Source organism: Odontesthes bonariensis, chromosome 24, assembly GCF_027942865.1.
Source record: "Odontesthes bonariensis isolate fOdoBon6 chromosome 24, fOdoBon6.hap1, whole genome shotgun sequence".
Taxonomy (NCBI): domain Eukaryota; kingdom Metazoa; phylum Chordata; class Actinopteri; order Atheriniformes; family Atherinopsidae; genus Odontesthes; species Odontesthes bonariensis.
This window is the reverse complement of record NC_134529.1, coordinates 697764-766338: the sequence shown is the minus strand read 5'-3', so window position 1 is coordinate 766338 and position 68575 is coordinate 697764. Positions and strand designations below refer to the sequence as shown.

Sequence of the window (68575 nt, the reverse complement as noted above, 5' to 3'; positions counted from 1 at the left end):
GAAATGTCCCTTTAAAGAGGAGAACCGTCCCTTTAAAGAGGCAAACTGTCCCTTTAAGAGGCGAACTGTCACTTTAAAGAGGAGAACTGTCCCTTTAAAGAGGCGAACTGTCCCTTTAAGAGGCGAACTGTCCCTTTAAGGAGGCGAACTGTCCCTTTAAAGAGGCGAACTGTCCCTTTAAAGAGGAGAACTGTCCCTTTAAGGCGGCGAACTGTCCCTTTAAGAGGCGAACTGTCCCTTTAAGGAGGCGAACTGTCCCTTTAAAGAGGCGAACTGTCCCTTTAAAGAGGAGAACTGTCCCTTTAAAGAGGCGAACTGTCCCTTTAAGAGGTGAACTGTCCCTTTAAGGCGGCGAACTGTCCCTTTAAGAGGCGAACTGTCCCTTTAAGGAGGCGAACTGTCCCTTTAAAGAGGCGAACTGTCCCTTTAAAGAGGAGAACTGTCCCTTTAAAGAGGCGAACTGTCCCTTTAAGAGGCGAACTGTCCCTTTAAGGAGGCGAACTGTCCCTTTAAAGAGGCGAACTGTCCCTTTAAAGAGGCGAACTGTCCCTTTAAAGAGGAGAACTGTCCCTTTAAAGAGGCGAACTGGCCCTTTAAAGAGGAGAACTGTCCCTTTAAAGAGGAGAACTGTCCCTTTAAAGAGGCGAACTGTCCCTTTAAAGAGGCGAACTGTCCCTTTAAAGAGGAGAACTGTCCCTTTAAAGAGGCGAACTGTCCCTTTAAGAGGCGAACTGTCCCTTTAAGGAGGCGAACTGTCCCTTTAAGAGGCGAACTATCCCTTTAAGAGGTGAACTGTCCCTTTAAAGAGGGGAACTGTCCCTTTAAAGAGGCGAACTGTCCCTTTAAAGAGGCAAACTGTCCCTTTAAGAGGCGAACTGTCCCTTTAAAGAGGGGAACTGTCCCTTTAAAGAGGAGAACTGTCCTTTAAAGAGGCGAACTGTCCCTTTAAGAGGCGAACTGTCCCTTTAAGGAGGCGAACTGTCCCTTTAAAGAGGCGAACTGTCCCTTTAAGGAGGCGAACTGTCCCTTTAAAGAGGCGAACTGTCCCTTTAAAGAGGAGAACTGTCCCTTTAAAGAGGCGAACTGTCCCTTTAAGAGGCGAACTGTCCCTTTAAGGCGGCGAACTGTCCCTTTAAGAGGCGAACTGTCCCTTTAAAGAGGCGAACTGTCCCTTTAAAGAGGCGAACTGTCCCTTTAAAGAGGAGAACTGTCCCTTTAAAGAGGCGAACTGTCCCTTTAAGAGGCGAACTGTCCCTTTAAGGAGGCGAACTGTCCCTTTAAAGAGGCGAACTGTCCCTTTAAGAGGCGAACTGTCCCTTTAAAGAGGCGAACTGTCCCTTTAAAGAGGAGAACTGTCCCTTTAAAGAGGCGAACTGTCCCTTTAAGAGGCGAACTGTCCCTTTAAGGCGGCGAACTGTCCCTTTAAGAGGCGAACTGTCCCTTTAAGGAGGCGAACTGTCCCTTTAAAGAGGCGAACTGTCCCTTTAAAGAGGAGAACTGTCCCTTTAAAGAGGCGAACTGTCCCTTTAAGAGGCGAACTGTCCCTTTAAGGAGGCGAACTGTCCCTTTAAGAGGCGAACTATCCCTTTAAGAGGTGAACTGTCCCTTTAAAGAGGGGAACTGTCCCTTTAAAGAGGCGAACTGTCCCTTTAAAGAGGCAAACTGTCCCTTTAAAAGGCGAACTGTCCCTTTAAAGAGGGGAACTGTCCCTTTAAAGAGGAGAACTGTCCTTTAAAGAGGCGAACTGTCCCTTTAAGAGGCGAAATATCCCTTTAAAGAGGAGAACCGTCCCTTTAAAGAGGCAAACTGTCCCTTTAAGAGGCGAACTGTCACTTTAAAGAGGAGAACTGTCCCTTTAAAGAGGCGAACTGTCCCTTTAAGAGGCGAACTGTCCCTTTAAGGAGGCGAACTGTCCCTTTAAAGAGGCGAACTGTCCCTTTAAAGAGGAGAACTGTCCCTTTAAGGCGGCGAACTGTCCCTTTAAGAGGCGAACTGTCCCTTTAAGGAGGCGAACTGTCCCTTTAAAGAGGCGAACTGTCCCTTTAAAGAGGAGAACTGTCCCTTTAAAGAGGCGAACTGTCCCTTTAAGAGGTGAACTGTCCCTTTAAGGCGGCGAACTGTCCCTTTAAGAGGCGAACTGTCCCTTTAAGGAGGCGAACTGTCCCTTTAAAGAGGCGAACTGTCCCTTTAAAGAGGAGAACTGTCCCTTTAAAGAGGCGAACTGTCCCTTTAAGAGGCGAACTGTCCCTTTAAGGAGGCGAACTGTCCCTTTAAAGAGGCGAACTGTCCCTTTAAAGAGGCGAACTGTCCCTTTAAAGAGGAGAACTGTCCCTTTAAAGAGGCGAACTGGCCCTTTAAAGAGGAGAACTGTCCCTTTAAAGAGGAGAACTGTCCCTTTAAAGAGGCGAACTGTCCCTTTAAGAGGCGAACTGTCCCTTTAAGGAGGCGAACTGTCCCTTTAAAGAGGAGAACTGTCCCTTTAAGAGGCGAACTGTCCCTTTAAGGAGGCGAACTGGCCCTTTAAAGAGGAGAACTGTCCCTTTAAAGAGGAGAACTGTCCCTTTAAAGAGGAGAACTGTCCCTTTAAAGAGGAGAACTGTCCCTTTAAAGAGGCGAACTGTCCCTTTAAAGAGGCGAACTGTCCCTTTAAAGAGGCGAACTGTCCCTTTAAAGAGGAGAACTGGCCCTTTAAAGAGGCGAACTGTCCCTTTAAAGAGGCGAACTGTCCCTTTAAGAGGCGAACTGTCCCTTTAAGGAGGCGAACTGTCCCTTTAAAGAGGCGAACTGTCCCTTTAAAGAGGAGAACTGGCCCTTTAAAGAGGCGAACTGTCCCTTTAAGAGGCGAACTGTCCCTTTAAGGAGGCGAACTGTCCCTTTAAAGAGGCGAACTGTCCCTTTAAAGAGGAGAACTGGCCCTTTAAAGAGGCGAACTGGCCCTTTAAAGAGGAGAACTGTCCCTTTAAAGAGGAGAACTGTCCCTTTAAAGAGGCGAACTGTCCCTTTAAGAGGCGAACTGTCCCTTTAAGGAGGCGAACTGTCCCTTTAAAGAGGAGAACTGTCCCTTTAAGAGGCGAACTGTCCCTTTAAGGAGGCGAACTGGCCCTTTAAAGAGGAGAACTGTCCCTTTAAAGAGGAGAACTGTCCCTTTAAGAGGAGAACTGTCCCTTTAAGAGGCGAACTATCCCTTTAAGAGGTGAACTGTCCCTTTAAAGAGGGGAACTGTCCCTTTAAAGAGGCGAACTGTCCCTTTAAAGAGGCAAACTGTCCCTTTAAAAGGCGAACTGTCCCTTTAAAGAGGGGAACTGTCCCTTTAAAGAGGAGAACTGTCCTTTAAAGAGGCGAACTGTCCCTTTAAGAGGCGAAATGTCCCTTTAAAGAGGAGAACCGTCCCTTTAAAGAGGCAAACTGTCCCTTTAAGAGGCGAACTGTCACTTTAAAGAGGAGAACTGTCCCTTTAAAGAGGCGAACTGTCCCTTTAAGAGGCGAACTGTCCCTTTAAGGAGGCGAACTGTCCCTTTAAAGAGGCGAACTGTCCCTTTAAAGAGGAGAACTGTCCCTTTAAGGCGGCGAACTGTCCCTTTAAGAGGCGAACTGTCCCTTTAAGGAGGCGAACTGTCCCTTTAAAGAGGCGAACTGTCCCTTTAAAGAGGAGAACTGTCCCTTTAAAGAGGCGAACTGTCCCTTTAAGAGGTGAACTGTCCCTTTAAGGCGGCGAACTGTCCCTTTAAGAGGCGAACTGTCCCTTTAAGGAGGCGAACTGTCCCTTTAAAGAGGCGAACTGTCCCTTTAAAGAGGAGAACTGTCCCTTTAAAGAGGCGAACTGTCCCTTTAAGAGGCGAACTGTCCCTTTAAGGAGGCGAACTGTCCCTTTAAAGAGGCGAACTGTCCCTTTAAAGAGGCGAACTGTCCCTTTAAAGAGGAGAACTGTCCCTTTAAAGAGGCGAACTGGCCCTTTAAAGAGGAGAACTGTCCCTTTAAAGAGGAGAACTGTCCCTTTAAAGAGGCGAACTGTCCCTTTAAGAGGCGAACTGTCCCTTTAAGGAGGCGAACTGTCCCTTTAAAGAGGAGAACTGTCCCTTTAAGAGGCGAACTGTCCCTTTAAGGAGGCGAACTGGCCCTTTAAAGAGGAGAACTGTCCCTTTAAAGAGGAGAACTGTCCCTTTAAAGAGGAGAACTGTCCCTTTAAAGAGGAGAACTGTCCCTTTAAAGAGGCGAACTGTCCCTTTAAAGAGGCGAACTGTCCCTTTAAAGAGGCGAACTGTCCCTTTAAAGAGGAGAACTGGCCCTTTAAAGAGGCGAACTGTCCCTTTAAAGAGGCGAACTGTCCCTTTAAGAGGCGAACTGTCCCTTTAAGGAGGCGAACTGTCCCTTTAAAGAGGCGAACTGTCCCTTTAAAGAGGAGAACTGGCCCTTTAAAGAGGCGAACTGTCCCTTTAAGAGGCGAACTGTCCCTTTAAGGAGGCGAACTGTCCCTTTAAAGAGGCGAACTGTCCCTTTAAAGAGGAGAACTGGCCCTTTAAAGAGGCGAACTGGCCCTTTAAAGAGGAGAACTGTCCCTTTAAAGAGGAGAACTGTCCCTTTAAAGAGGCGAACTGTCCCTTTAAGAGGCGAACTGTCCCTTTAAGGAGGCGAACTGTCCCTTTAAAGAGGAGAACTGTCCCTTTAAGAGGCGAACTGTCCCTTTAAGGAGGCGAACTGGCCCTTTAAAGAGGAGAACTGTCCCTTTAAAGAGGAGAACTGTCCCTTTAAGAGGCGAACTGTCCCTTTAAAGAGGCGAACTGTCCCTTTAAAGAGGAGAACTGTCCCTTTAAAGAGGCGAACTGTCCCTTTAAGAGGCGAACTGTCCCTTTAAGGCGGCGAACTGTCCCTTTAAGAGGCGAACTGTCCCTTTAAGGAGGCGAACTGTCCCTTTAAAGAGGCGAACTGTCCCTTTAAAGAGGAGAACTGTCCCTTTAAAGAGGCGAACTGTCCCTTTAAGAGGCGAACTGTCCCTTTAAGGAGGCGAACTGTCCCTTTAAAGAGGCGAACTGTCCCTTTAAGAGGCGAACTGTCCCTTTAAGAGGCGAACTATCCCTTTAAGAGGTGAACTGTCCCTTTAAAGAGGGGAACTGTCCCTTTAAAGAGGCGAACTGTCCCTTTAAAGAGGCAAACTGTCCCTTTAAGAGGCGAACTGTCCCTTTAAAGAGGGGAACTGTCCCTTTAAAGAGGAGAACTGTCCTTTAAAGAGGCGAACTGTCCCTTTAAGAGGCGAAATGTCCCTTTAAAGAGGAGAACCGTCCCTTTAAAGAGGCAAACTGTCCCTTTAAGAGGCGAACTGTCCCTTTAAAGAGGAGAACTGTCCCTTTAAAGAGGCGAACTGTCCCTTTAAGAGGCGAACTGTCCCTTTAAGGAGGCGAACTGTCCCTTTAAAGAGGCGAACTGTCCCTTTAAAGAGGAGAACTGTCCCTTTAAGGCGGCGAACTGTCCCTTTAAGAGGCGAACTGTCCCTTTAAAGAGGAGAACTGTCCCTTTAAAGAGGAGAACTGTCCCTTTAAAGAGGCGAACTGTCCCTTTAAGAGGCGAACTGTCCCTTTAAGGCGGCGAACTGTCCCTTTAAGAGGCGAACTGTCCCTTTAAAGAGGCGAACTGTCCCTTTAAAGAGGCGAACTGTCCCTTTAAAGAGGAGAACTGTCCCTTTAAAGAGGCGAACTGTCCCTTTAAGAGGCGAACTGTCCCTTTAAGGCGGCGAACTGTCCCTTTAAGAGGCGAACTGTCCCTTTAAAGAGGCGAACTGTCCCTTTAAAGAGGCGAACTGTCCCTTTAAAGAGGAGAACTGTCCCTTTAAGAGGCGAACTGTCCCTTTAAAGAGGCGAACTGTCCCTTTAAGAGGCGAACTGTCCCTTTAAGGCGGCGAACTGTCCCTTTAAGAGGCGAACTGTCCCTTTAAGGAGGCGAACTGTCCCTTTAAAGAGGCGAACTGTCCCTTTAAAGAGGAGAACTGTCCCTTTAAAGAGGCGAACTGTCCCTTTAAGAGGCGAACTGTCCCTTTAAGAAGGCGAACTGTCCCTTTAAGAGGCGAACTATCCCTTTAAGAGGTGAACTGTCCCTTTAAAGAGGGGAACTGTCCCTTTAAGGAGGCGAACTGTCCCTTTAAAGAGGCGAACTGTCCCTTTAAAGAGGAGAACTGTCCCTTTAAAGAGGCGAACTGTCCCTTTAAGAGGCGAACTGTCCCTTTAAGGAGGCGAACTGTCCCTTTAAGAGGCGAACTATCCCTTTAAGAGGTGAACTGTCCCTTTAAAGAGGGGAACTGTCCCTTTAAAGAGGCGAACTGTCCCTTTAAAGAGGCAAACTGTCCCTTTAAGAGGCGAACTGTCCCTTTAAAGAGGGGAACTGTCCCTTTAAAGAGGAGAACTGTCCTTTAAAGAGGCGAACTGTCCCTTTAAGAGGCGAACTGTCCCTTTAAGGAGGCGAACTGTCCCTTTAAAGAGGCGAACTGTCCCTTTAAGGAGGCGAACTGTCCCTTTAAAGAGGCGAACTGTCCCTTTAAAGAGGAGAACTGTCCCTTTAAAGAGGCGAACTGTCCCTTTAAGAGGCGAACTGTCCCTTTAAGGCGGCGAACTGTCCCTTTAAGAGGCGAACTGTCCCTTTAAAGAGGCGAACTGTCCCTTTAAAGAGGCGAACTGTCCCTTTAAAGAGGAGAACTGTCCCTTTAAAGAGGCGAACTGTCCCTTTAAGAGGCGAACTGTCCCTTTAAGGAGGCGAACTGTCCCTTTAAAGAGGCGAACTGTCCCTTTAAGAGGCGAACTGTCCCTTTAAAGAGGCGAACTGTCCCTTTAAAGAGGAGAACTGTCCCTTTAAAGAGGCGAACTGTCCCTTTAAGAGGCGAACTGTCCCTTTAAAGCGGCGAACTGTCCCTTTAAGAGGCGAACTGTCCCTTTAAGGAGGCGAACTGTCCCTTTAAAGAGGCGAACTGTCCCTTTAAAGAGGAGAACTGTCCCTTTAAAGAGGCGAACTGTCCCTTTAAGAGGCGAACTGTCCCTTTAAGGAGGCGAACTGTCCCTTTAAGAGGCGAACTATCCCTTTAAGAGGTGAACTGTCCCTTTAAAGAGGGGAACTGTCCCTTTAAAGAGGCGAACTGTCCCTTTAAAGAGGCAAACTGTCCCTTTAAAAGGCGAACTGTCCCTTTAAAGAGGGGAACTGTCCCTTTAAAGAGGAGAACTGTCCTTTAAAGAGGCGAACTGTCCCTTTAAGAGGCGAAATGTCCCTTTAAAGAGGAGAACCGTCCCTTTAAAGAGGCAAACTGTCCCTTTAAGAGGCGAACTGTCACTTTAAAGAGGAGAACTGTCCCTTTAAAGAGGCGAACTGTCCCTTTAAGAGGCGAACTGTCCCTTTAAGGAGGCGAACTGTCCCTTTAAAGAGGCGAACTGTCCCTTTAAAGAGGAGAACTGTCCCTTTAAGGCGGCGAACTGTCCCTTTAAGAGGCGAACTGTCCCTTTAAGGAGGCGAACTGTCCCTTTAAAGAGGCGAACTGTCCCTTTAAAGAGGAGAACTGTCCCTTTAAAGAGGCGAACTGTCCCTTTAAGAGGTGAACTGTCCCTTTAAGGCGGCGAACTGTCCCTTTAAGAGGCGAACTGTCCCTTTAAGGAGGCGAACTGTCCCTTTAAAGAGGCGAACTGTCCCTTTAAAGAGGAGAACTGTCCCTTTAAAGAGGCGAACTGTCCCTTTAAGAGGCGAACTGTCCCTTTAAGGAGGCGAACTGTCCCTTTAAAGAGGCGAACTGTCCCTTTAAAGAGGCGAACTGTCCCTTTAAAGAGGAGAACTGTCCCTTTAAAGAGGCGAACTGGCCCTTTAAAGAGGAGAACTGTCCCTTTAAAGAGGAGAACTGTCCCTTTAAAGAGGCGAACTGTCCCTTTAAGAGGCGAACTGTCCCTTTAAGGAGGAGAACTGTCCCTTTAAAGAGGAGAACTGTCCCTTTAAGAGGCGAACTGTCCCTTTAAGGAGGCGAACTGGCCCTTTAAAGAGGAGAACTGTCCCTTTAAAGAGGAGAACTGTCCCTTTAAAGAGGAGAACTGTCCCTTTAAAGAGGAGAACTGTCCCTTTAAAGAGGCGAACTGTCCCTTTAAAGAGGCGAACTGTCCCTTTAAAGAGGCGAACTGTCCCTTTAAAGAGGAGAACTGGCCCTTTAAAGAGGCGAACTGTCCCTTTAAAGAGGCGAACTGTCCCTTTAAGAGGCGAACTGTCCCTTTAAGGAGGCGAACTGTCCCTTTAAAGAGGCGAACTGTCCCTTTAAAGAGGAGAACTGGCCCTTTAAAGAGGCGAACTGTCCCTTTAAGAGGCGAACTGTCCCTTTAAGGAGGCGAACTGTCCCTTTAAAGAGGCGAACTGTCCCTTTAAAGAGGAGAACTGGCCCTTTAAAGAGGCGAACTGGCCCTTTAAAGAGGAGAACTGTCCCTTTAAAGAGGAGAACTGTCCCTTTAAAGAGGCGAACTGTCCCTTTAAGAGGCGAACTGTCCCTTTAAGGAGGCGAACTGTCCCTTTAAAGAGGAGAACTGTCCCTTTAAGAGGCGAACTGTCCCTTTAAAGAGGCGAACTGGCCCTTTAAGAGGCGAACTGTCCCTTTAAGGAGGCGAACTGTCCCTTTAAAGAGGAGAACTGTCCCTTTAAGAGGCGAACTGTCCCTTTAAGGAGGCGAACTGGCCCTTTAAAGAGGGGAACTGTCCCTTTAAAGAGGCGAACTGTCCCTTTAAAGAGGCAAACTGTCCCTTTAAAAGGCGAACTGTCCCTTTAAAGAGGGGAACTGTCCCTTTAAAGAGGAGAACTGTCCTTTAAAGAGGCGAACTGTCCCTTTAAGAGGCGAAATGTCCCTTTAAAGAGGAGAACCGTCCCTTTAAAGAGGCAAACTGTCCCTTTAAGAGGCGAACTGTCACTTTAAAGAGGAGAACTGTCCCTTTAAAGAGGCGAACTGTCCCTTTAAGAGGCGAACTGTCCCTTTAAGGAGGCGAACTGTCCCTTTAAAGAGGCGAACTGTCCCTTTAAAGAGGAGAACTGTCCCTTTAAGGCGGCGAACTGTCCCTTTAAGAGGCGAACTGTCCCTTTAAGGAGGCGAACTGTCCCTTTAAAGAGGCGAACTGTCCCTTTAAAGAGGAGAACTGTCCCTTTAAAGAGGCGAACTGTCCCTTTAAGAGGTGAACTGTCCCTTTAAGGCGGCGAACTGTCCCTTTAAGAGGCGAACTGTCCCTTTAAGGAGGCGAACTGTCCCTTTAAAGAGGCGAACTGTCCCTTTAAAGAGGAGAACTGTCCCTTTAAAGAGGCGAACTGTCCCTTTAAGAGGCGAACTGTCCCTTTAAGGAGGCGAACTGTCCCTTTAAAGAGGCGAACTGTCCCTTTAAAGAGGCGAACTGTCCCTTTAAAGAGGAGAACTGTCCCTTTAAAGAGGCGAACTGGCCCTTTAAAGAGGAGAACTGTCCCTTTAAAGAGGAGAACTGTCCCTTTAAAGAGGCGAACTGTCCCTTTAAGAGGCGAACTGTCCCTTTAAGGAGGCGAACTGTCCCTTTAAAGAGGCGAACTGTCCCTTTAAGAGGCGAACTGTCCCTTTAAGGAGGCGAACTGTCCCTTTAAAGAGGCGAACTGTCCCTTTAAAGAGGAGAACTGTCCCTTTAAGGCGGCGAACTGTCCCTTTAAGAGGCGAACTGTCCCTTTAAAGAGGAGAACTGTCCCTTTAAAGAGGAGAACTGTCCCTTTAAAGAGGCGAACTGTCCCTTTAAGAGGCGAACTGTCCCTTTAAGGCGGCGAACTGTCCCTTTAAAAGGCGAACTGTCCCTTTAAAGAGGCGAACTGTCCCTTTAAAGAGGCGAACTGTCCCTTTAAAGAGGAGAACTGTCCCTTTAAAGAGGCGAACTGTCCCTTTAAGAGGCGAACTGTCCCTTTAAGGCGGCGAACTGTCCCTTTAAGAGGCGAACTGTCCCTTTAAAGAGGCGAACTGTCCCTTTAAAGAGGCGAACTGTCCCTTTAAAGAGGAGAACTGTCCCTTTAAGAGGCGAACTGTCCCTTTAAAGAGGCGAACTGTCCCTTTAAAGAGGCGAACTGTCCCTTTAAGGAGGCGAACTGTCCCTTTAAAGAGGCGAACTGTCCCTTTAAAGAGGCGAACTGTCCCTTTAAAGAGGCGAACTGTCCCTTTAAAGAGGCGAACTGTCCCTTTAAGAGGTGAACTGTCCCTTTAAGGCGGCGAACTGTCCCTTTAAGAGGCGAACTATCCCTTTAAGAGGTGAACTGTCCCTTTAAAGAGGGGAACTGTCCCTTTAAAGAGGAGAACTGTCCCTTTAAAGAGGCGAACTGTCCCTTTAAGAGGCGAACTGTCCCTTTAAGGAGGCGAACTGTCCCTTTAAAGAGGCGAACTGTCCCTTTAAAGAGGCGAACTGTCCCTTTAAAGAGGAGAACTGTCCCTTTAAAGAGGCGAACTGGCCCTTTAAAGAGGAGAACTGTCCCTTTAAAGAGGAGAACTGTCCCTTTAAAGAGGCGAACTGTCCCTTTAAGAGGCGAACTGTCCCTTTAAGGAGGCGAACTGTCCCTTTAAGAGGCGAACTATCCCTTTAAGAGGTGAACTGTCCCTTTAAAGAGGGGAACTGTCCCTTTAAAGAGGCGAACTGTCCCTTTAAAGAGGCAAACTGTCCCTTTAAGAGGCGAACTGTCCCTTTAAAGAGGGGAACTGTCCCTTTAAAGAGGAGAACTGTCCTTTAAAGAGGCGAACTGTCCCTTTAAGAGGCGAAATGTCCCTTTAAAGAGGAGAACCGTCCCTTTAAAGAGGCAAACTGTCCCTTTAAGAGGCGAACTGTCCCTTTAAAGAGGAGAACTGTCCCTTTAAAGAGGCGAACTGTCCCTTTAAGAGGCGAACTGTCCCTTTAAGGAGGCGAACTGTCCCTTTAAAGAGGCGAACTGTCCCTTTAAAGAGGAGAACTGTCCCTTTAAGGCGGCGAACTGTCCCTTTAAGAGGCGAACTGTCCCTTTAAGGAGGCGAACTGTCCCTTTAAAGAGGCGAACTGTCCCTTTAAAGAGGAGAACTGTCCCTTTAAAGAGGCGAACTGTCCCTTTAAGAGGTGAACTGTCCCTTTAAGGCGGCGAACTGTCCCTTTAAGAGGCGAACTGTCCCTTTAAGGAGGCGAACTGTCCCTTTAAAGAGGCGAACTGTCCCTTTAAAGAGGAGAACTGTCCCTTTAAAGAGGCGAACTGTCCCTTTAAGAGGCGAACTGTCCCTTTAAGGAGGCGAACTGTCCCTTTAAAGAGGCGAACTGTCCCTTTAAAGAGGCGAACTGTCCCTTTAAAGAGGAGAACTGTCCCTTTAAAGAGGCGAACTGGCCCTTTAAAGAGGAGAACTGTCCCTTTAAAGAGGAGAACTGTCCCTTTAAAGAGGCGAACTGTCCCTTTAAGAGGCGAACTGTCCCTTTAAGGAGGCGAACTGTCCCTTTAAAGAGGAGAACTGTCCCTTTAAGGAGGCGAACTGTCCCTTTAAGGAGGCGAACTGGCCCTTTAAAGAGGAGAACTGTCCCTTTAAGAGGCGAACTGTCCCTTTAAGGAGGCGAACTGGCCCTTTAAAGAGGAGAACTGTCCCTTTAAAGAGGAGAACTGTCCCTTTAAAGAGGAGAACTGTCCCTTTAAAGAGGCGAACTGTCCCTTTAAAGAGGCGAACTGTCCCTTTAAAGAGGAGAACTGGCCCTTTAAAGAGGCGAACTGTCCCTTTAAAGAGGCGAACTGTCCCTTTAAGAGGCGAACTGTCCCTTTAAGGAGGCGAACTGTCCCTTTAAAGAGGCGAACTGTCCCTTTAAAGAGGAGAACTGGCCCTTTAAAGAGGCGAACTGGCCCTTTAAAGAGGAGAACTGTCCCTTTAAAGAGGAGAACTGTCCCTTTAAAGAGGCGAACTGTCCCTTTAAGAGGCGAACTGTCCCTTTAAGGAGGCGAACTGTCCCTTTAAAGAGGAGAACTGTCCCTTTAAGAGGCGAACTGTCCCTTTAAGGAGGCGAACTGGCCCTTTAAAGAGGAGAACTGTCCCTTTAAAGAGGAGAACTGTCCCTTTAAGAGGCGAACTGTCCCTTTAAGGAGGCGAACTGTCCCTTTAAAGAGGAGAACTGTCCCTTTAAAGAGGCGAACTGTCCCTTTAAGAGGCGAACTGTCCCTTTAAGAGGCGAACTGTCCCTTTAAGAGGCGAACTGTCCCTTTAAAGAGGCGAACTGTCCCTTTAAGAGGCGAACTGTCCCTTTAAGAGGCGAACTGTCCCTTTAAGGAGGCGAACTGTCCCTTTAAAGAGGCGAACTGTCCCTTTAAGAGGCGAACTGTCCCTTTAAAGAGGAGAACTGTCCCTTTAAAGAGGCGAACTGTCCCTTTAAGAGGCGAACTGTCCCTTTAAGAGGCGAACTGTCCCTTTAAAGAGGCGAACTGTCCCTTTAAGAGGCGAACTGTCCCTTTAAGAGGCGAACTGTCCCTTTAAAGAGGCGAACTGTCCCTTTAAGAGGCGAACTGTCCCTTTAAGAGGCGAACTGTCCCTTTAAGCAGGGGCCACGTCTGGCACTGCAGGGTCTGAGTCCCTGGCGGCGTAGTTACTGCCGGCAGCCTTTGGAGCTTTGGTCCCAGCTCTGCAGGTCTTTCACTCGGCCCCCCCGGGCGGTTCTGGGAGTGTTGCTCACCGTTCTTCTGATCGTTCTGACCCCACGGCTCAGATCTTGCGTGGCCACGGCTCAGATCTCGCGTGGCCACGGCTCAGATCTCGCGTGGCCACGGCTCAGATCTCGCGTGGCCACGGCTCAGATCTCGCGTGGCCACGGCTCAGATCTTGCGTGGAGCCCCTGATTGGGCGAGATGAGCAGCGGTCTCGTAGGTCTTCCATGTTGTGATTATCGCTCCCACAGCAGATTTCTTCTCACCGAGCTGCTTGCCTGGTGCAGGTCTATCATTCTGTTCCTGGTGTCCTGGGACAGCTCTTTGGTCCTCACCACAGTGGAACTTGGACTGTTTGAGGGTGTGGGCGGGTGTCCTTTATACTGCTAACCAGTTCAAACAGGTGCCAGTGATCCAGGTTATGAGTGGAGGACAGAGGAGCCTCTAATGGAAGAAGTTACAGGTCTGTGACAGCCAGAAATCTGACCAAATACTCATTTTCCACCCTTATTTGCAAATAAATTCTATAAAAATCAGACGATGTGATTTTCAGAATCTTTTTCTCTCATTTTGTCTCTCATGGTTCAGGCTCTCATCTTTTTAAGTGGGAGAACTTGCACAATTGCTGACTAAATACTTTTCCCCCCACTGTATGTATAGCCTATTTATTTATATACATTTATATATATTTATTTATTTATGTATCTATATTTATATTTTCTATCTTTTTCTCTATGTATTCTTGCACATTGTAAGGGTGCACATCAGTATGGACCCTTTGTATTCTGCCAGCTGTAACACATGTACAGGTAAAAACTCTTATTGCTACTTTGTGTACTACAATAGTTCACAAATACTTCAGTACTGCTGTCCTGGCTTTGAATCATCAGCACTTTTTTAATGATAATCATCGTATGACCGTTGGCTTTCTATTTATTGGTCAAACTGATGCTAATTGTTGTGAATATCTTCCAATCATTGAAGTTCGTTTGTTTCTGAGCTTTAATGATCTCGGCTTCATGGTAACTGGCAGCTCAGGTGAGATGCAGAGTTTAAGGTAACTGGCAGCTCAGGTGAGATGCAGAGTTTAAGGTAACTGGCAGCTCAGGTGAGACGCAGAGTTTAAGGTAACTGGCAGCTCAGGTGAGACGCAGAGTTTAAGGTAACTGGCAGCTCAGGTGAGATGCAGAGTTTAAGGTAACTGGCAGCTCAGGTGAGATGCAGAGTTTAAGGTAACTGGCAGCTCAGGTGAGACGCAGAGTTTAAGGTAACTGGCAGCTCAGGTGAGATGCAGAGTTTAAGGTAACTGGCAGCTCAGGTGAGACGCAGAGTTTAAGGTAACTGGCAGCTCAGGTGAGACGCAGAGTTTAAGGTAACTGGCAGCTCAGGTGAGACGCAGAGTTTAAGGTAACTGGCAGCTCAGGTGAGACGCAGAGTTTAAGGTAACTGGCAGCTCAGGTGAGATGCAGAGTTTAAGGTAACTGGCAGCTCAGGTGAGATGCAGAGTTTAAGGTTTGGTGCTGCTTCTTCCTGACTGCTGCGCATCAACACAAAGAGTTAACCCTTTAGATACCAGTGTGTGTGAGGTGAACACCAGTTTCTGTTAAAAACACACACGAAACTGCTGTATTTTCAATGTATGCAGTGCAAAGTGAAATGTTCTCTGGGGGATGATTAGGTCTGGGATATGTTATTGATGAGCTACAACATCAGTTTTACAGCTTTTTAGTTTTTCTGCAGCGGCAGATCACAGAAACGTCCCCCATCAGGGAGTTAACATCTGAACTGACCTCAAACTCTCTCTGTGATAAAGTTTTGATATTTTGAAGTGAGAAAAAGTCTTAAATCAGAACATAAGATGAGATAGAACATAAGATTATACTTTATGTTTTATCAGCTCTGACTATGTTTAAATCCAGGCTGAAAACAGTTCTATTTAGCTGTGCATAAGACACCTGAAAGTATTTTATCTGCACTCTTAGCTTTTAAATTAATTAATTAATGATTATTTATTTATTTATTTATTTATTTATTTATTTATTTATTTATTTATTTATTTATTTTCATTTATTTATTTATTTATTTATTTATTTATTTTTAGTTATTTATTTATTTATTTATTTATTTATTTTCATTTATTTATTTATTTATTTTTAGTTATTTATTATTCATTTTTTAATGATTTTATTGCCTTCTTGTGATTTTATGTAGCTGTAAAGCATTTTGAATGGCCTTGTATAGAATTGTGCTCTATAAATAAAATTGTCTTGCCTATTTTCCAGTAATTATGTGATAAATAGCTTCTGTTCTATGATGCGTAAACAGATGGTGTGCCAGCTCTTTTGGGTGTGGAGACGAAGGGATTACATCATGAGGCCTGTTCCACCGGTTGGACCAGTTCTGACGGCTCTCAGATGCTCAGAGATGTTAAACTCTCAGTTATGAGGCTGTGACGTCAAACTGATGAGGGAAGCCAGCAGCTTTCCTCTCCAAAGGTTCCCCGAACACAAACAGGTGGAGTCTGGCAGCCTGGAGCCGGTTCACCAGGTAAGAACCCCAAATGTTCTGTTTTAACTCGCAGTTTCCTTTTAATGTAAGTTATGTTACAGCTTGGAGAAGGATTTATATGCATTATTGTTCATGAAACAGCAGTTTGAATGCAACTTAAACCGGAGAAAGATATCCAGCATGAAAGCTCGCTTCTTTTTCAGTTTGGACGCCTTTCCTCCTTTTCACTCCTGTCGTCTGAGATGTTAAAGATGAAGTACGAGTTAATGTAAGAAGGTCTTAACATTGTGTTTACTCTCTTTGTCCTACGGGTCAGAAATGCCCCGCCCTACCAAAGCCCCAAAATAAAGCAACTTAACTGAATTTTAAATCCAAAATTTATTTTGTATGATGAAACCACCTGTTATTGATCTAGTCAACTCAACTCAACACATTTTTTATCATGTAGTTTTTGTTACACAATACAAAAAGACAATCACCAGTTTTCAGGATTACACTTTTTTTATTTACTGTCAGTTGGACCAACAGTTTTCTTGTTTTCTCAGTTTTCTTTTACATAATAAAGGTTTATTATTGCTATTATATAAATGTGAAGTAATTACTTCTGAATTAATTATATTGAAAGGGGAAAAAACAGTGAACTTTTTTCTGCTGTTTAAATGTTTTTATAATTCACGGGTCAAAAATGACCCATAAGACAATCTTTGTACCCTAGTGGTGTACAGCCCACATGGAAACATAAACAAAAATAAAGTCTGACTTTTTCTAATGATGGGGTCCCTTTAGGAAAAGTCATAAAAGATAGTTTAAGGTGTTTTTTCTGCAGCTAAACTGTCACGCCCAGGGACTCGTTTTTAGTTTCCATGTTTAGGTTATGCTTTTGTTTTTCAGTCCATGTTTAGTTTTTAGTCATGCCTTAGTTTCCCTGCACTCAGTTTATTAGCTCACTCAGTTCACCTGCGTTATTCGCCACCAGCTGCACCTTGCCACTAATCACTGTCCCTGTTTAGTTTCTGCCTCCCCTGTCAGTTGGCCGGATCTTTGTTGTATGTCATGTTTGCCATCCATGCACGATTCCTGCTCACTCCATGTTCCTAGATTACACTAAGCTAAGTATTTATTTATTCCGTGTCATGTCCTTTTGTTTGTTTTGTTTATAGATACGTTTTTCTCCGGCTCGGCCGCGTTTTTCGTTGATACTTTGTTTTTTGTTTAATAAATCTACCTTGTTTTTGAAAGTCCGCATCCGTGTCCTTCCCTACACCACAACCTGACATAAACATATGGTGGCTCGCTTTTTACCCGCAGGAACACAGGAGGGGTAAAGTAAGAAGGTTTTCACTCGATGAGTTTACACCCGTTTAGACCAAACCATCTAAAGTCGCAGTAAAATCTGATCCAACTGACAGAAATGGGTTTTTACTCATAAACAGAATAAAGATGATCTGCTGCTGGTTTAATCAGCTGCTGGTTTAATCCGCTGCTGGTTTAATCCGCTGCTGGTTTAATCAGCTGCTGGTTTAATCTGCTGCTGGTTTAATCTGCTGCTGGTTTAATCTGCTGCTGGTTTAATCAGCTGCTGGTTTAATCCGCTGCTGGTTTAATCAGCTGCTGGTTTAATCCGCTGCTGGTTTAATCCGCTGCTGGTTTAATCCGCTGCTGGTTTAATCAGCTGCTGGTTTAATCTGCTGCTGGTTTAATACGTTTAATCTGCTGCTGGTTTAATCAGCTGCTGGTTTAATCTGCTGCTGGTTTAATCTGCTGCTGGTTTAATCTGCTGCTGGTTTAATCTGCTGCTGGTTTAATCCGCTGCTGGTTTAATCCGCTGCTGGTTTAATCCGCTGCTGGTTTAATCAGCTGCTGGTTTAATCCGCTGCTGGTTTAATCCGCTGCTGGTTTAATCAGCTGCTGGTTTAATCTGCTGCTGGTTTAATCCGCTGCTGGTTTAATGAGCTGCTGGTTTAATCTGTTGCTGGTTTAATCCGCTGCTGGTTTAATCTGCTGCTGGTTTAATCTGCTGCTGGTTTAATCTGCTGCTGGTTTAATCTGCTGCTGGTTTAATCTGCTGCTGGTTTAATCTGCTGCTGGTTTAATCCGCTGCTGGTTTAATGAGCTGCTGGTTTAATCAGCTGCTGGTTTAATCCGCTGCTGGTTTAATCTGCTGCTGGTTTAATCCGCTGCTGGTTTAATCCGCTGCTGGTTTAATCTGCTGCTGGTTTAATCCGCTGCTGGTTTAATCTGCTGCTGGTTTAATCTGCTGCTGGTTTAATCTGCTGCTGGTTTAATCCGCTGCTGGTTTAATCTGCTGCTGGTTTAATCCGCTGCTGGTTTAATCTGCTGCTGGTTTAATCTGCTGCTGGTTTAATCAGCTGCTGGTTTAATCAGCTGCTGGTTTAATCAGCTGCTGGTTTAATCAGCTGCTGGTTTAATCCGCTGCTGATTTAATCAGCTGCTGGTTTAATCTGCTGCTGGTTTAATCAGCTGCTGGTTTAATCTGCTGCTGGTTTAATCTGCTGCTGGTTTAATCAGCTGCTGGTTTAATCTGCTGCTGGTTTAATCAGCTGCTGGTTTAATCCGCTGCTGATTTAATCTGCTGCTGGTTTAATCTGCTGCTGGTTTAATCTGCTGCTGGTTTAATCTGCTGCTGGTTTAATCCGCTGCTGGTTTAATCAGCTGCTGGTTTAATCTGCTGCTGGTTTAATGAGCTGCTGGTTTAATCTGCTGCTGGTTTAATCTGCTGCTGGTTTAATGAGCTGCTGGTTTAATGAGCTGCTGGTTTAATGAGCTGCTGGTTTAATCAGCTGCTGGTTTAATCTGCTGCTGGTTTAATCTGCTGCTGGTTTAATCTGCTGCTGGTTTAATCTGCTGCTGGTTTAATCCGCTGCTGGTTTAATCCGCTGCTGGTTTAATATGCTGCTGGTTTAATCTGCTGCTGGTTTAATCTGCTGCTGGTTTAATCCGCTGCTGGTTTAATCCGCTGCTGGTTTAATCCGCTGCTGGTTTAATCTGCTGCTGGTTTAATGAGCTGCTGGTTTAATCCGCTGCTGGTTTAATGAGCTGCTGGTTTAATCAGCTGCTGGTTTAATCAGCTGCTGGTTTAATCCGCTGCTGGTTTAATCCGCTGCTGGTTTAATCCGCTGCTGGTTTAATCTGCTGCTGGTTTAATCCGCTGCTGGTTTAATCTGCTGCTGGTTTAATCAGCTGCTGGTTTAATCCGCTGCTGGTTTAATCCGCTGCTGGTTTAATCTGCTGCTGGTTTAATCTGCTGCTGGTTTAATCTGCTGCTGGTTTAATGAGCTGCTGGTTTAATCCGCTGCTGGTTTAATCAGCTGCTGGTTTAATCTGCTGCTGGTTTAATCTGCTGCTGGTTTAATCTGTTGCTGGTTTAATCTGCTGCTGGTTTAATCTGCTGCTGGTTTAATCTGCTGCTGGTTTAATCTGCTGCTGGTTTAATCCGCTGCTGGTTTAATCCGCTGCTGGTTTAATCAGCTGCTGGTTTAATCCGCTGCTGGTTTAATCTGCTGCTGGTTTAATCAGCTGCTGGTTTAATCTGCTGCTGGTTTAATCTGCTGCTGGTTTAATCTGCTGCTGGTTTAATACGTTTAATCTGCTGCTGGTTTAATCTGCTGCTGGTTTAATCTGCTGCTGGTTTAATACGTTTAATCTGCTGCTGGTTTAATCTGCTGCTGGTTTAATCTGCTGCTGGTTTAATCTGCTGCTGGTTTAATCCGCTGCTGGTTTAATCCGCTGCTGGTTTAATCCGCTGCTGGTTTAATCTGCTGCTGGTTTAATCTGCTGCTGGTTTAATCTGCTGCTGGTTTAATGAGCTGCTGGTTTAATCCGCTGCTGGTTTAATCAGCTGCTGGTTTAATCTGCTGCTGGTTTAATCCGCTGCTGGTTTAATCAGCTGCTGGTTTAATCTGCTGCTGGTTTAATCCGCTGCTGGTTTAATCAGCTGCTGGTTTAATCTGCTGCTGGTTTAATCCGCTGCTGGTTTAATCAGCTGCTGGTTTAATCCGCTGCTGGTTTAATCAGCTGCTGGTTTAATCTGCTGCTGGTTTAATCAGCTGCTGGTTTAATCTGCTGCTGGTTTAATCCGCTGCTGGTTTAATCAGCTGCTGGTTTAATCTGCTGCTGGTTTAATCTGCTGCTGGTTTAATCTGCTGCTGGTTTAATCTGCTGCTGGTTTAATCTGCTGCTGGTTTAATCCGCTGCTGGTATAATCAGCTGCTGGTTTAATCTGCTGCTGGTTTAATCTGCTGCTGGTTTAATCCGCTGCTGGTTTAATCTGCTGCTGGTTTAATCAGCTGCTGGTTTAATCTGCTGCTGGTTTAATGAGCTGCTGGTTTAATCTGCTGCTGGTTTAATCCGCTGCTGGTTTAATCCGCTGCTGGTTTAATCTGCTGCTGGTTTAATCTGCTGCTGGTTTAATCTGCTGCTGGTTTAATCAGCTGCTGGTTTAATCTGTTGCTGGTTTAATCTGCTGCTGGTTTAATCCGCTGCTGGTTTAATCTGCTGCTGGTTTAATCTGCTGCTGGTTTAATCTGCTGCTGGTTTAATCCGCTGCTGGTTTAATCCGCTGCTGGTTTAATCCGCTGCTGGTTTAATCAGCTGCTGGTTTAATCAGCTGCTGGTTTAATCTGCTGCTGGTTTAATCTGCTGCTGGTTTAATCAGCTGCTGGTTTAATCTGCTGCTGGTTTAATCAGCTGCTGGTTTAATCAGCTGCTGGTTTAATCTGCTGCTGGTTTAATCTGCTGCTGGTTTAATCTGCTGCTGGTTTAATCTGCTGCTGGTTTAATCTGCTGCTGGTTTAATCAGCTGCTGGTTTAATCTGCTGCTGGTTTAATCTGTTGCTGGTTTAATCAGCTGCTGGTTTAATCTGCTGCTGGTTTAATCAGCTGCTGGTTTAATCAGCTGCTGGTTTAATCAGCTGCTGGTTTAATCCGCTGCTGGTTTAATCTGCTGCTGGTTTAATCCGCTGCTGGTTTAATCCGCTGCTGGTTTAATCCGCTGCTGGTTTAATCAGCTGCTGGTTTAATCCGCTGCTGGTTTAATCCGCTGCTGGTTTAATCAGCTGCTGGTTTAATCAGCTGCTGGTTTAATCAGCTGCTGGTTTAATCTGCTGCTGGTTTAATCCGCTGCTGGTTTAATCAGCTGCTGGTTTAATCTGCTGCTGGTTTAATCTGCTGCTGGTTTAATCTGCTGCTGGTTTAATCCGCTGCTGGTTTAATCAGCTGCTGGTTTAATCAGCTGCTGGTTTAATCAGCTGCTGGTTTAATCCGCTGCTGGTTTAATCCGCTGCTGGTTTAATCAGCTGCTGGTTTAATCTGCTGCTGGTTTAATCTGCTGCTGGTTTAATCTGCTGCTGGTTTAATCTGCTGCTGGTTTAATCCGCTGCTGGTTTAATCAGCTGCTGGTTTAATCTGCTGCTGGTTTAATCAGCTGCTGGTTTAATCAGCTGCTGGTTTAATCTGCTGCTGGTTTAATCCGCTGCTGGTTTAATCTGCTGCTGGTTTAATCAGCTGCTGGTTTAATCTGCTGCTGGTTTAATGAGCTGCTGGTTTAATCCGCTGCTGGTTTAATCTGCTGCTGGTTTAATCCGCTGCTGGTTTAATCAGCTGCTGGTTTAATCAGCTGCTGGTTTAATCCGCTGCTGGTATAATCAGCTGCTGGTTTAATCTGCTGCTGGTTTAATCAGCTGCTGGTTTAATCTGCTGCTGGTTTAATCCGCTGCTGGTTTAATCCGCTGCTGGTTTAATCTGCTGCTGGTTTAATCTGCTGCTGGTTTAATCTGCTGCTGGTTTAATCTGCTGCTGGTTTAATCCGCTGCTGGTATAATCAGCTGCTGGTTTAATCTGCTGCTGGTTTAATCTGCTGCTGGTTTAATCTGCTGCTGGTATAATCAGCTGCTGGTTTAATCTGCTGCTGGTTTAATCTGCTGCTGGTTTAATCCGCTGCTGGTTTAATCTGCTGCTGGTTTAATCTGTTGCTGGTTTAATCTGCTGCTGGTTTAATCTGCTGCTGGTTTAATCAGCTGCTGGTTTAATCCGCTGCTGGTTTAATCCGCTGCTGGTTTAATCCGCTGCTGGTTTAATCTGCTGCTGGTTTAATCTGCTGCTGGTTTAATCTGTTGCTGGTTTAATCTGCTGCTGGTTTAATCTGCTGCTGGTTTAATCTGCTGCTGGTTTAATCCGCTGCTGGTTTAATCCGCTGCTGGTTTAATCCGCTGCTGGTTTAATCAGCTGCTGGTTTAATCCGCTGCTGGTTTAATCCGCTGCTGGTTTAATCTGCTGCTGGTTTAATCAGTTGCTGGTTTAATCCGCTGCTGGTTTAATCCGCTGCTGGTTTAATCTGCTGCTGGTTTAATTTGCTGCTGGTTTAATCCGCTGCTGGTTTTCCTGGTTTCCCTTCATCTTAGTTCAGTCCATGAGTCCATTCCACACTTTCCCCAGACTCTCAAAACAAAACTCAAAATAAGGAAATGGTGCAGTTGTGACATGTAGACAGTTTAAAACACGTCGAAGGAAGAGGAGTAAAAGAATAGAATAGAATAGAATAGAGGAGTATAAGGCCCGCTGTCATCAGAGGAGCCGGCTGGCTGCACCTGTGGTGAGGCTTTTCCTTTCTAATCTGTCTGCAGATAAAACATAAAACTCATTTACAAAGTACGAGGCGGTGAAAAAGTGAGGGAAACGCAGACGGTGGCACCACGAGGTGAAGAAAGATGCCCCAGGGCGGCGATGTGGGGCAAAGATGGTACAGAAGTAATTAAATTGGGTTCAGATCAGAGACTTTTGACTCGGTGAGTTGGACAGGAAGGACGTGGAGCTTTAGATAGATAGATAGATAGATAAATACTTTATTCATCCCTATTTGGGAAATGATTGTGTTGCAGCAGTGTACAGTATAAAATATGTAAACAATTAAAGTAAAAACAAGCAAATATAATAAAAATAGTGAATAAACATTAGCTTATACAAATCTACAGTTTATTTTTTTGTTATTGTTTTTCAGGAGAGACTTCAGCCGGAGGGGAGGTGTTGTAGGTGCTGGCTGCTGGTAGGAAGGATTTCCTGCATCGGTTCCTGTGACAGCGGAGCTGTTTATTACCTTTATTACCTTTGTCTTAAAGTAAGAACACATCAGGCCTTCTGTCTGACAAGGTAGTTTTTTACATGTGGAACTTGATGAAGAAATGGATGGGAAATTCCTGCATAATAATGCAGGAATTTCCCATCCATTTCCATCTTTTTGGCACAGAACAAAGTTTCCAAAGTAGGTGAAATTGGGGAAGTGCAATGACCGTAAAATGCAAAATGAAAGTAATGTAAATGTAATGTAACTGAAGTAGTTTGGAGGACGGAGTCAGAACGAGTTAACGGGACTTTCAGGAGTTGGAGCCATGATCCTGTCCAGGTTAAAGGATGATGGCTCATCAATGGTGGGTGAAAAACTGCAGAAGAAGAAGCAGTGATGGGAGCAGTGACTCCAAGCTTCAGCAACATGAGGAAAAAGGAACACAATAAGCTGAAATATATATATATAAAAGGCTAAAAGAAGAAGTGGAGGCAACATTGGTGGCAGAAGTGGTCGGAGGACTCGGGCGGTGACCCCAAACTGGGAGAGTGGCTCCAACAGATCCCAGGAACACCACGCTGAAGTTGGCATCCGATTCACGACTTAAAGGGGTGGGCATAAAGGGCCATTTCACTGCCTTTTTTGCATTCTGATCACCCTGAACTGGGTCCTGTATGGAAACTACATTAGTTAGACTGTCTAACAATTATTTTCAAAAAATTAACCCTTTAAATATATATATTTTTTTATTTTACCTTTATTTTACCAGGAAAATAGACCCGATGAGATTAAAAATCTCTTTTACAAGGGCGTCCTGGCCAAGTGGCAGCACAAGTTACAAAATTAAAACTTCCGTTGCATTAAAATAACAAATCAAGTGAAACAATTACAGACAAGGGACTCGGTCTCAAGTGTTCTCATCCTGGAATTAAAATCCCTCAAAGGAATCAGTCATGCTTTTGTAAATTGTTCCATGAGGTAGGAGCAGAAAAAGCAAAGGCCCTTTTTCCCTGTTCTGTACGAAAACAGGGGACAGAGAGTAGCAAATGGTCATTGGAACGCAGACCATAAGAGCCAATGTTCCTTACTGTGATTAGGCTGCAGATGGAGGGTGGCAGCAGTCCGAGTATTGCCTCGTATATAAAAGTGTAGCAGTGAGTGAGTCTCCTGGTAGCCGGTGCAGGCCATTGTACTCTGGCATGTAGTTCAGTGATGGGTTAGAGGCCTACAGTTAGTGATGAACCTCAGGGCAGCATGATACACAGAGTCAATCTTACTCAGGCATTGAACTGAAGCGTTCATATACAGGAGGTCTGCATAGTCTAACATGGATACAAAAGTTGCAGAGACAAGGCGCTTCTTAACATCAAAGGAAAAGCAGAATTTATTTCTAAATAAAAAACCTACTTTTAGTTTAAGTTTCTTTACAAGGTTTTCAATGTGGGCTTTGAATGTCAGCGTGTCATCAAGCAAGATGCCAAGATAGAAATACCAGTGTATATGAGGTAAACACCAATTTCTGTTAAAACACACACACAAAAACTGCTGTAGTTTCAGTGTATGCAGTGCAAAGTGAAATATTCTCTGGGGGATTATTAGGTCTGGGATTTGTCATTGATAACATGGTCTGGAAGCTGACCTGGAGCCGGTTCAACAGCAGAAGAAGAAGAGATTTCCAGTGGAAATCTACATGTAAAATCACCTAAAACACATGTTTTATTAATTATGGACGAGGAAATCTATTGGAAATAACATTTCGCATCGCTGAGTGTTTTTAGCTTAATTCTGGACTGTGTTTGAGTGAAAACAATTAACAGTTTTAAGAAGATTTCTGAATATTTCTGACTGTAACTAATCTGTGATTGAAATGTTGATCTGAAGCTGTGGATTCTGCTATGGATCAGACTGAGGGGGTCCAGCCCTCTGAAACCTCTCTGTGGGGGGAACATGAGGCCCAGCACAAAGCCCAGAGGTGAGATGAAGATCTCCAGCTGTTCGTCACTCTTCATGTCAGACCAAACCGTCGTTATTTACACTCACAGCTCTGTGTGTTCAAGAACAAAGCAGCAGAGACCAGACTGTCCTGGACCTGGATCTGAACCCGGATCTGAACCTGGATCTGAACCTGGATCTGAACCTGGATCTGAACCCAGCTGTGTATCTGACATCAGTTATTCATCAAAGGAACAGCAGATTTTATTTAAAAGTCACACTTCTTCTGAAATGGAGTAAGTTTATGTTTGCAAAGTTTTAAATTGTTAAATATCGAACATAAATATCTCAAATACAGTCGGTGCGTAATTATTTCATGTTGAATCAGTATTTCTCTGCACTCAGGGAGCCCAAACATCATATATTCTTGTATTATTGAATGTTTTCCCAGAGCTGACCAGCAGAACTCGGAGCTTCTCAGCGGTCCGTCGGTCCAGCAGCATCCAGCCGAGCTGGACTCCATAATTAAGGTGAGAACAACGTTAAACTCTTTGGTGTCACACAGTCAGCGACCAGCTCGCTGGATCCACTGGGATGGAAGTAATACATTTTATTCGTCTTTATTTTATTTATTTAGTAATAAATTGTATTATTTAATTAAATTTATTACTTCCACTGGGATGGAAGTAATGAATTCCTTACAGTCCTACAGCAGACAGAACTACTGAATACTGAAAACCTTGTTGAGTCGACTTTAAACGAGAGGAAACTGTGTTTCTTGTTCCAGCTGCTGCAGGAAAACATCGTCAGTTTTGTCCAAAATGAGCTGAAGAGGATCCATCAGGTTCTGAGTTCAGATGCCCCAGAAAGCTCAGAGAGCCAGAAAGAGGAGGACGAAGAGCAGAGGAGCAGCAGAGAGGCTTTGGTGAAGATCTCGGTGAACTTCCTGAGGAGGATGAAGCAGGAGCAGCTGGCTGACCGTCTGCAGAGCAGTAAGAGGCTTTAAAAAGAAAGAGAATATCACTGAAACATCCTGATGAGATCTGTGGAGAGTCAGACTCTGCCTGTAACCGGTGTGCAGAACCGAGCTCAGAGAAACAGAAAATAACAACTAAAAATGGAACAGATGAAGCCATGAATGCAGGTTTACAGATGAGAATGTTCTAGTTATTGATAAACCAACAACTCCTGGAAGTTGGAGCTCACCGATCTTCCCAAACACAAAAGGCCTTAGATTTGTAGAGGCTTATTTCCAAAATCTACCTGCATCTCCCAATCACAAGCATCCTCCAAGCTGCCGTGCCTCCTTATCGTCTCATTAACTTTCTCCCCCTCTTGAACAAATTGAATTGCCCCTCTCTTCACCTTAGACCCCCCGTAGGCCACTTAACTCTAGCTTCCTGCTCTATATTTCTCTCTCTTAACTGGCCTGTTCACCTCAGTATCAGCTGCATCCCTTCTTAGAACCTCCTCCTCCCCCTCCGTAGCTGTGTTATGATATCCTTCGGACTGTGGTTTTCTACGGGGGTTAGGGTTAGAGAATAGGTCCGTGCCCCAGAGAAAAGGTCCGTGCCCTAGACAATAGGTCTGTGCCCTAGAGAATAGGTCCGTGCCCCAGAGAATAGGTCCGTAACCCAGAGAATAGGTCCGTGCCCCAGAGAATAGGTCCGTGCCCCAGAGAATAGGTCTGTGCCCCAGATAATAGGTCTGTGCCCCAGAGAATAGGTCTGTGCCCCAGAGAATAGGTCCGTGCCCCGGAGAATAGGTCCGTGCCCCAGATAATAGGTCTGTGCCCCAGAGAATAGGTCTGTGCCCCAGAGAATAGGTCTGTGCCCCAGAGAATAGGTCTGTGCCCCAGAGAATAGGTCTGTGCCCCAGAAAATAGGTCCGTGCCCCAGAGAATAGGTCCGTGCCCCAGAGAATAGGTCCGTGCCCCGGAGAATAGGTCCGTGCCCCGGAGAATAGGTCCGTGCCCCGGAGAATAGGTCCGTGCCCAAGAGAATAGTCCATGCCCTAGAGAATAGGTCCGTGCCCCAGAGAATAGGAATAGGTCCGTGCCCCAGAGAATAGGTCCGTGCCCCAGAGAATAGGTCCGTGCCCTAGAGAATAGGGCCATGCCCCAGAGAATAGGTCCGTGCCCTAGAAAATAGGTCCGTGCCCCAGAGAATAGATCCGTGCCCTAGAGAATAGGTCCATGCCCCAGAGAATAGTCCGTGCCCCAGAGAATAGGTCCGTGCCCCAGAGAATAGGTCCGTGCCCTAGAGAATAGGTCCATGCCCCAGAAAATAGATCCGTGCCCTAGAGAATAGGTCCATGCCCCAGAGAATAGTCCGTGCCCCAGAGAATAGGTCCGTGCCCCAGAGAATAGGTCCGTGCCCTAGAGAATAGGTCCATGCCCCAGAGAATAGATCCGTGCCCTAGAGAATAGGTCCATGCCCCAGAGAATAGTCCGTGCCCCAGAGAATAGGTCCGTGCCCCAGAGAATAGGTCCGTGCCCCAGAGAATAGTCCGTGCCCCAGAGAATAGGTCCGTGCCCCAGAGAATAGGTCTGTGCCCCAGAGAATAGGTCCGTGCCCTAGAGAATAGGTCCGTGCCCTAGAGAATAGGTCCGTGCCCTAGAGAATAGGTCTGTGCCCCAGAGAATAGGTCCGTGCCCCAGAGAATAGGTCCGTGCCCCAGAGAATAGTCCGTGCCCTAGAGAATAGGTCCGTGCCCCAGAGAATAGGAATAGGTCCGTGCCCCAGAGAATAGGTCCATGCCCCAGAGAATAGTCCGTGCCCTAGAGAATAGGTCCGTGCCCCAGAGAATAGGAATAGGTCCGTGCCCCAGAGAATAGGTCTGTGCCCTAGAGAATAGGTCCGTGCCCTAGAGAATAGGTCTGTGCCCCAGAGAATAGGTCCGTGCCCCGGAGAATAGGTCCGTGCCCCGGAGAATAGGTCCGTGCCCTAGAGAATAGGTCCGTGCCCCAGAGAATAGGTCCGTGCCCCGGAGAATAGGTCCGTGCCCCAGAGAATAGGTCCGTGCCCCAGAGAATAGGTCCGTGCCCCAGAGAATAGGTCCGTGCCCCAGAGAATAGGTTCGTGCCCCAGAGAATAGGTCCGTGCCCTAGAGAATAGGTCCGTGCCCCAGAGAATAGGTCCGTGCCCTAGAGAATAGGTCCGTGCCCCAGAGAATAGGTCCGTGCCCCAGAGAATAGGTCCGTGCCCCAGAGAATAGGTCCGTGCCCCAGAGAATAGGTCCATGCCCCAGAGAATAGGAATAGGTCCGTGCCCCAGAGAATAGGTCCATGCCCCAGAGAATAGTCCGTGCCCTAGAGAATAGGTCCGTGCCCCAGAGAATAGGAATAGGTCCGTGCCCCAGAGAATAGGTCCGTGCCCTAGAGAATAGGTCCGTGCCCTAGAGAATAGGTCTGTGCCCCAGAGAATAGGTCCGTGCCCCGGAGAATAGGTCCGTGCCCCGGAGAATAGATCCGTGCCCCAGAGAATAGTCCGTGCCCTAGAGAATAGGTCCGTGCCCCAGAGAATAGGTCCGTGCCCCGGAGAATAGGTCCGTGCCCCAGAGAATAGGTCCGTGCCCCAGAGAATAGGTCCGTGCCCCAGAGAATAGGTTCGTGCCCCAGAGAATAGGTCCGTGCCCTAGAGAATAGGTCCATGCCCCAGAGAATAGGTCCGTGCCCTAGAGAATAGGTCCGTGCCCCAGAGAATAGGTCCGTGCCCCAGAGAATAGGTCCGTGCCCCAGAGAATAGGTCCGTGCCCCAGAGAATAGGTCCGTGCCCCAGAGAATAGGTCCATGCCCCACACAATAGGTCCGTGCCCTAGAGAATAGGTCCGTGCCCTAGAGAATAGGTTCGTGCCCTAGAGAATAGGTCCGTGCCCCAGAGAATATATCTGTGCCCTAGAGAATAGGTCCGTGCCCTAGACAATAGGTCCGTGCCCCAGAGAATAGGAATAGGTCCGTGCCCCAGAGAATAGGTCCGTGCCCCAGTGAATAGGTCCGTGCCCCAGTGAATAGGTCCGTGCCCCAGAGAATAGGTCCGTGCCCCAGAGAATAGGTCCGTGCCCTAGTGAATAGGTCCGTGCCCCAGAGAATAGTCCGTGCCCTAGAGAATAGGTCCGTGCCCCAGAGAATAGGAATAGGTCCGTGCCACAGAGAATAGGTCCGTGCCCCAGAGAATAAGTCCGTGCCCGGGAGAATAGGTCCGTGCCCCAGAGAATAGGTCCGTGCCCTAGAGAATAGGTCCGTGCCCCAGAGAATAGGTCCGTGCCCCAGAGAATAGGTCCGTGCCCCAGAGAATGGGAATAGGTCCGTGCCCCAGAGAATAGGTCCGTGCCCCAGAGAATAGGTCCGTGCCCTAGAGAATAGGTCCGTGCCCCAGAGAATAGGTCCGTGCCCTAGAGAATAGGTCCGTGCCCAAGAGAATAGGTCCGTGCCCTAGAGAATAGGTCCGTGCCCCAGAGAATAGGTCCGTGCCCCAGAGAATAGGTCCGTGCCCCAGAGAATAGGAATAGGTCCATGCCCCAGAGAATAGGAATAGATCCATGCCCCAGAGAATAGGAATAGGTCCGTGCCCCAGAGAATAGGTCCGTGCCCCAGAGAATAGGTCCGTGCCCCAGAGAATAGGTCCGTGCCCCAGAGAATAGGTCCGTGCCCTAGAGAAATGGTCCGTGCCCTAGAGAATAGGTCCGTGCCCCTGAGAATAGGTCCATGCCCCGGAGAATAGGTCCGTGCCCCGGAGAATAGGTCCGTGCCCCGGAGAATAGGTCCGTGCCCCAGAGAATAGGTCCGTGCCCCAGAGAATAGGTCCGTGCCCCAGAGAATAGGTCCGTGCCCCAGAGAATAGGTCCGTGCCCCAGAGAATAGGTCCGTGCCCTAGAGAATAGGAATAGGTCCGTACCCCAGAGAATAGGTCCGTGCCCCAGAGAATAGGTCCGTGCCCCAGAGAATAGGTCCGTACCCCAGAGAATAGGTCCGTGCCCCAGAGAATAGGTCCGTACCCCAGAGAATAGGTCCGTGCCCCAGAGAATAGGTCCGTGCCCCAGAGAATAGGTCCGTGCCCCAGAGAATAGGTCCGTGCCCTAGAGAAAAGGTCCGTGCCCCAGAGAATATGTCCGTGCCCTAGAGAAATGGTCCGTGCCCCAGAGAATAGGTCCGTGCCCCAGAGAATAGGTCCGTGCCCCAGAGAATAGGTCCGTGCCCCAGAGAATAGGTCCGTGCCCCAGAGAATAGGAATAGGTCCGTGCCCCAGAGAATAGGTCCGTGCCCCAGAGAATAGATCCGTGCCCCAGAGAATAGGTCCGTGCCCTAGAGAATAGGTCCATGCCCCAGAGAATAGTCCGTGCCCTAGAGAATAGGTCCGTGCCCTAGAGAATAGGAATAGGTCCGTGCCCCAGAGAATAGGTCCGTGCCCCAGAGAATAGGTCTGTGCCCCAGAGAATAGGAATAGGTCCTTGCCCCAGAGAATAGGTCCGTGCCCCAGAGAATAGGAATAGGTCCGTGCCCCAGAGAATAGGTCCGTGCCCTAGAGAATAGGTCCGTGCCCCAGAGAATAGGTCCGTGCCCCAGAGAATAGGTCCGTGCCCCAGAGAATAGGTCCGTGCCCCAGAGAATAGGTCCGTGCCCCAGAGAATAGGTCCGTGCCCTAGAGAATAGGAATAGGTCCGTGCCCCAGAGAATAGGTCCGTGCCCCAGAGAATAGGTCCGTGCCCCAGAGAATAGGTGCGTGCCCCAGAGAATAGGTCCATGCCCCAGAGAATAGTCCGTGCCCCAGAGAATAGGTCCGTGCCCCAGAGAATAGGTCCGTGCCCTAGAGAATAGGTCCATGCCCCAGAGAATAGATCCGTGCCCTAGAGAATAGGTCCATGCCCCAGAGAATAGTCCGTGCCCCAGAGAATAGGTCCGTGCCCCAGAGAATAGGTCCGTGCCCTAGAGAATAGGTCCATGCCCCAGAGAATAGATCCGTGCCCTAGAGAATAGGTCCATGCCCCAGAGAATAGTCCGTGCCCCAGAGAATAGGTCCGTGCCCCAGAGAATAGGTCCGTGCCCCAGAGAATAGGTCCGTGCCCCAGAGAATAGGTCCGTGCCCCAGAGAATAGGTCCGTGCCCCAGAGAATAGGTCCGTGCCCCAGAGAATAGTCCGTGCCCTAGAGAATAGGTCCGTGCCCCAGAGAATAGGAATAGGTCCGTGCCCCAGAGAATAGGTCCATGCCCCAGAGAATAGTCCGTGCCCTAGAGAATAGGTCCGTGCCCCAGAGAATAGGAATAGGTCCGTGCCCCAGAGAATAGGTCTGTGCCCTAGAGAATAGGTCCGTGCCCTAGAGAATAGGTCTGTGCCCCAGAGAATAGGTCCGTGCCCCGGAGAATAGGTCCGTGCCCCGGAGAATAGGTCCGTGCCCCAGAGAATAGTCCGTGCCCTAGAGAATAGGTCCGTGCCCCAGAGAATAGGTCCGTGCCCCGGAGAATAGGTCCGTGCCCCAGAGAATAGGTCCGTGCCCCAGAGAATAGGTCCGTGCCCCAGAGAATAGGTCCGTGCACAAGAGAATAGGTTCGTGCCCCAGAGAATAGGTCCGTGCCCTAGAGAATAGGTCCGTGCCCCAGAGAATAGGTCCGTGCCCTAGAGAATAGGTCCGTGCCCTAGAGAATAGGTCCGTGCCCCAGAGAATAGGTCCGTGCCCCAGAGAATAGGTCCGTGCCCCAGAGAATAGGTCCGTGCCCCAGAGAATAGGTCCGTGCCCCAGAGAATAGGTCCGTGCCCTAGAGAATAGGAATAGGTCCGTGCCCCAGAGAATAGGTCCGTGCCCCAGAGAATAGGTCCGTGCCCTAGAGAAATGGTCCGTGCCCCAGAGAATAGGTCCGTGCCCTAGAGAATAGGTCCGTGCCCCAGAGAATAGGTCCGTGCCCTAGAGAATAGGTCCGTGCCCTAGAGAATAGGTCCGTGCCCCAGAGAATAGGTCCGTGCCCCAGAGAATAGGTCCGTGCCCTAGAGAATAGGTCCGTGCCCCAGAGAATAGGTCCGTGCCCCAGAGAATAGGTCCGTGCCCCAGAGAATAGGTCCGTGCCCCAGAGAATAGGTCCGTGCCCTAGAGAATAGGAATAGGTCCGTGCCCCAGAGAATAGGTCCGTGCCCCAGAGAATAGGTCCGTGCCCCAGAGAATAGGTCCGTGCCCCAGAGAATAGGTGCGTGCCCCAGAGAATAGGTCCATGCCCCAGAGAATAGTCCGTGCCCCAGAGAATAGGTCCGTGCCCCAGAGAATAGGTCCGTGCCCTAGAGAATAGGTCCATGCCCCAGAGAATAGATCCGTGCCCTAGAGAATAGGTCCATGCCCCAGAGAATAGTCCGTGCCCCAGAGAATAGGTCCGTGCCCCAGAGAATAGGTCCGTGCCCTAGAGAATAGGTCCATGCCCCAGAGAATAGATCCGTGCCCCAGAGAATAGGTCCGTGCCCCAGAGAATAGTCCGTGCCCTAGAGAATAGGTCCGTGCCCCAGAGAATAGGAATAGGTCCGTGCCCCAGAGAATAGGTCCATGCCCCAGAGAATAGTCCGTGCCCTAGAGAATAGGTCCGTGCCCCAGAGAATAGGAATAGGTCCGTGCCCCAGAGAATAGGTCTGTGCCCTAGAGAATAGGTCCGTGCCCTAGAGAATAGGTCTGTGCCCCAGAGAATAGGTCCGTGCCCCGGAGAATAGGTCCGTGCCCCGGAGAATAGGTCCGTGCCCCAGAGAATAGTCCGTGCCCTAGAGAATAGGTCCGTGCCCCAGAGAATAGGTCCGTGCCCCGGAGAATAGGTCCGTGCCCCAGAGAATAGGTCCGTGCCCCAGAGAATAGGTCCGTGCCCCAGAGAATAGGTCCGTGCACAAGAGAATAGGTTCGTGCCCCAGAGAATAGGTCCGTGCCCTAGAGAATAGGTCCGTGCCCCAGAGAATAGGTCCGTGCCCTAGAGAATAGGTCCGTGCCCCAGAGAATAGGTCCGTGCCCCAGAGAATAGGTCCGTGCCCCAGAGAATAGGTCCGTGCCCCAGAGAATAGGTCCGTGCCCTAGAGAATAGGTCCGTGCCCCAGAGAATATATCTGTGCCCTAGAGAATAGGTCCGTGCCCTAGACAATAGGTCCGTGCCCCAGAGAATAGGAATAGGTCCGTGCCCCAGAGAATAGGTCCGTGCCCCAGTGAATAGGTCCGTGCCCCAGAGAATAGGTCCGTGCCCTAGAGAATAGGTCCGTGCCCCAGAGAATAGTCCGTGCCCTAGAGAATAGGTCCGTGCCCCAGAGAATAGGAATAGGTCCGTGCCACAGAGAATAGGTCCGTGCCCCAGAGAATAAGTCCGTGCCCGGGAGAATAGGTCCGTGCCCCAGAGAATAGGTCCGTGCCCTAGAGAATAGGTCCGTGCCCCAGAGAATAGGTCCGTGCCCCAGAGAATAGGTCCATGCCCCAGAGAATGGGAATAGGTCCGTGCCCCAGAGAATAGGTCCGTGCCCCAGAGAATAGGTCCGTGCCCCAGAGAATAGGTCCGTGCCCTAGAGAATAGGTCCGTGCCCCAGAGAATAGGTCTGTGCCCCAGAGAATAGTTCCGTGCCCCAGAGAATAGGTCCGTGCCCCATAGAATAGGTCCGTGCCCTAGAGAATAGGTCCGTGCCCCAGAGAATAGGTCCGTGCCCCAGAGAATAGGTCCCTGCCCCAGAGAATAGGAATAGGTCCGTGCCCCAGAAAATAGGTCCGTGCCCCAGAGAATAGGTCCGTGCCCCAGAGAATAGGTCCGTGCCCCAGAGAATAGGTCCGTGCCCCAGAGAATAGGTCCGTGCCCCAGAGAATAGGTCCGTGCCCCAGAGAATAGGTCCATGCCCCAGAGAATAGGAATAGGTCCGTGCCCCAGAGAATAGGTCCGTGCCCCAGAGAATAGGTCCGTGCCCTAGAGAATAGGTCCGTGCCCTAGAGAATAGGTCCGTGCCCCAGAGAATAGGTCCGTGCCCTAGACAATAGGTCCGTGCCCCAGAGAATAGGTCCGTGCCCCAGAGAATAGGTCCGTATCCCAGAGAATAGGTCCGTGCCCTAGAGAATAGGAATAGGTCCGTGCCCCAGAGAATAGGTCCGTGCCCTAGAGAATAGGTCCATGCCCCAGAGAATAGGTCCGTGCCCTAGAGAATAGGTCCGTGCCCCAGAGAATAGATCCGTGCCCTAGAGAATAGGTCCATGCCCCACAGAATAGTCCGTGCCCTAGAAAATAGGTCCGTGCCCCAGAGAATAGGTCCGTGCCCCAGAGAATAGGAATAGGTCCGTGCCCCAGAGAATAGGTCCGTGCCCCAGAGAATAGATCCGTGCCCCAGAGAATAGGTCCGTGCCCTAGAGAATAGGTCCATGCCCCAGAGAATAGGTCCGTGCCCTAGAGAATAGGTCCGTGCCCCAGAGAATAGGTCCGTGCCCCAGAGAATAGGTCCGTGCCCCAGAGAATAGGTCCGTGCCCCAGAGAATAGGTCCGTGCCCCAGAGAATAGGTCCGTGCCCCAGAGAATAGGTCCGTGCCCTAGAGAATAGGAATAGGTCCGTGCCCCAGAGAATAGGTCCGTGCCCCAGAGAATAGGTCCGTGCCCCAGAGAATAGGTCCGTGCCCCAGAGAATAGGTGCGTGCCCCAGAGAATAGGTCCGTGCCCCAGAGAATAGGTCCGTGCCCCAGAGAATAGGTCCGTGCCCCAGAGAATAGGTCCGTGCCCCAGAGAATAGGTCCGTGCCCCAGAGAATAGGTCCGTGCCCTAGAGAATAGGAATAGGTCCGTGCCCCAGAGAATAGGTCCGTGCCCTAGAGAATAGGTCCGTGCCCCAGAGAATAGGTCCGTGCCCCAGAGAATAGGTCCGTGCCCCAGAGACTAGGTCCGTGCCCCAGAGAATAGGTCCGTGCCCCAGAGAATAGGTCCGTGCCCCAGAGAATAGGTCCGTGCCCCAGAGAATAAGAATAGGTCTGTGCCCCAGAGAATAGGTCCGTGCCCCAGAGAATAGGTCTGTGCCCCAGAGAATAGGTCCCTAGAGAATAGGTCTGTGCCCCAGAGAATAGGTCCGTGCCCCAGTGAATAGGTCCGTGCCCCAGAGAATAGGTCCGTGCCCCAGAGAATAGGTCCGTTTCCCAGAGAATAGGTCCCCAGAGAATAGGTCCGTGCCCCAGAGAATAGGTCCGTGCCCCAGTGAATAGGTCCGTGCCCCAGAGAATAGGTCCGTGCCCCAGAGAATAGGTGCGTGCCCCAGAAAATAGGTCCGTTCCCCAGAGAATAGGTCCGTGCCCTAGAGAATAGGAATAGGTCCGTACCCCAGAGAATAGGTCCGTGCCCTAGAGAATAGGTCCGTGCCCCAGAGAATAGGTCCGTGCCCCAGAGAGTAGGTCCGTGCCCCAGAGAATAGGTCCGTGCCCCAGAGAATAGGTCCGTGCCCCAGAGAATAGGTCCGTGCCCCAGAGAATAGGTCCGTGCCCTAGAGAATAAGAATAGGTCTGTGCCCCAGAGAATAGGTCCGTGCCCCAGAGAATAGGTCCGTGCCCCAGAGAGTAGGTCCGTGCCCCAGAGAATAGGTCCGTGCCCCAGAGAATAGGTCATTGCCCCAGAGAATAGGTCCGTGCCCCAGAGAATAGGTCCGTGCCCCAGAGAATAGGTCCGTTTCCCAGAGAATAGGTCCCCAGAGAATAGGTCCGTGCCCCAGAGAATAGGTCCGTGCCCCAGTGAATAGGTCCGTGCCCCAGAGAATAGGTCCGTGCCCCAGAGAATAGGTGCGTGCCCCAGAAAATAGGTCCGTTCCCCAGAGAATAGGTCCGTGCCCTAGAGAATAGGAATAGGTCCGTACCCCAGAGAATAGGTCCGTGCCCTAGAGAATAGGTCCGTGCCCCAGAGAATAGGTCCGTGCCCCAGAGAATAGGTCCGTGCCCCAGAGAATAGGTCCGTGCCCCAGAGAATAGGTCCGTGCCCCAGAGATTAGGTCCGTGCCCCAGAGAAAAGGTCCGTGCCCCAGAGAAAAGGTCCGTGCCCCAGAGAATAGGTCCGTGCCCCAGAGAATAGGTCCGTGCCCCAGAGAATAGGTCTCCAGAGAATAGGTCCGTGCCCCAGAGAATATCTCCGCGCCCTAGAGAATAGGAATAGGTCTGTGCCCCAGAGAATAGGTCCGTGCCCTAGAATATAGGAATAGGTATGTGCCCCAGAGAATAGGTCCGTGCCCCAGAGAATAGGTCCGTGCCCCAGAGAATAGGTCCCCAGAGAATAGGTCTGTGCCCCAGAGAATAGGTCCGTGCCCTAGAGAATAGGAATAGGTCTGTGCCCCAGAGAATAGGTCCGTGCCCTAGAGAATAGGAATAGGTCTCTGCCCCAGAGAATAGGTCCGTGCCCCAGAGAATAGGTCCGTGCCCCAGTGAATAGGTCCGTGCCCCAGAGAATAGGTCCGTGCCCCAGAGAATAGGTCCGTGCCCCAGAGAATAGGTCCGTGCCCCAGAGAATAGGTCCCCAGAGAATAGGTCCGTGCCCCAGAGAATAGGTCTGTGCCCTAGAGAATAGGAATAGGTCTGTGCCCCAGAGAATAGGTCCGTGCCCTAGAGAATAGGAATAGGTCTGTGCCCCAGAGAATAGGTGCGTGCCCCAGAGAATAGGTCCGTGCCCCAGAGAATAGGTCCCCAGAGAATAGGTCCGTGCCCCAGAGAATAGGTCCGTGCCCCAGAAAATAGGTCCGTGCCCCAGAGAATAGGTCCGTGCCCCAGAGAATAGGTCCGTGCCCCAGAGAATAGGAATAGGTCCGTGCCCCAGAGAATAGGTCCGTGCCCCAGAGAATAGGTCCGTGCCCCAGAGAATAGGTCCGTGCCCTAGAGAATAGGTCCGTGCCCCAGAGAATAGGTCCGTGCCCTAGAGAATAGGTCCGTGCCCAAGAGAATAGGTCCGTGCCCTAGAGAATAGGTCCGTGCCCCAGAGAATAGGTCCGTGCCCCAGAGAATAGGTCCGTGCCCCAGAGAATAGGAATAGGTCCATGCCCCAGAGAATAGGAATAGGTCCATGCCCCAGAGAATAGGAATAGGTCCGTGCCCCAGAGAATAGGTCCGTGCCCCAGAGAATAGGTCCGTGCCCCAGAGAATAGGTCCGTGCCCCAGAGAATAGGTCCGTGCCCTAGAGAAATGGTCCGTGCCCTAGAGAATAGGTCCGTGCCCCTGAGAATAGGTCCATGCCCCAGAGATTAGGTCCGTGCCCCAGAGAAAAGGTCCGTGCCCCAGAGAATAGGTCCGTGCCCCAGAGAATAGGTCCGTGCCCCAGAGAATAGGTCCCCAGAGAATAGGTCCGTGCCCCAGAGAATATCTCCGCGCCCTAGAGAATAGGAATAGGTCTGTGCCCCAGAGAATAGGTCCGTGCCCTAGAGAATAGGAATAGGTATGTGCCCCAGAGAATAGGTCCGTGCCCCAGTGAATAGGTCCGTGCCCCAGAGAATAGGTCCGTGCCCCAGAGAATAGGTCCCCAGAGAATAGGTCTGTGCCCCAGAGAATAGGTCCGTGCCCTAGAGAATAGGAATAGGTCTGTGCCCCAGAGAATAGGTCCGTGCCCTAGAGAATAGGAATAGGTCTCTGCCCCAGAGAATAGGTCCGTGCCCCAGAGAATAGGTCCGTGCCCCAGTGAATAGGTCCGTTCCCCAGAGAATAGGTCCGTGCCCCAGAGAATAGGTCCGTGCCCCAGAGAATAGGTCCGTGCCCCAGAGAATAGGTCCCCAGAGAATAGGTCCGTGCCCCAGAGAATAGGTCTGTGCCCTAGAGAATAGGAATAGGTCTGTGCCCCAGAGAATAGGTCCGTGCCCTAGAGAATAGGAATAGGTCTGTGCCCCAGAGAATAGGTGCGTGCCCCAGAGAATAGGTCCGTGCCCCAGAGAATAGGTCCCCAGAGAATAGGTCTGTGCCCCAGAGAATAGGTCCGTGCCCCAGAAAATAGGTCCGTGCCCCAGTGAATAGGTCCGTGCCCCAGAGAATAGGTCCGTGCCCCAGAGAATAGGAATAGGTCCGTGCCCCAGAGAATAGGTCCGTGCCCCAGAGAATAGGTCCGTGCCCCAGAGAATAGGTCCGTGCCCCAGAGAATAGGAACAGGTCCATGCCCCAGAGAATAGGAATAGGTCCATGCCCCAGAGAATAGGAATAGGTCCGTGCCCCAGAGAAATGGTCCGTGCCCTAGAGAATAGGTCCGTGCCCCTGAGAATAGGTCCATGCCCCGGAGAATAGGTCCGTGCCCCGGAAAATAGGTCCGTGCCCCGGAGAATAGGTCCGTGCCCCAGAGAATAGGTCCGTGCCCCAGAGAATAGGTCCGTGCCCCAGAGAATAGGTCCGTGCCCCAGATAATAGGTCCGTGCCCCAGAGAATAGGTCCGTGCCCCAGAGAATAGGTCCGTGCCCCAGAGAATAGGTCCGTACCCCAGAGAATAGGTCCGTGCCCCAGAGAATAGGTCCGTGCCCCAGAGAATAGGTCCGTGCCCCAGAGAATAGGTCCGTGCCCCAGAGAATAGGTCCGTGCCCGAGAGAATAGGTCCGTGCCCTAGAGAAATGGTCCGTGCCCCAGAGAATAGGTCCGTACCCCAGAGAATAGGTCCGTGCCCTAGAGAAATGGTCCGTGCCCCAGAGAATAGGTCCGTGCCCCAGAGAATAGGTCCGTGCCCCAGAGAATAGGTCCTTGCCCCAGAGAATAGGTCCGTGCCCTAGAGAATAGGTCCGTGCCCCAGAGAATAGGTCCGTGCCCGAGAGAATAGGTCCGTGCCCCAGAGAATAGGTCCGTGCCCTAGAGAATAGGTCCGTGCCCCAGAGAATAGGTCCGTGCCCCAGAGAATAGGTCCGTGCCCCAGAGAATAGGTCCGTGCCCCAGAGAATAGGAATAGGTCCGTGCCCCAGAGAATAGGTCCGTGCCCCAGAGAATAGGTCCGTGCCCTAGAGAATAGGAATAGGTCCGTGCCCCAGAGAATAGGTCCGTGCCCTAGAGAATAGGTCCGTGCCCCAGAGAATAGGTCCGTGCCCCAGAGAATAGGTCCGTGCCCCAGAGAATAGGAATAGGTCCGTGCCCCAGAGAATAGGTCCGTGCCCCAGAGAATAGGTCCGTGCCCCAGAGAATAGGTCCGTGCCCTAGAGAATAGGTCCGTGCCCCTGAGAATAGGTCCGTGCCCCGGAGAATAGGTCCGTGCCCCAGAGAATAGGTCTGTGCCCCAGAGAATAGGTCTGTGCCCCAGAGAATAGGTCCGTGCCCCAGAGAATAGGTCCGTGCCCTAGAGAATAGGTCCGTGCCCCTGAGAATAGGTCCATGCCCCGGAGAATAGGTCCGTGCCCCGGAGAATAGGTCCGTGCCCCGGAGAATAGGTCCGTGCCCCAGAGAATAGGTCCGTACCCCAGAGAATAGGTCCGTGCCCCAGAGAATAGGTCCGTGCCCCAGAGAATAGGTCCGTGCCCTAGAGAATAGGAATAGGTCCGTACCCCAGAGAATAGGTCCGTGCCCCAGAGAATAGGTCCGTGCCCTAGAGAATAGGAATAGGTCCGTACCCCAGAGAATAGGTCCGTGCCCTAGAGAATAGGTCCGTGCCCCAGAGAATAGGTCCGTGCCCCAGAGAATAGGTCCGTGCCCCAGAGAATAGGTCCGTGCCCCAGAGATTAGGCCCGTGCCCCAGAGAAAAGGTCCGTGCCCCAGAGAATAGGTCCGTGCCCCAGAGAATAGGTCCGTGCCCCAGAGAATAGGTCCCCAGAGAATAGGTCCGTGCCCCAGAGAATATCTCCGTGCCCTAGAGAATAGGAATAGGTCTGTGCCCCAGAGAATAGGTCCGTGCCCTAGAGAATAGGAATAGGTGTGTGCCCCAGAGAATAGGTCCGTGCCCCAGTGAATAGGTCCGTGCCCCAGAGAATAGGTCCGTGCCCCAGAGAATAGGTCCCCAGAGAATAGGTCTGTGCCCCAGAAAAACGGTCCGTGCCCTAGAGAATAGGAATAGGGCTGTGCCCCAGAGAATAGGTCCGTGCCCCAGTGAATAGGTCCGTGCCCCAGAGAATAGGTCCGTTTCCCAGAGAATAGGTCCGTGCCCTAGAGAATAGGTCCGTGCCCTAGAGAATAGGAATAGGTCTCTGCCCCAGAGAATAGGTCCGTGCCCCAGAGAATAGGTCCGTGCCCCAGAGAATAGGTCCGTGCCCCAGAGAATAGGTGCGTGCCCCAGAAAATAGGTCCGTGCCCCAGAGAATAGGTCCGTGCCCTAGAGAATAGGAATAGGTCCGTGCCCCAGAGAATAGGTCCGTGCCCCAGAGAATAGGTCCCCAGAGAATAGGTCCGTGCCCCAGAGAATAGGTCCGTGCCCCAGAGAATAGGTCCGTGCCCCAGAGAATAGGTCCCCAGAGAATAGGTCCGTGCCCCAGAGAATAGGTCTGTGCCCTAGAGAATGGGAATAGGTCTGTGCCCCAGAGAATAGGTCCGTGCCCTAGAGAATAGGAATAGGTCTGTGCCCCAGAGAATAGGTGCGTGCCCCAGAGAATAGGTCCGTGCCCCAGAGAATAGGTCCCCAGAGAATAGGTCTGTGCCCCAGAGAATAGGTCCGTGCCCCAGAAAATAGGTCCGTGCCCCAGTGAATAGGTCCGTGCCCCAGAGAATAGGTCCGTGCCCCAGAGAATAGGAATAGGTCCGTGCCCCAGAGAATAGGTCCGTGCCCCAGAGAATAGGTCCGTGCCCCAGAGAATAGGTCCGTGCCCTAGAGAATAGGTCCGTGCCCCAGAGAATAGGTCCGTGCCCTAGAGAATAGGTCCGTGCCCAAGAGAATAGGTCCGTGCCCTAGAGAATAGGTCCGTGCCCCAGAGAATAGGTCCGTGCCCCAGAGAATAGGTCCGTGCCCCAGAGAATAGGAATAGGTCCATGCCCCAGAGAATAGGAATAGGTCCATGCCCCAGAGAATAGGAATAGGTCCGTGCCCCAGAGAATAGGTCCGTGCCCCAGAGAATAGGTCCGTGCCCCAGAGAATAGGTCCGTGCCCTAGAGAAATGGTCCGTGCCCTAGAGAATAGGTCCGTGCCCCTGAGAATAGGTCCATGCCCCAGAGATTAGGTCCGTGCCCCAGAGAAAAGGTCCGTGCCCCAGAGAATAGGTCCGTGCCCCAGAGAATAGGTCCGTGCCCCAGAGAATAGGTCCCCAGAGAATAGGTCCGTGCCCCAGAGAATATCTCCGCGCCCTAGAGAATAGGAATAGGTCTGTGCCCCAGAGAATAGGTCCGTGCCCTAGAGAATAGGAATAGGTATGTGCCCCAGAGAATAGGTCCGTGCCCCAGTGAATAGGTCCGTGCCCCAGAGAATAGGTCCGTGCCCCAGAGAATAGGTCCCCAGAGAATAGGTCTGTGCCCCAGAGAATAGGTCCGTGCCCTAGAGAATAGGAATAGGTCTGTGCCCCAGAGAATAGGTCCGTGCCCTAGAGAATAGGAATAGGTCTCTGCCCCAGAGAATAGGTCCGTGCCCCAGAGAATAGGTCCGTGCCCCAGTGAATAGGTCCGTTCCCCAGAGAATAGGTCCGTGCCCCAGAGAATAGGTCCGTGCCCCAGAGAATAGGTCCGTGCCCCAGAGAATAGGTCCCCAGAGAATAGGTCCGTGCCCCAGAGAATAGGTCTGTGCCCTAGAGAATAGGAATAGGTCTGTGCCCCAGAGAATAGGTCCGTGCCCTAGAGAATAGGAATAGGTCTGTGCCCCAGAGAATAGGTGCGTGCCCCAGAGAATAGGTCCGTGCCCCAGAGAATAGGTCCCCAGAGAATAGGTCTGTGCCCCAGAGAATAGGTCCGTGCCCCAGAAAATAGGTCCGTGCCCCAGTGAATAGGTCCGTGCCCCAGAGAATAGGTCCGTGCCCCAGAGAATAGGAATAGGTCCGTGCCCCAGAGAATAGGTCCGTGCCCCAGAGAATAGGTCCGTGCCCCAGAGAATAGGTCCGTGCCCCAGAGAATAGGAATAGGTCCATGCCCCAGAGAATAGGAATAGGTCCATGCCCCAGAGAATAGGAATAGGTCCGTGCCCCAGAGAATAGGTCCGTGCCCCAGAGAATAGGTCCGTGCCCCAGAGAATAGGTCCGTGCCCCAGAGAATAGGTCCGTGCCCTAGAGAAATGGTCCGTGCCCTAGAGAATAGGTCCGTGCCCCTGAGAATAGGTCCATGCCCCGGAGAATAGGTCCGTGCCCCGGAGAATAGGTCCGTGCCCCGGAGAATAGGTCCGTGCCCCAGAGAATAGGTCCGTGCCCCAGAGAATAGGTCCGTGCCCCAGAGAATAGGTCCGTGCCCCAGATAATAGGTCCGTGCCCCAGAGAATAGGTCCGTGCCCCAGAGAATAGGTCCGTGCCCCAGAGAATAGGTCCTACCCCAGAGAATAGGTCCGTGCCCCAGAGAATAGGTCCGTGCCCCAGAGAATAGGTCCGTGCCCCAGAGAATAGGTCCGTGCCCCAGAGAATAGGTCCGTGCCCGAGAGAATAGGTCCGTGCCCTAGAGAAATGGTCTGTGCCCCAGAGAATAGGTCCGTACCCCAGAGAATAGGTCCGTGCCCTAGAGAAATGGTCCGTGCCCCAGAGAATAGGTCCGTGCCCCAGAGAATAGGTCCGTGCCCCAGAGAATAGGTCCGTGCCCCAGAGAATAGGTCCGTGCCCTAGAGAATAGGTCCGTGCCCCAGAGAATAGGTCCGTGCCCGAGAGAATAGGTCCGTGCCCCAGAGAATAGGTCCGTGCCCTAGAGAATAGGTCCGTGCCCCAGAGAATAGGTCCGTGCCCCAGAGAATAGGTCCGTGCCCCAGAGAATAGGTCCGTGCCCCAGAGAATAGGAATAGGTCCGTGCCCCAGAGAATAGGTCCGTGCCCCAGAGAATAGGTCCGTGCCCCAGAGAATAGGTCCGTGCCCTAGAGAATAGGAATAGGTCCGTGCCCCAGAGAATAGGTCCGTGCCCTAGAGAATAGGTCCGTGCCCCAGAGAATAGGTCCGTGCCCCAGAGAATAGGTCCGTGCCCCAGAGAATAGGAATAGGTCCGTGCCCCAGAGAATAGGTCCGTGCCCCAGAGAATAGGTCCGTGCCCCAGAGAATAGGTCCGTGCCCTAGAGAATAGGTCCGTGCCCCTGAGAATAGGTCCGTGCCCCGGAGAATAGGTCCGTGCCCCAGAGAATAGGTCTGTGCCCCAGAGAATAGGTCTGTGCCCCAGAGAATAGGTCCGTGCCCCAGAGAATAGGTCCGTGCCCTAGAGAATAGGTCCGTGCCCCTGAGAATAGGTCCATGCCCCGGAGAATAGGTCCGTGCCCCGGAGAATAGGTCCGTGCCCCGGAGAATAGGTCCGTGCCCCAGAGAATAGGTCCGTACCCCAGAGAATAGGTCCGTGCCCCAGAGAATAGGTCCGTGCCCCAGAGAATAGGTCCGTGCCCTAGAGAATAGGAATAGGTCCGTACCCCAGAGAATAGGTCCGTGCCCCAGAGAATAGGTCCGTGCCCTAGAGAATAGGAATAGGTCCGTACCCCAGAGAATAGGTCCGTGCCCTAGAGAATAGGTCCGTGCCCCAGAGAATAGGTCCGTGCCCCAGAGAATAGGTCCGTGCCCCAGAGAATAGGTCCGTGCCCCAGAGATTAGGCCCGTGCCCCAGAGAAAAGGTCCGTGCCCCAGAGAATAGGTCCGTGCCCCAGAGAATAGGTCCGTGCCCCAGAGAATAGGTCCCCAGAGAATAGGTCCGTGCCCCAGAGAATAGGTCCGTGCCCCAGAGAATAGGTCCCCAGAGAATAGGTCCGTGCCCCAGAGAATATCTCCGCGCCCTAGAGAATAGGAATAGGTCTGTGCCCCAGAGAATAGGTCCGTGCCCTAGAGAATAGGAATAGGTATGTGCCCCAGAGAATAGGTCCGTGCCCCAGTGAATAGGTCCGTGCCCCAGAGAATAGGTCCGTGCCCCAGAGAATAGGTCCCCAGAGAATAGGTCTGTGCCCCAGAGAATAGGTCCGTGCCCTAGAGAATAGGAATAGGTCTGTGCCCCAGAGAATAGGTCCGTGCCCTAGAGAATAGGAATAGGTCTCTGCCCCAGAGAATAGGTCCGTGCCCCAGAGAATAGGTCCGTGCCCCAGTGAATAGGTCCGTTCCCCAGAGAATAGGTCCGTGCCCCAGAGAATAGGTCCGTGCCCCAGAGAATAGGTCCGTGCCCCAGAGAATAGGTCCCCAGAGAATAGGTCCGTGCCCCAGAGAATAGGTCTGTGCCCTAGAGAATAGGAATAGGTCTGTGCCCCAGAGAATAGGTCCGTGCCCTAGAGAATAGGAATAGGTCTGTGCCCCAGAGAATAGGTGCGTGCCCCAGAGAATAGGTCCGTGCCCCAGAGAATAGGTCCCCAGAGAATAGGTCTGTGCCCCAGAGAATAGGTCCGTGCCCCAGAAAATAGGTCCGTGCCCCAGTGAATAGGTCCGTGCCCCAGAGAATAGGTCCGTGCCCCAGAGAATAGGAATAGGTCCGTGCCCCAGAGAATAGGTCCGTGCCCCAGAGAATAGGTCCGTGCCCCAGAGAATAGGTCCGTGCCCCAGAGAATAGGAATAGGTCCATGCCCCAGAGAATAGGAATAGGTCCATGCCCCAGAGAATAGGAATAGGTCCGTGCCCCAGAGAATAGGTCCGTGCCCCAGAGAATAGGTCCGTGCCCCAGAGAATAGGTCCGTGCCCTAGAGAAATGGTCCGTGCCCTAGAGAATAGGTCCGTGCCCCTGAGAATAGGTCCATGCCCCGGAGAATAGGTCCGTGCCCCGGAGAATAGGTCCGTGCCCCGGAGAATAGGTCCGTGCCCCAGAGAATAGGTCCGTGCCCCAGAGAATAGGTCCGTGCCCCAGAGAATAGGTCCGTGCCCCAGATAATAGGTCCGTGCCCCAGAGAATAGGTCCGTGCCCCAGAGAATAGGTCCGTGCCCCAGAGAATAGGTCCGTACCCCAGAGAATAGGTCCGTGCCCCAGAGAATAGGTCCGTGCCCCAGAGAATAGGTCCGTGCCCCAGAGAATAGGTCCGTGCCCCAGAGAATAGGTCCGTGCCCGAGAGAATAGGTCCGTGCCCTAGAGAAATGGTCCGTGCCCCAGAGAATAGGTCCGTACCCCAGAGAATAGGTCCGTGCCCTAGAGAAATGGTCCGTGCCCCAGAGAATAGGTCCGTGCCCCAGAGAATAGGTCCGTGCCCCAGAGAATAGGTCGGTGCCCCAGAGAATAGGTCCGTGCCCTAGAGAATAGGTCCGTGCCCCAGAGAATAGGTCCGTGCCCGAGAGAATAGGTCCGTGCCCCAGAGAATAGGTCCGTGCCCTAGAGAATAGGTCCGTGCCCCAGAGAATAGGTCCGTGCCCCAGAGAATAGGTCCGTGCCCCAGAGAATAGGTCCGTGCCCCAGAGAATAGGAATAGGTCCGTGCCCCAGAGAATAGGTCCGTGCCCCAGAGAATAGGTCCGTGCCCCAGAGAATAGGTCCGTGCCCTAGAGAATAGGAATAGGTCCGTGCCCCAGAGAATAGGTCCGTGCCCTAGAGAATAGGTCCGTGCCCCAGAGAATAGGTCCGTGCCCCAGAGAATAGGTCCGTGCCCCAGAGAATAGGAATAGGTCCGTGCCCCAGAGAATAGGTCCGTGCCCCAGAGAATAGGTCCGTGCCCCAGAGAATAGGTCCGTGCCCTAGAGAATAGGTCCGTGCCCCTGAGAATAGGTCCGTGCCCCGGAGAATAGGTCCGTGCCCCAGAGAATAGGTCTGTGCCCCAGAGAATAGGTCTGTGCCCCAGAGAATAGGTCCGTGCCCCAGAGAATAGGTCCGTGCCCTAGAGAATAGGTCCGTGCCCCTGAGAATAGGTCCATGCCCCGGAGAATAGGTCCGTGCCCCGGAGAATAGGTCCGTGCCCCGGAGAATAGGTCCGTGCCCCAGAGAATAGGTCCGTACCCCAGAGAATAGGTCCGTGCCCCAGAGAATAGGTCCGTGCCCCAGAGAATAGGTCCGTGCCCTAGAGAATAGGAATAGGTCCGTACCCCAGAGAATAGGTCCGTGCCCCAGAGAATAGGTCCGTGCCCTAGAGAATAGGAATAGGTCCGTACCCCAGAGAATAGGTCCGTGCCCTAGAGAATAGGTCCGTGCCCCAGAGAATAGGTCCGTGCCCCAGAGAATAGGTCCGTGCCCCAGAGAATAGGTCCGTGCCCCAGAGATTAGGCCCGTGCCCCAGAGAAAAGGTCCGTGCCCCAGAGAATAGGTCCGTGCCCCAGAGAATAGGTCCGTGCCCCAGAGAATAGGTCCCCAGAGAATAGGTCCGTGCCCCAGAGAATATCTCCGTGCCCTAGAGAATAGGAATAGGTCTGTGCCCCAGAGAATAGGTCCGTGCCCTAGAGAATAGGAATAGGTGTGTGCCCCAGAGAATAGGTCCGTGCCCCAGTGAATAGGTCCGTGCCCCAGAGAATAGGTCCGTGCCCCAGAGAATAGGTCCCCAGAGAATAGGTCTGTGCCCCAGAAAAACGGTCCGTGCCCTAGAGAATAGGAATAGGGCTGTGCCCCAGAGAATAGGTCCGTGCCCCAGTGAATAGGTCCGTGCCCCAGAGAATAGGTCCGTTTCCCAGAGAATAGGTCCGTGCCCTAGAGAATAGGTCCGTGCCCTAGAGAATAGGAATAGGTCTCTGCCCCAGAGAATAGGTCCGTGCCCCAGAGAATAGGTCCGTGCCCCAGAGAATAGGTCCGTGCCCCAGAGAATAGGTGCGTGCCCCAGAAAATAGGTCCGTGCCCCAGAGAATAGGTCCGTGCCCTAGAGAATAGGAATAGGTCCGTGCCCCAGAGAATAGGTCCGTGCCCCAGAGAATAGGTCCCCAGAGAATAGTTCCGTGCCCCAGAGAATAGGTCCGTGCCCTAGAGAATAGGAATAGGTCTGTGCCCCAGAGAATAGGTCCGTGCCCTAGAGAATAGGAATAGGTCTGTGCCCCAGAGAATAGGTCCGTGCCCCAGTGAATAGGTCCGTGCCCCAGAGAATAGGTCCCCAGAGAATAGGTCCGTGCCCCAGAGAATAGGTCCGTGCCCCAGAGAATAGGTCCGTGCCCCAGTGAATAGGTCCGTGCCCCAGAGAATAGGTCCCCAGAGAATAGGTCTGTGCCCCAGAGAATAGGTCCGTGCCCTAGAGAATAGGAATAGGTCTGTGCCCCAGAGAATAGGTCCGTGCCCCAGTGAATAGGTCCGTGCCCCAGAGAATAGGTCCGTGCCCCAGAGAATAGGTCCGTGCCCTAGAGAATAGGTCCGTGCCCCAGAGAATAGGTCCGTGCCCCAGAGAATAGGTCCCCAGAGAATAGGTCTGTTCCCCAGAGAATAGGTCCGTGCCCTAGAGAATAGGAATAGGTCTGTGCCCCAGAGAATAGGTCCGTGCCCTAGAGAATAGGTCCGTGCCCTAGAGAATAGGTCCGTGCCCCAGAGAATAGGTCCGTGCCCCAGAGAATAGGTCCGTGCCCCAGAGAATAGGTCCGTGCCCCAGAGAATAGGAATAGGTCCGTGCCCCAGAGAATAGGTCCGTGCCCCAGAGAATAGGTCCGTGCCCTAGAGAATAGGAATAGGTCCGTGCCCCAGAGAATAGGTCCGTGCCCTAGAGAATAGGTCCGTGCCCCAGAGAATAGGTCCGTGCCCCAGAGAATAGGTCCGTGCCCCAGAGAATAGGTCCGTGCCCCAGAGAATAGGTCCGTGCCCCAGAGAATAGGTCCGTGCCCTAGAGAATAGGTCCGTGCCCCTGAGAATAGGTCCATGCCCCGGAGAATAGGTCCGTGCCCCGGAGAATAGGTCCGTGCCCCGGAGAATAGGTCCGTGCCCCAGAGAATAGGTCCGTGCCCCAGAGAATAGGTCCCCAGAGAATAGGTCTGTGCCCCAGAGAATAGGTCCGTGCCCCAGAAAATAGGTCCGTGCCCCAGTGAATAGGTCCGTGCCCCAGAGAATAGGTCCGTGCCCCAGAGAATAGGAATAGGTCCGTGCCCCAGAGAATAGGTCCGTGCCCCAGAGAATAGGTCCGTGCCCCAGAGAATAGGTCCGTGCCCCAGAGAATAGGAATAGGTCCATGCCCCAGAGAATAGGAATAGGTCCATGCCCCAGAGAATAGGAATAGGTCCGTGCCCCAGAGAATAGGTCCGTGCCCCAGAGAATAGGTCCGTGCCCCAGAGAATAGGTCCGTGCCCTAGAGAAATGGTCCGTGCCCTAGAGAATAGGTCCGTGCCCCTGAGAATAGGTCCATGCCCCGGAGAATAGGTCCGTGCCCCGGAGAATAGGTCCGTGCCCCGGAGAATAGGTCCGTGCCCCAGAGAATAGGTCCGTGCCCCAGAGAATAGGTCCGTGCCCCAGAGAATAGGTCCGTGCCCCAGATAATAGGTCCGTGCCCCAGAGAATAGGTCCGTGCCCCAGAGAATAGGTCCGTGCCCCAGAGAATAGGTCCGTACCCCAGAGAATAGGTCCGTGCCCCAGAGAATAGGTCCGTGCCCCAGAGAATAGGTCCGTGCCCCAGAGAATAGGTCCGTGCCCCAGAGAATAGGTCCGTGCCCGAGAGAATAGGTCCGTGCCCTAGAGAAATGGTCCGTGCCCCAGAGAATAGGTCCGTACCCCAGAGAATAGGTCCGTGCCCTAGAGAAATGGTCCGTGCCCCAGAGAATAGGTCCGTGCCCCAGAGAATAGGTCCGTGCCCCAGAGAATAGGTCGGTGCCCCAGAGAATAGGTCCGTGCCCTAGAGAATAGGTCCGTGCCCCAGAGAATAGGTCCGTGCCCGAGAGAATAGTTCCGTGCCCCAGAGAATAGGTCCGTGCCCTAGAGAATAGGTCCGTGCCCCAGAGAATAGGTCCGTGCCCCAGAGAATAGGTCCGTGCCCCAGAGAATAGGTCCGTGCCCCAGAGAATAGGAATAGGTCCGTGCCCCAGAGAATAGGTCCGTGCCCCAGAGAATAGGTCCGTGCCCCAGAGAATAGGTCCGTGCCCTAGAGAATAGGAATAGGTCCGTGCCCCAGAGAATAGGTCCGTGCCCTAGAGAATAGGTCCGTGCCCCAGAGAATAGGTCCGTGCCCCAGAGAATAGGTCCGTGCCCCAGAGAATAGGAATAGGTCCGTGCCCCAGAGAATAGGTCCGTGCCCCAGAGAATAGGTCCGTGCCCCAGAGAATAGGTCCGTGCCCTAGAGAATAGGTCCGTGCCCCTGAGAATAGGTCCGTGCCCCGGAGAATAGGTCCGTGCCCCAGAGAATAGGTCTGTGCCCCAGAGAATAGGTCTGTGCCCCAGAGAATAGGTCCGTGCCCCAGAGAATAGGTCCGTGCCCTAGAGAATAGGTCCGTGCCCCTGAGAATAGGTCCATGCCCCGGAGAATAGGTCCGTGCCCCGGAGAATAGGTCCGTGCCCCGGAGAATAGGTCCGTGCCCCAGAGAATAGGTCCGTACCCCAGAGAATAGGTCCGTGCCCCAGAGAATAGGTCCGTGCCCCAGAGAATAGGTCCGTGCCCTAGAGAATAGGAATAGGTCCGTACCCCAGAGAATAGGTCCGTGCCCCAGAGAATAGGTCCGTGCCCTAGAGAATAGGAATAGGTCCGTACCCCAGAGAATAGGTCCGTGCCCTAGAGAATAGGTCCGTGCCCCAGAGAATAGGTCCGTGCCCCAGAGAATAGGTCCGTGCCCCAGAGAATAGGTCCGTGCCCCAGAGATTAGGCCCGTGCCCCAGAGAAAAGGTCCGTGCCCCAGAGAATAGGTCCGTGCCCCAGAGAATAGGTCCGTGCCCCAGAGAATAGGTCCCCAGAGAATAGGTCCGTGCCCCAGAGAATATCTCCGTGCCCTAGAGAATAGGAATAGGTCTGTGCCCCAGAGAATAGGTCCGTGCCCTAGAGAATAGGAATAGGTGTGTGCCCCAGAGAATAGGTCCGTGCCCCAGTGAATAGGTCCGTGCCCCAGAGAATAGGTCCGTGCCCCAGAGAATAGGTCCCCAGAGAATAGGTCTGTGCCCCAGAAAAACGGTCCGTGCCCTAGAGAATAGGAATAGGGCTGTGCCCCAGAGAATAGGTCCGTGCCCCAGTGAATAGGTCCGTGCCCCAGAGAATAGGTCCGTTTCCCAGAGAATAGGTCCGTGCCCTAGAGAATAGGTCCGTGCCCTAGAGAATAGGAATAGGTCTCTGCCCCAGAGAATAGGTCCGTGCCCCAGAGAATAGGTCCGTGCCCCAGAGAATAGGTCCGTGCCCCAGAGAATAGGTGCGTGCCCCAGAAAATAGGTCCGTGCCCCAGAGAATAGGTCCGTGCCCTAGAGAATAGGAATAGGTCCGTGCCCCAGAGAATAGGTCCGTGCCCCAGAGAATAGGTCCCCAGAGAATAGTTCCGTGCCCCAGAGAATAGGTCCGTGCCCTAGAGAATAGGAATAGGTCTGTGCCCCAGAGAATAGGTCCGTGCCCTAGAGAATAGGAATAGGTCTGTGCCCCAGAGAATAGGTCCGTGCCCCAGTGAATAGGTCCGTGCCCCAGAGAATAGGTCCCCAGAGAATAGGTCCGTGCCCCAGAGAATAGGTCCGTGCCCCAGAGAATAGGTCCGTGCCCCAGTGAATAGGTCCGTGCCCCAGAGAATAGGTCCCCAGAGAATAGGTCTGTGCCCCAGAGAATAGGTCCGTGCCCTAGAGAATAGGAATAGGTCTGTGCCCCAGAGAATAGGTCCGTGCCCCAGTGAATAGGTCCGTGCCCCAGAGAATAGGTCCGTGCCCCAGAGAATAGGTCCGTGCCCTAGAGAATAGGTCCGTGCCCCAGAGAATAGGTCCGTGCCCCAGAGAATAGGTCCCCAGAGAATAGGTCTGTTCCCCAGAGAATAGGTCCGTGCCCTAGAGAATAGGAATAGGTCTGTGCCCCAGAGAATAGGTCCGTGCCCTAGAGAATAGGTCCGTGCCCTAGAGAATAGGTCCGTGCCCCAGAGAATAGGTCCGTGCCCCAGAGAATAGGTCCGTGCCCCAGAGAATAGGTCCGTGCCCCAGAGAATAGGAATAGGTCCGTGCCCCAGAGAATAGGTCCGTGCCCCAGAGAATAGGTCCGTGCCCTAGAGAATAGGAATAGGTCCGTGCCCCAGAGAATAGGTCCGTGCCCTAGAGAATAGGTCCGTGCCCCAGAGAATAGGTCCGTGCCCCAGAGAATAGGTCCGTGCCCCAGAGAATAGGTCCGTGCCCCAGAGAATAGGTCCGTGCCCCAGAGAATAGGTCCGTGCCCTAGAGAATAGGTCCGTGCCCCTGAGAATAGGTCCATGCCCCGGAGAATAGGTCCGTGCCCCGGAGAATAGGTCCGTGCCCCGGAGAATAGGTCCGTGCCCCAGAGAATAGGTCCGTACCCCAGAGAATAGGTCCGTGCCCCAGAGAATAGGTCCGTGCCCTAGAGAATAGGAATAGGTCCGTACCCCAGAGAATAGGTCCGTGCCCCAGAGAATAGGTCCGTGCCCTAGAGAATAGGAATAGGTCCGTACCCCAGAGAATAGGTCCGTGCCCTAGAGAATAGGTCCGTGCCCCAGAGAATAGGTCCGTGCCCCAGAGAATAGGTCCGTGCCCCAGAGATTAGGTCCGTGCCCCAGAGAAAAGGTCCGTGCCCCAGAGAATAGGTCCGTGCCCCAGAGAATAGGTCCTTGCCCCAGAGAATAGGTCCCCAGAGAATAGGTCCGTGCCCCAGAGAATATCTCCGTGCCCTAGAGAATAGGAATAGGTCTGTGCCCCAGAGAATAGGTCCGTGCCCTAGAGAATAGGAATAGGTGTGTGCCCCAGAGAATAGGTCCGTGCCCCAGTGAATAGGTCCGTGCCCCAGAGAATAGGTCCGTGCCCCAGAGAATAGGTCCCCAGAGAATAGGTCTGTGCCCCAGAGAATAGGTCCGTGCCCTAGAGAATAGGAATAGGGCTGTGCCCCAGAGAATAGGTCCGTGCCCCAGTGAATAGGTCCGTGCCCCAGTGAATAGGTCCGTGCCCCAGAGAATAGGTCCGTGCCCTAGAGAATAGGTCCGTGCCCTAGAGAATAGGAATAGGTCTCTGCCCCAGAGAATAGGTCCGTGCCCCAGAGAATAGGTCCGTGCCCCAGAGAATAGGTCCGTGCCCCAGAGAATAGGTGCGTGCCCCAGAAAATAGGTCCGTGCCCCAGAGAATAGGTCCGTGCCCTAGAGAATAGGAATAGGTCCGTGCCCCAGAGAATAGGTCCGTGCCCCAGAGAATAGGTCCCCAGAGAATAGGTCCGTGCCCCAGAGAATATCTCCGTGCCCTAGAGAATAGGAATAGGTCTGTGCCCCAGAGAATAGGTCCGTGCCCTAGAGAATAGGATTAGGTGTGTGCCCCAGAGAATAGGTCCGTGCCCCAGTGAATAGGTCCGTGCCCCAGAGAATAGGTCCGTGCCCCAGAGAATAGGTCCCCAGAGAATAGGTCTGTGCCCCAGAGAATAGGTCCGTGCCCTAGAGAATAGGAATAGGGCTGTGCCCCAGAGAATAGGTCCGTGCCCCAGTGAATAGGTCCGTGCCCCAGTGAATAGGTCCGTGCCCCAGAGAATAGGTCCGTGCCCTAGAGAATAGGTCCGTGCCCTAGAGAATAGGAATAGGTCTCTGCCCCAGAGAATAGGTCCGTGCCCCAGAGAATAGGTCCGTGCCCCAGAGAATAGGTCCGTGCCCCAGAGAATAGGTGCGTGCCCCAGAAAATAGGTCCGTGCCCCAGAGAATAGGTCCGTGCCCTAGAGAATAGGAATAGGTCCGTGCCCCAGAGAATAGGTCCGTGCCCCAGAGAATAGGTCCCCAGAGAATAGTTCCGTGCCCCAGAGAATAGGTCCGTGCCCTAGAGAATAGGAATAGGTCTGTGCCCCAGAGAATAGGTCCGTGCCCTAGAGAATAGGAATAGGTCTGTGCCCCAGAGAATAGGTCCGTGCCCCAGTGAATAGGTCCGTGCCCCAGAGAATAGGTCCCCAGAGAATAGGTCTGTGCCCCAGAGAATAGGTCCGTGCCCCAGAGAATAGGTCCGTGCCCCAGTGAATAGGTCCGTGCCCCAGAGAATAGGTCCCCAGAGAATAGGTCTGTGCCCCAGAGAATAGGTCCGTGCCCTAGAGAATAGGAATAGGTCTGTGCCCCAGAGAATAGGTCCGTGCCCTAGAGAATAGGTCCGTGCCCCAGAGAATAGGTCCCCAGAGAATAGGTCTGTGCCCCAGAGAATAGGTCCCCAGAGAATAGGTCCGTGCCCCAGAGAATAGGTCCCCAGAGAATAGGTCTGTGCCCCAGAGAATAGGTCCGTGCCCTAGAGAATAGGAATAGGTCTGTGCCCCAGAGAATAGGTCTGTGCCCCAGAGAATAGGTCCGTGCCCTAGAGAATAGGAATAGGTCTGTGCCCCAGTGAATAGGTCCGTGCCCCAGAGAATAGGTCCGTGCCCCAGAGAATAGGTCCGTGCCCTAGAGAATAGGTCCGTGCCCCAGAGAATAGGTCCGTGCCCCAGAGAATAGGTCCCCAGAGAATAGGTCTGTTCCCCAGAGAATAGGTCCGTGCCCTAGAGAATAGGAATAGGTCTGTGCCCCAGAGAATAGGTCCGTGCCCTAGAGAATAGGTCCGTGCCCTAGAGAATAGGTCCGTGCCCCAGAGAATAGGTCCATGCCCTAGAGAATAGGTCTGTGCCCCAGAGAATAGGTCTGTGCCCTAGAGAATAGGTCCGTGCCCTAGAGAATAGGTCTGTGCCCCAGAGAATAGGTCCGTGCCCCAGAGAATAGGTCCGTGCCCCAGAGAATAGGTCCGTGCCCCAGAGAATAGGTCCGTGCTCCGGAGAATAGGTCCGTGCTCCGGAGAATAGGTCCGTGCTCCGGAGAATAGGTCCGTGCCCCAGTGAATAGGTCTGTGCCCCAGAGAATAGGTCCGTGCCCCAGAGAATAGGTCCGTGCCCCAGAGAATAGGTCCGTGCTCCGGAGAATAGGTCCGTGCTCCGGAGAATAGGTCCGTGCTCCGGAGAATAGGTCCGTGCCCCAGTGAATAGGTCCGTGCCCCAGAGAATAGGTCCGTGCCCCAGAGAATAGGTCCGTGCCTTAGAGAATAGGTCCGTGCCCTAGAGAATAGGTCCGTGCCCCGGAGAATAGGTCCGTGCTCCGGAGAATAGGTCCGTGCTCCGGAGAATAGGTCCGTGCTCCGGAGAATAGGTCTGTGCCCCAGTGAATAGGTCTGTGCCCCAGAGAATAGGTCCGTGCCCTAGAGAATAGGTCCGTGCCCTAGAGAATAGGTCCGTGCCCCAGAGAATAGGTCCGTGCCCTAGAGAATAGGTCCGTGCCCCAGAGAATAGGTCCGTGTCCCAGAGAATAGGTCCGTGCCCCGGAGAATAGGTCCGTGCCCTAGAGAATAGGTCCTTGCCCCGGAGAATAGGTCCGTGCCCCTATCCTTCACCGAGTCACGTCTCAACCTCGTAGTCATGTTCGTTCCAGTGCTGTGCAGACACCTGTTTTAAAAAAAAAAATAAAATTGTTTTCGCTGAAACGGCTTGAATACCAAACTTCGGTGACATTTTTCATGACTGTTTGCCAGTTTCCAGAACATAAGAGTTAGTAAATGATGTCTCAAAGAACTGTGGAACGTTTCACACGGGTCTCGTTTGTTTACTCAGGAACTCCTGGAGCAGGATTTCAACAAATGCACAAGTCAAACCTGAAGAAGAAGTTCCATTGTGTGTTTGAGGGGATTCCTAAAGCAGGAAAGCCAACCCTTCTGAATCAGATCTACACAGAGCTCTACATCACAGAGGGAGGGAGCGGAGAGGTCAATGATGAACATGAGGTCAGACAGATCGAAGCAGCATCCAGGAAAACAGGCAGAGCAGAAACATCCATCAGACAAGAAGACATCTTTAAAGGCCCACCTGGAAGAGATGAACCAATCAGAACAGTGCTGACAAAGGGAGTGGCTGGCATTGGGAAAACAGTCTTAACACAGAAGTTCACTCTGGACTGGGCTGAAGGCAAAGCCAACCAGGACATCCAGCTCATGTTTCCGTTCACTTTCAGAGAGCTGAATGTGCTGAGAGAGAGAAAGTTCAGCTTGGTGGAACTTGTTCATCACTTCTTTACTGAGACCAAAGCAGCAGGAATCTGCAGCTTTGAACAGTTCCAGGTTGTGTTCATCTTTGACGGTCTGGATGAGTGTCGACTTCCTCTGGACTTCCACAGCAAGGAGCCCCTGGCTGATGCTACAGAGCCCACCTCAGTGGATGTGCTGCTGACAAACCTCATCAGGGGGGAGCTGCTTCCCTCTGCTCGCCTCTGGATAACCACACGACCCGCAGCAGCCAATCAGATCCCTGCTGGCTGTGTTGGCATGGTGACAGAGGTCAGGGGGTTCACTGACCCACAGAAAGAGGAGTACTTCAGGAAGAGGTTCAGAGATGAGGAGCAGGCCAGCAGGATCATCTCCCACATCCAGACATCCCGAAGCCTCCACATCATGTGCCACATCCCGGTCTTCTGCTGGATCACTGCTACAGTTCTGGAGGATGTGTTGGAAACCAGAGAGGGAGCAGAGCTGCCCAGCACCCTGACTGAGATGTACATCCACTTCCTGGTGGTTCAGGCCAAAGTGAAGCAGGTCAAGTACGATGGAGGAGCTGAGGCAGATCCACACTGGAGTCCAGAGAGCAGGGAGATGATTGAGTCTCTGGGAAAACTGGCTTTTGAGCAGCTGCAGAAAGGAAACCTGATCTTCTATGAATCAGACCTGACAGAGTGTGGCATCGATATCTCAGCAGCCTCAGTGTACTCAGGAGTGTTCACACAGATCTTTAGAGAGGAGAGTGGGCTGTACCAGGATAAGGTGTTCTGCTTCATCCATCTGAGTGTTCAGGAGTTTCTGGCTGCTCTTCATGTGCATCTGACCTTCATCAACTCTGGACTCAACCTGATGGAGGAGCAGAAAACAGACAGAGAAGACCAGCCCGAACTAAAACATCTCCACCAGAGTGCTGTGGACCAGGCCTTAGAGAGTCCAAACGGACACCTGGACCTGTTCCTCCGCTTCCTCCTGGGTCTTTCCCTGCAGACCAATCAGAGGCTCCTACGAGGCCTGCTGACGCAGACAGGAAGTAGCTCACAGACCAATCAGGAAACAGCAGATTACATCAAGAAGAAGCTCGGTGAGGATCTGTCTGCAGAGAGAAGCATCAATCTGTTCCACTGTCTGAATGAACTGAATGATCGTTCTCTGGTGGAGGAGATCCAACAGGCCCTGAGATCAGGAAGTCTCTCCTCAGATAATTTGTCTCCTGCTCAGTGGTCAGCTCTGGTCTTCATCTTACTATCATCAGGAAAAGATCTGGATGTGTTTGACCTGAAGAAATACTCTGCTTCAGAGGAGGCTCTTCTGAGGCTGCTGCCAGTGGTCAAAGCCTCCAACAAAGCCAAGTAAGAAGCAAATAGATAGACGTTTATGACCAAATGGAACATTTTATTTGATGTAGCGTTACTTGATCAAATATAAGGATTCACCAGAAGTTCTCACTGTCTAATAAACCTTATTTAACCTCGGATGTAGGGCACCACCTTAAAGAAGAAAAAACACAGAATCTTATGATTCTGGTTTGTTAAATTAATATTTCAATTAATAATCAGTCTCATATCTCGCTACTTTAGTGAATTCTTGTTTGGTTTAACAGACATTACGTAAAGAAAGCATACGACATAACCTGTGATTATACATATTGTTACGACCCAACTCAGCCGGGGGGGTAACATTAAATAAAAAAAAAAGAATAAAAAAATAGTAATGAAAATACCCAGATGTTTTAAAGGTAAAACAGTTGAGTGTTTATTGTTTAGTTTTTCTTTTCAACAATCCACAAGTCAAAAGAGAGAGGGTCTCAAAACAACAACCTAAATAAAACAAAAACTCCAAAACAAATAATTACATCTTAAAAAGAGGGAATTCAAAACTCCAAACAAAACCAAAACTGAGCCAAAACAAAATCCAACAAACCAAGAGGCTTCGAAGCATTTTAGTCAAAATAACATAAAACCAAAACACAGGACTCTTCAAAATCAACTGAGCTACAAACAGGTTCTAGTAGCCTTCATTTGTTGTATTTGGCGCTATATAAATAAAAATGAATTGAATTGAATTGAAGAACATACAAAAACCCAGTCACAGTCCAGCACAAGCTAATAAAGCTAATAAAGCTAATAAAGCTAATAAAGCTATCCAAATGATCAGACAAACACCCAGCAAAGAGGCCAGCCTTTTGGTAGGAAGGCGAGGTTTAAATAGGGAGGCCTCTTCAGTGATTGATGGAGTCATCAAGGTGAAGAACCAATCAGAGCAGTAGTAGGCCTCAACCAGGAAGTGCCAGGAGTAGGGCTGCATCCAGTTCCCTCAGTGGAGACAGCAGGCAGGAACCTACTCTTATACGGGAAAAATAAACATACAAGGCCCCTGGCCGTAACACACACACATATCTATATATATATATAGAGAGATAGATAGATAGATAGATAGATAGATAGATAGATAGATTGATATGAATAGCGAACCAAACAATGTTATTTTCCTGTGTTAATCACGGAGTACAAACAGGTACAGAAGGGACATCGTTAACAGTTGCATTACTGCATATAACTGTCCAGTTTACTGACTCCGTGTGGATTTAACTATTCAACCCTACAGACCACTAGGGGGCAGTGTGGTTCCATAGGCGGGTTAGTCACTTTCCAACAGGATCATTTCTTCGCCACGCTTTCAGTCCCAATCATGGAAATCGTCTTTAAATGCGTCTCGTGACTTCGCTGAGAACCTGAAAGAACTCGTACAAAGATATCAAACACATTTAACAGTTTTAAGATTCGGCTGAAAGTGAATGTAAGTAAAGTCATTTCCAGTTTTATTTAGGCATCTGGTTATCTTATCTGGGGGAATGAGGGTAAAAACTTTGATTTATTGGTCCAGATAAGGTAGGGAATGGGTCAGTCTCCCATTTCTCCAAAAAGGGTTCTTTGTTTGTTCAGTTGAAGTTGTCAATGCATCCCTCAAGTTTATGGCAAAGGTCTGTTGCTGAATCCTGCTAAAGCTTCCATAGGCCGAAGGTTGTAAATTAGGAGATTTCTGTCCCTTTCCTTTGTGTAGACTTCCACATCTGGTCCTTACCCAGAAAAACATCCCCCACAGGGATGCTCGTATCTTGCAAAGGTTTTAAGGTGTATTAATTCCACACTGGAGCGCGCTGCATTGTATTCATTGTAAGTTTGTCCTCAGGCTGAGCTGCTGTAACCTCTCAGAGAGAAGCTGTGCAGCTCTGTCCTCAGCTCTCAGCTCAGAGTCCTGCAGCCTGACAGAACTGGACCTGAGCAACAACGACCTGCAGGATTCAGGAGTGCAGCAGCTGTCTGCTGGACTGAAGAGTCCAAACTGCAACCTGGAAGCTCTCTGGTGGGCGATTCGGTCTTTGTTTCACTGAATCTTTGAATGAAAATAATGCAAGAAAAGAAAAAATCTTTACCTAATCTTTTGTAAAAAATAAAATAATAATAATAATAATAATAATAATAAAAAAATAATAATGATAATAAAATAAAAATAACAAAAAAACAAATAAATAAATAAATTTAAAATAATAAATTTAAAAATTTAAAAAAAAATTTTTGTCCTTTTCCCTTCACTTTAGTCTGTCAGGGTGTCTGATAACAGATGAAGGATTTACTTCTCTGGCCTCAGCTGTTAGCTCTAAGTCCTCCCATCTGAAAGAGCTGGATCTGAGTTACAACCATCCAGGAGCCTTGGGAGAGAAACTCCTGTCAGCCGGGCTGGAGGATCCACTCTGCAGACTGGATACTCTCAGGTACCGACAGACCTTTAGTCTGATTGTTTTTACTATCATTCTTTCTGACTTTGTTTGTAACAGGTTTTCTATTCACAATATAATATAACTACAACCAATTTAAATTCTTGCCTCTTAAACATTTTTTAAAAATTCAGCAGCAGGTCAACTGCTCTGAGCTCAGAATGGTACAGTCCTCTATCCTGGAGAAGGGAAACCGGGGCGCCCCCTTGTGGTTGAGCCTTGGTTCCTGCGACTCGGCCAGGCTCAGAACAAAGAAGCAACAGGATGCCATCTTCACATTGATAGATAGATAGATACTTTATTGATCCCGAAGAAAATTCAAGCTCATCATCTGTTGGGAGGTTATGTGATGGGGTAACTGGGCGGATGGCGAAGGTGGAGGCCTGGTCGACAGCCTGGCCGTGCTGATTCTGGCCCTGTAGGCCCGAGCTGGATCAGTCGAGATGGACTCGTCTTTTCGCTTTTCTCAGAGACAGCTGGTCAGTTTCTTCTGTTTCTGCAGGATGGACCACGGCGGGCAGCAGAGGATGAAACCTGGTCTGAAGAAGTGTGAGTTTGACTAAATGAAAATGTTTAACTTTAGTGTGTTTATCCACATCATAATACTGGACTTCATGTTTTCTCTCCCTCAGATTTCTGTGAGCTGGAAGTGGACCTAAACTCGGTGAACCCGAACATCGAGCTGTCGGACGGCGGCAGGACGGTGACGCTAGTGGAGGAGGACTTGCTGTATCCGGCCCACCCGGACCGCTTCGACCACTGCTGGCAGCTGCTGTGCAGCAACGCCCTGACGGGCCGCTGCTACTGGGAGGTGGCGTGGAGGGGATGGCTGGATGTGTCGGTGAGCTACAGAGGAGTCAGGAGGAGGGGAGTCAGCGACGACTGCCGGTTTGGATGGAACGACCGGTCCTGGAGTCTGAACTGCTCCGACGAAGGCTTCTACGTTTGGCACGACAACATCAGGACCTCCGTCTGCTCGTCCTCCGCCTCCTCCGGCACGGCGGCCGTGTTCGTGGACCGTCCTGCCGGCACGCTGACCTTCTACAGGGTCTCCGCCCACAGGCTGACCCACCTCCACACATTCAGCACCACCTTCACCGAGGAGCCTCTGCACCCCGGCTTCAGGTTCAGGTCGCCCGCCTCCTCAGTGTCTCTGAGCTCCGAGTAGGAAGCAGAACAAGAACAAGAACAAGAACAAGAACAAAAACAAGAACAAGAACAAGAACAAAAACAAGAACAAGAACAAGAACAAAAACAAGAACAAAAACAAGAACAAGAACAAGAACAAGAACAAGAACAAAAACTCACTTCTTTTTTTTATTTATTTTTTTTACAATATCTTTATTGAATTTTCTCTGTAAAAAAAAGACAAAGAAGAACAAAAAACAAGGGAAAAGAGTGTAAAATAATGTAGAAGTGTACCAACACACACGGTCAGGTCCAGTTTCCATGCCGTGCACACCAGGTCCGTACAGCAGGACCAACATGGCGGTATTCCACCGTGTGGCGGTGAACTGAAGCGACCCCAAACATCATGAAATACCTCCTGTCTGTCTTTGAGAGTGGAAGAGATTTAAACAAGAGGTAAACAAGAAGTTAGTTCCCTAACCCACACAGCCACAGCGGGTTCACCAAAGTTTGTAACGGGCAGTAAACGTTACTTGGTATGATGTTTTGAATTATGTGGATTATTTATAATGTTGTCTGGTTTTGTATAAATGTATGTCATTTGTAAACAGCTTTTTTTGTTTTGTACCTCATGGGATGCCGTAGCCAGGAAGGGCTGGCCTATAAAAGCTGGTAGTAATTAGCTCAATGGAGAATGGCTGGGAACAATTGCCTGTCAACTGATGTTTCAAAGAAAGATCTGGTATTCTCCCTGGTAAAAGCAGCGAGGTACGTTTATTTATTTTATTTTGTATGTTAAACTTTGTTCTTGTATTTTAATGTTTATTTTTCTTGTCTGATTTAGTTTTCACGGTGTTGATGTGAAATGAAGCAAAGAATAAAATGCGCAAAACACCTGTCGAGGCACTGCTGAACGTTTTTTCTTACGAGAACCTGGGGGACTGCTACAGTCCTTTTTGCTTGTAAAGAACACATATTTATAAACGTTTTTTCATGGCGCTTCATCCTATTATTTCACATTTTAATTCACTGTCAAAATGTGCAGCGTTCATCGTGGGAATACGAGCTCCGAAACCCGATCTTTCTAACTCCTGATGTTTATGTTTCCAGTTCAAAGATCTGTATTTATCCTGAAACTGTCCCACAGCAGACCAAAGGAAGCTGAGAGAAAGAATCAGATGAATGTGAAGCGATATGGAGCCCATATCAGGACATATTATAAAGGAACGTTTTAGAGTTTTTCCACATCTAACAGGCTCAGGAGCATTTCTGCAGCTCATTTATAAACTGAGGAAACATATCTGTGAAAATAAAAGTACAAAAGTATGAATAAGATAAAGCTGCTGTGAGTCTGTCCAAATGGTTTGTCGGCTTCATCAAATCAAATTTATTTATATAGCACATTTCATGTCCAAAACAGTTCAAAGTGCTTCACATAAAATAAAAGCATTGCAGCAGGGAGTGGAAGAAGCATTTAAAATACATAAAAGAATATAAAGAGAAACAAAGTAATTCAAATGATTAAAAGAATATAAAGAGAAACAGATAAAATCATTTAAATGAATTTAAAAACCAGCAACAGTCCAGATAAGTTCAAAGATAGCGTGCAGATTTCATGCATAGACACATGAGAACAGAAATGTTTTTAACCTGGATTTAAAAGTGTCTCCATTTGGTGAAAGTTTAATCTCCACTGGCAGTTTGTTCCACTTGTTTGCAGCATAACAGCTAAATGCTGCTTCTCCATGTTTAGTCTGGACTCTGGACTGGACCAGCTGACCTGAGTCCTTGGATCTCAGAGCTCTGCTGGCTTTATATTCTCTGAAGATATCACAGATGTAAACCATCAGCAGGCTTTTAAAATCTATTCTGTGACTGACTGGAAGCCAGAGTAAAGATTTTAAAGCTGCTGTGATGTGTTCAGATCTCTTAGTCCGGGTTAAAACTCCAGCAGCAGCGTTCTGGATGAGCTGCAGATGTTTAATGCTCTTTGTGGGAAGTCCAGTTAAAAGAGCGTTACAGTGATGGAGTCTGCTGGAGATGAATGCATGGAGGAGTTTCTCCTGGAAACCTTTAATTCTGCTGATGTTTCTGAGGTGGTAAAAAGCTGCCTTGGTGACAGCTTTGATGTGGCTGCTGAAAGTCAGATCTGAGTCTATCAACACTCCGAGGTTACCAACTCGCTCAGTGATTGTAAGGACCCGAGTCTCAAGATATTTACCAACGCTGACCCTCTTCTCTTTGCTACCAAACAGACTGATCTCAGTTTGGTCTTCGCAGAGAGGTGGTGTCACCTGTTACGGTTCGCTCTCAGGCAGGTGACATTAGGGATGGGAATCGAGAACCGGTTCTTGTTGAGAACCGGTTCCCAGTGTTTCAAGTCCTTGGAATCGTTTGGCGATTTTGCAAACGATTCCCTTATCGATTCCAGTGGGTGCGAATGACGTCACCACGCAGCGTTGCGTGGCGAGTCCAGCGCAGCCAGCAGCCAACAGTAAACATGGCGCCCAAGCGGTACAAACGCTCGAAAGTTTGGTTACACATCCCTAAAAAAGACGACAACAGGGCAACTTGCAAAGTGAATATTTCACCAAAGGGAGGAAATACTACCAACATGCAATAACTATGAATGAATGTCGCGTTTTCGATCCGCTCCGGACTAACGTTGGTGAATCTGAACCCAGCAGCAACGTTAGCAACGTTAGCATGTCCTCGGCTAACACTGCAGGTAACTAACTAACAAACACTGCCTATCATGTTAGCACCATTTGCCTGATTATAAAAGCTGCTGTTAGTAACGGTTAAGGTTAAATGAATGCCTTCTCAGGCATTACATTCAGATGAAATCATGAGAGACAGAGCCTGACTGGCTCAGAGCCAGAGGCTGGTGGTACTACCCCCAGTTCACCTCTACCTCCAGCTTCTCCTTTCACCAGAGCAGGAAGAGTTAAATTACCCAGGCCAGGATAGACCAATGTGGACCTCACCGTTGTTGGGTTTGTGAGGTCATGACTCGTGTTACTTCTAAACTAAACAAAGTTGATGCTAATCGACCGGTTTGTTGTCCTTTTTCTCCAAATGAGAATCCATAAGGGAACCGACAAAGAACCGAATCGTTAAGCAGAATCGAAAATGGAATTGGAATCGTAAAAATCTTATCAGTTCCCATCCCTAGGTGACACCACCTCTCCACAGGACCTGGGGTCTGCAGCTCCTTCTATCACCACCCAAATAGGTGGGGTTGGACTTAAATGCACACATTTAACTGCTGTCGCTGCTCCGGCTGACGTCCAGCCACCATCCCAGTTTACCCAGCTTCCCTAATTTGAGCTAATTGGCGGCGTTGGGCTGGGCGCGGCGTCCCTCCGTCTCTCTGCTGGCGTTGTGTAAGTCGCTGTCAGATCGGTGGATCTTCCCTCTGAAGTCTGAGTTCACGCTTCAGCGCCCTCCTCCTCCCTCAGCCTCTCAGTCGCCTTTATTCCGGTTACTGAGAGCAGAGGCTTCATCAGAGGCTGAAGAAGCCGAGGAGCCGGAGAGTTCATCGCTTTATTAACCTGAGTTTTATTTACGGACATGTACTCGCAGTACAGGAACGCAGCGGGAGGACGCCGGCCGGACTACAGGAGGTACACGGTGAGTCTCACAGGCTTTATGATCAGGACCAACCTTTAACTCCATCAGCTCCGTCAGCTCCACCTTCAGATCAAACCTTTAACTCCGTCAGCTCCACCTTCAGATCAAACCTTTAACTCCGTCAGCTCCGTCAGCTCCACCTTCAGATCAAACCTTTAACTCCGTCAGCTCCGTCAGCTCCACCTTCAGATCAAACCTTTAACTCCATCAGCTCCACCTTCAGATCAAACCTTTAACTCCGTCAGCTCCGTCAGCTCCACCTTCAGATCAAACCTCTGAAGGTGGAGCTGCTGAGGGGAAAGGCAGCTCCTGTTTCTGGGTTTTTAGCCTAATTTTCTTCCTTTTTACTCATTACTTTGGCCAATTAGAAGCACTTTTCTCTTAAAACTGTAACTTTTCCATCAGCTCAGGAAGCTCAACGATGGAAACTAAAGAACCAGCGACGCTACTGAACATTTATCAGGCATCAAACGAACGTATTCATGAAGTGATGATCAGATGCAGCCTGATCAAGCATTAAGAGAGATTATTATTATTTTATTTATTTATTATTTATTTATTTATTTATTTATTATTTTATTTATTTATTATTATTATTATTATTATTATTATTATTATTATAAGTAGTAGTATTTTTATTAGAATTATTATTATTATTGTTGTTGTTAATATACAATTATTGTAAATATAAATTTTTTGAGCTACTTGACTAATTTGAATTTCCCACATTGGGGTATGAATAAAGTACTTTTCTATTCAATTAACCATCAGAGCTGCTGAAGGCTGAGAGGGGGGACTCTGTTACTACGGAAGCCCAGAAGGGACCAGCCAGGTTTTATTTGTCCACATCACAGCCACCGTAGTTTGGTTGGGGGCCGGGGGTCTGCAGGATGTCTCTTATATAACGGCCGAGCCCACAGTCAGAGGTCTGACATCCAGTCTCTGCTCTGTTACAGAGTTTTAAAGCTGCAGTGACACGTTTCATGTGAGTTTAGTCTAAAGATCATGAAAGGCTGATGTGTTCATACCCATAATATATGACCCATAACTGGGTTTAAGGTCCCTGCAGGTGGGAAACACCACTCTGATGTGTTTGGTGACCCATGAACAGAGTCTGATGGTCTTCAGCTGGTGTAGGACACAATCCCTGAGATTTTCTTTAGGAGGCATCCTTCAAACATGCATATTACATGACATGTCTATGTTCGCTGGTGTTCTATGATGGTGGTGGTGTCAGTGTTGGCCCCCTTAAGGATGTTGATGTCAGTCCACCTCTCTTACCAGCTGATGCACGAGATCTTACCCAGGCACCTTCGGTGGTAGGATTACAGAGCTCTTAGCGGCACTTTACACGGAAACGAAAACGGGTTAAGAACGCTAAACCTTTTTGCGGATGCACTACATCGTTTAGATGGTAACGCCGTTTTGGGGGCATGAAAACGCAAAAAAGTGAAACCGCCCTCCAGAGTGGACTTCTTGAAAACGCTCCACTGTCGCGCCACCGTGTAAAGGATGAAAACGCAAAGCTGCGTTTCTGGTCACATAGAAAGTAGAAAGACTTGGTCTTGGTGGTGTTGCCACCTCACCATCTGGCGTGTTTACTGCATCAATAAATATGAAACGTCACACAGTTTTGCGTTTCCGTATGCACGCAGAGTTTCACCCTAAAACGCTCGTCTAAATGCAGATTTAAAAGTGAAAACGAAACGCCACTTTTGCGTTTTGGTTTCAGATCGTTTCCGTGTAAAGGTAGCCTTAAATGCCAGCTTTACGAGTCTAGGTTTCCACTCCATATAGGAGTACTGGTAGGATGTATACCAGTAGCTTGGTTTTTCAAGAAGATCAGGATGTTCAAAGACTCTCATGAGAAGCTTTGCCAAGGCCTGACTAGCACAACAGATACAGTTTCACTGTCGAGCTCTGCTCTTGAGGAGAGGGGGCTTCCCAAATGTTGAAAATGATCCTATCGCAGCCCAGCTACTCTTTTAAAGGGTGACCTCGGCAACAGCAGCACACGCAGACTGAGTTTAAGGTTGAAGCTGTCTTTATTCGTTTTTACTTTCTGTGTCCCACTCGGCTGGTCCAGAGTTTGCTCCTCTCCTCCTCGCCTCAGCATACTACTGCAAATAAAGGCAGACACAATGATGATTGATGGTCCGCGCGGCCTCCACCAGCCCCTGGTCCCTGAACCACAGCTTCACTCCTTCCCTCTACAGCTGAGCCGAAATCACACACACACCACAGGTCCACATTCTCAAAAGGCTCACTATCAGTTGTTATTATTGGTGGGGGCGCACAGGTATCTGGTAGGGGCTGATATTCATGGTCAGATCAAGAAGTCTGTGAGCTCTGGCAAAAGCATTCAATGTGCACTTAAGATCTTCTGTGTGGGCTACAACAGCACTGTCATCAGCATACTGCAGCTCCATGACAAATGAATAAGAGAGATTGGATTTGGCTTTGAAACAGTTTGGATTGAACAGCTTTTCATCGGTTCTATATATGGTCTGGACACCAGTAGGTAAACCATGTCCAGTAAGGTGGAGGATGGCAGCTATGAAGACTGAGAACAGGGTGGGGCAATGGTGAATCCTTATTTAACACCAGTTTCCAGTCTACCACCATCAGATACCTCAATACCTCTTGTAGATTTGTCTTTGGTTCCCACTAAATATCATGACCTTGGCACAGTTTTTAGTAAAGACAGAGTCTTATCATCACCTCCTCACCGCTCCTATGACTGCGCCATAGACCTCCTACCTGGAGCACCTAAGCCATGTAGCCGATTATACAAATTGTCTCGTCCCGAGCGCGAGGCCATGGAAGGCTACATTAGCAACAGGAATCATCAGGCCATCCTCTTCTCCTGTAGGAGCAGGGTTTTTCTTTGTTCAGAAGAAAAATAAGAGCCTGCAGCCCTGCATTGACTATCGGGGGTTAAACCAAATCACCGTCAGAAACAAATATCCCCTGCCACTCATCCCGGTAACAAGGAGCTATCAGACTTCTCGGTCCTGCTGCCGTTGCCACTCGCTGATCACCACAGGGCTTGGGATACGGAGATGGATTATCCCCAAAAGATGGACGCCTATTCGTGATTTATTTTGACAGAGACGGATCTATTAACAACAGGATGGACTCCATGACAGCTTGAGGCTTTCGTCTGCTGCAGCCTTCCTCCACCTTCACAGCCGTTGTGGTGATCCACCTGCTTGGCCAGATGCCGTCCTCTGCCTGCTCCACTGTTGAGGTCTTTCTCTGAGTTGCGTTTTCTCTGGCACGGTTGACCCTTCCAGGGGGATGGCTCCAGACAGCATCACTCTCAGGATCTCTGGTACTGACCCCGTCTTCTTGCAGGTGGATGAAGGTGTTTAACCTTTCTTCTTCTTCTTGTTGCAGGTGGTGGAGGGGGAGGCTCCTCTCCCTCTGGGCTCCACCTGCCGCAGGAAGCGCCTTCGCTCTGCGGGGGAGCAGGAGGACGAGGAGGCGAGGAAGAGCCGGCCGAACCCCGAAGGCTCGCTGTCGGCCGGCGAGCTGAGCCGCTACGGCAAGCCGGAGGAGGAGCTGCGGAGGCTGTGTCAGCGCTGCCACATCGTGACGTCACAGCTGAACAGACAAGCCGCCGCCCTGACCGACAGCGCTGCCCTGCAGGTCAGGAACTTATAACCCTTATAACCCTTATAACCCTGCAGGTCAGGTACTTAAAACACTTATAACCCTTATAACCCTGCAGGTCAGGAACTTATAACCCTTATAACCCTTATAACCCTGCAGGTCAGGAACTTATAACCCTTATAACCCTTATAACCCTGCAGGTCAGGAACTTATAATCCTTATAACCCTGCAGGTCAGGTACTTATAACACTTATAACCCGAACCCTGCAGGTCAGGAACTTATAACCCTTATAACCCTTATAACCCTTATAACCCTTATAACCCTGCAGGTCAGGTACTTATAACACTTATAACCCTTATAACCCTGCAGGTCAGGAACTTATAACCCTTATAACCCTTATAACCCTGCAGGTCAGGTACTTATAACACTTATAACACTTATAACCCTTATAACCCTGCAGGTCAGGAACTTATAACCCTTATAACCCTGCAGGTCAGGAACTTATAACCCTTATAACCCTGCAGGTCAGGAACAGGCTCACACTGTTAAAGCACCACACAGCGAGGCCGGTTTAAGTCGGACTGACCTCATCAGACAGACCAAAGAAATGTTTTCTGCTCCAAAACCATAAACCAGTGTGAAAAAGCTGGTCTGAACCTCAGTATCTCATCCATTTCTACCCCCTACTAAGTCTAGAAGTATCTCAATAAGTAGAGGGAAATTAAGTGATAGAAAGTTTGTAATAGATGAAGAAAACATTCCAATAATTAGGGAAAAGGCAGTAAAGAGTTTAGGCAGGTGGTACCAGGCAGACATGAATGATGGAGAGCAGGCAGTGCAGTTTGGGAAAGATGTTGCTGAGGGACTGGATGGAATAGATAAATCAGAGCTTTCAGGAAAGGTGAAGCTGTGGTGTCTGCAGTTTGGATTGTTTCCTAGGCTGATGTGACTGTGGTGTCTGCAGTTTGGATTGTTTCCTAGGCTGATGTGGCTGTGGTGTCTGCAGTTTGGATTGTTTCCTAGGTTGATGTGGCTGTGGTGTCTGCAGTTTGGATTGTTTCCTAGGTTGATGTGGCTGTGGTGTCTGCAGTTTGGATTGTTTCCTAGGTTGATGTGGCTGTGGTGTCTGCAGTTTGGATTGTTTCCTAGGCTGATGTGGCTGTGGTGTCTGCAGTTTGGATTGTTTCCTAGGCTGATGTGGCTGTGGTGTCTGCAGTTTGGATTGTTTCCTAGGCTGATGTGGCTGTGGTGTCTGCAGTTTGGATTGTTTCCTAGGTTGATGTGGCTGTGGTGTCTACAGTTTGGATTGTTTCCTAGGCTGATGTGGCTGTGGTGTCTGCAGTTTGGATTGTTTCCTAGGCTGATGTGGCTGTGGTGTCTGCAGTTTGGATTGTTTCCTAGGTTGATGTGGCTGTGGTGTCTGCAGTTTGGATTGTTTCCTAGGCTGATGTGGCTGTGGTGTCTGCAGTTTGGATTGTTTCCTAGGTTAATGTGGCTGTGGTGTCTGCAGTTTGGATTGTTTCCTAGGCTGATGTGGCTGTGGTGTCTGCAGTTTGGATTGTTTCCTAGGCTGATGTGGCTGTGGTGTCTGCAGTTTGGATTGTTTCCTAGGTTAATGTGGCTGTGGTGTCTGCAGTTTGGATTGTTTCCTAGGCTGATGTGGCTGTGGTGTCTGCAGTTTGGATTGTTTCCTAGGTTAATGTGGCTGTGGTGTCTGCAGTTTGGATTGTTTCCTAGGCTGATGTGGCTGTGGTGTCTGCAGTTTGGATTGTTTCCTAGGTTAATGTGGCTGTGGTGTCTGCAGTTTGGATTGTTTCCTAGGTTGATGTGGCTGTGGTGTCTGCAGTTTGGATTGTTTCCTAGGCTGATGTGGCTGTGGTGTCTGCAGTTTGGATTGTTTCCTAGGCTGATGTGGCTGTGGTGTCTGCAGTTTGGATTGTTTCCTAGGTTGATGTGGCTGTGGTGTCTACAGTTTGGATTGTTTCCTAGGCTGATGTGGCTGTGGTGTCTGCAGTTTGGATTGTTTCCTAGGCTGATGTGGCTGTGGTGTCTGCAGTTTGGATTGTTTCCTAGGTTGATGTGGCTGTGGTGTCTGCAGTTTGGATTGTTTCCTAGGTTAATGTGGCTGTGGTGTCTGCAGTTTGGATTGTTTCCTAGGCTGATGTGGCTGTGGTGTCTGCAGTTTGGATTGTTTCCTAGGTTAATGTGGCTGTGGTGTCTGCAGTTTGGATTGTTTCCTAGGCTGATGTGGCTGTGGTGTCTGCAGTTTGGATTGTTTCCTAGGTTAATGTGGCTGTGGTGTCTGCAGTTTGGATTGTTTCCTAG

The 68575-nt window shown here is 50.0% G+C and overlaps 1 protein-coding gene across 8 annotated transcripts; it reads left to right on the top strand.

The window, feature by feature from the left end:
* The first annotated feature begins 15098 nt into the window (after window positions 1-15098).
* On the top strand, window positions 15099-59177 carry LOC142374838 (protein NLRC3-like). 8 transcript variants are annotated; one of them, XM_075458673.1, is made up of 14 exons: window positions 15104-15171; window positions 15336-15400; window positions 21774-21935; window positions 22148-22264; window positions 22525-22821; window positions 24092-24182; window positions 24268-24438; window positions 24594-24672; window positions 24930-25134; window positions 53662-55447; window positions 57288-57461; window positions 57697-57870; window positions 58376-58422; window positions 58506-59177. In XM_075458673.1, the coding sequence occupies exons 6-14, from the start codon at window positions 24106-24108 to the stop codon at window positions 59039-59041; spliced, it is 3249 nt and encodes a 1082-aa protein (XP_075314788.1). In that variant the 5' UTR covers window positions 15104-15171; window positions 15336-15400; window positions 21774-21935; window positions 22148-22264; window positions 22525-22821; window positions 24092-24105; the 3' UTR covers window positions 59042-59177. The 8 variants fall into 8 exon arrangements, with proteins under 8 accessions (XP_075314787.1, XP_075314788.1, XP_075314793.1 ...); XM_075458672.1 differs by lacking the exon at window positions 15336-15400 and having other exon boundaries at window positions 15099-15171; XM_075458674.1 differs by lacking the exons at window positions 15104-15171; window positions 15336-15400 and having other exon boundaries at window positions 21590-21935; window positions 22525-22574; window positions 22683-22821.
* Window positions 59178-68575: the final 9398 nt, after the last annotated feature.

Coding starts and splice junctions, on each gene's coding strand:
- LOC142374838 (XM_075458672.1), top strand. CDS start 24,106: ATGGATCAGACTGAGGGGGTCCAGCCCTCTGAAACCTCTCTGTGGGGG. Junction 55,448..57,287: donor AAAGCCTCCAACAAAGCCAA/GTAAGAAGCAAA, acceptor GTTTGTCCTCAG/GCTGAGCTGCTGTAACCTCT. Junction 57,462..57,696: donor TGCAACCTGGAAGCTCTCTG/GTGGGCGATTCG, acceptor CCTTCACTTTAG/TCTGTCAGGGTGTCTGATAA.